The sequence below is a fragment of the Brassica rapa genome, chromosome A03 (assembly GCF_000309985.2).
Source record: "Brassica rapa cultivar Chiifu-401-42 chromosome A03, CAAS_Brap_v3.01, whole genome shotgun sequence".
Lineage (NCBI taxonomy): Eukaryota > Viridiplantae > Streptophyta > Magnoliopsida > Brassicales > Brassicaceae > Brassica > Brassica rapa.
The window spans coordinates 32,652,139-32,715,793 of NC_024797.2; the positions used below are offsets into that span (position 1 = coordinate 32,652,139).

General features: G+C 32.4%; 6 protein-coding genes and 4 long non-coding RNA genes across 15 annotated transcripts in view; 4 read left to right on the forward strand and 6 right to left on the reverse strand.

Annotated features, from left to right (window-relative positions):
* The first annotated feature begins 1,486 nt into the window (after positions 1–1,486).
* On the forward strand, positions 1,487–1,917 carry LOC117132672 (uncharacterized mitochondrial protein AtMg00810-like). The gene is made up of 2 exons (XM_033287482.1): positions 1,487–1,789; positions 1,861–1,917. The coding sequence occupies exons 1-2, from the start codon at positions 1,487–1,489 to the stop codon at positions 1,915–1,917; spliced, it is 360 nt and encodes a 119-aa protein (XP_033143373.1).
* Positions 1,918–3,379: 1,462 nt separating this feature from the next.
* LOC117132502 lies at positions 3,380–5,040 on the reverse strand. Its single transcript, XR_004456097.1, has 2 exons — positions 3,957–5,040; positions 3,380–3,869 (listed from the first exon to the last, which is right to left on the reverse strand). It is a non-coding gene; the product is annotated as an uncharacterized LOC117132502 (long non-coding RNA).
* A 2,714-nt stretch (positions 5,041–7,754) lies between these two features.
* LOC103862585 (phosphoenolpyruvate carboxykinase (ATP)-like) lies at positions 7,755–12,509 on the reverse strand. The gene is made up of 8 exons (XM_009140286.3): positions 11,802–12,509; positions 10,613–10,963; positions 10,365–10,449; positions 10,184–10,284; positions 9,639–10,111; positions 9,485–9,550; positions 8,256–8,773; positions 7,755–8,150 (listed from the first exon to the last, which is right to left on the reverse strand). The coding sequence occupies exons 1-8, from the start codon at positions 12,059–12,061 to the stop codon at positions 8,007–8,009; spliced, it is 1,998 nt and encodes a 665-aa protein (XP_009138534.1). The 5' UTR covers positions 12,062–12,509; the 3' UTR covers positions 7,755–8,006.
* A 9,076-nt stretch (positions 12,510–21,585) lies between these two features.
* Positions 21,586–22,532, forward strand: LOC103862588. 2 transcript variants are annotated; one of them, XM_009140287.2, is made up of 3 exons: positions 21,586–21,744; positions 21,808–21,987; positions 22,199–22,532. In XM_009140287.2, exons 2-3 carry the CDS (start codon positions 21,814–21,816, stop codon positions 22,286–22,288), a joined length of 264 nt encoding a protein of 87 aa, XP_009138535.1. In that variant the 5' UTR covers positions 21,586–21,744; positions 21,808–21,813; the 3' UTR covers positions 22,289–22,532. The 2 variants fall into 2 exon arrangements, with proteins under 2 accessions (XP_009138535.1, XP_033143860.1); XM_033287969.1 differs by having other exon boundaries at positions 21,631–21,747; positions 21,801–21,987.
* An 828-nt stretch (positions 22,533–23,360) lies between these two features.
* On the reverse strand, positions 23,361–38,583 carry LOC103862591 (probable E3 ubiquitin-protein ligase EDA40). The gene is made up of 2 exons (XM_009140288.3): positions 33,981–38,583; positions 23,361–33,896 (listed from the first exon to the last, which is right to left on the reverse strand). The coding sequence occupies exons 1-2, from the start codon at positions 34,350–34,352 to the stop codon at positions 32,217–32,219; spliced, it is 2,052 nt and encodes a 683-aa protein (XP_009138536.1). The 5' UTR covers positions 34,353–38,583; the 3' UTR covers positions 23,361–32,216.
* A 1,884-nt stretch (positions 38,584–40,467) lies between these two features.
* Positions 40,468–40,924, reverse strand: LOC117132909. Its single transcript, XR_004456647.1, has 2 exons — positions 40,584–40,924; positions 40,468–40,534 (listed from the first exon to the last, which is right to left on the reverse strand). It is a non-coding gene; the product is annotated as an uncharacterized LOC117132909 (long non-coding RNA).
* Positions 40,925–41,098: 174 nt separating this feature from the next.
* Positions 41,099–49,602, reverse strand: LOC117132908. Its single transcript, XR_004456646.1, has 3 exons — positions 49,587–49,602; positions 41,809–41,811; positions 41,099–41,340 (listed from the first exon to the last, which is right to left on the reverse strand). It is a non-coding gene; the product is annotated as an uncharacterized LOC117132908 (long non-coding RNA).
* On the reverse strand, positions 45,180–49,447 carry LOC103862592 (glycine-rich domain-containing protein 2-like). The gene is made up of 5 exons (XM_009140290.3): positions 49,230–49,447; positions 49,013–49,133; positions 47,250–47,489; positions 45,948–47,171; positions 45,180–45,850 (listed from the first exon to the last, which is right to left on the reverse strand). Exons 1-5 carry the CDS (start codon positions 49,391–49,393, stop codon positions 45,383–45,385), a joined length of 2,217 nt encoding a protein of 738 aa, XP_009138538.1. The 5' UTR covers positions 49,394–49,447; the 3' UTR covers positions 45,180–45,382.
* LOC117132907 lies at positions 49,498–54,929 on the forward strand. Of its 3 annotated transcripts, XR_004456645.1 has the most exons (5): positions 51,772–51,873; positions 52,037–52,186; positions 52,359–52,398; positions 52,558–52,689; positions 52,782–54,929. It is a non-coding gene; the product is annotated as an uncharacterized LOC117132907 (long non-coding RNA). The 3 variants fall into 3 exon arrangements; XR_004456644.1 differs by having other exon boundaries at positions 49,498–52,186; XR_004456643.1 differs by having other exon boundaries at positions 51,744–52,689.
* Positions 54,930–61,355: 6,426 nt separating this feature from the next.
* Positions 61,356–63,655, forward strand: part of LOC103862689 (receptor-like serine/threonine-protein kinase SD1-6) — a 9,543-nt gene continuing 7,243 nt past the window's right edge. For all 3 annotated transcript variants that reach the window (XM_033287704.1, XM_018657423.2, XM_033287705.1), the window contains exon 1: positions 61,356–63,655. This exon is cut by the window's right edge. The gene's annotated coding sequence lies outside the window, so the exon portion shown is untranslated.

Sequence of the window (63,655 nt, forward strand, 5' to 3'; positions counted from 1 at the left end):
CAAGTGTTATCTACCTGATTCAAGAAGGGTGATGGTGTCAAGGGATGTAAAGTTTGTGGAATCAAAGGGGTACTATGATGAGAAGGACTGGGAAAACCTTAGAGATCTCTTACATGGTCCATCAGATAGGGCTAACAACCTGAGAACCATTATGGAGAGCTTAGGAATCACTCAGCCTATGAGTAATGAGGTCCTTAGAACCTCTCCATCCCCACTAGATGATGTTCACAATGAAGCAGCAGCACCAAATTCTGAGCAAGTCCAGCTTGATCCTGAGGGAGGCAGAGAAAATTACTCAGGAACATCCCATGATCAAGATGGACCAAACAGAAAAGATACAGATCAGACTAGTGGGGAACAACATCAAGAAGATCAGACTAGTGAGGAACAACCCCAAGAAGAGCATGGGGAGCCAGTGGTACAAGACCAACAAATACATCCATTAAGAAGAAGCACAAGAGTGAGAACACCATCTCATTGGATCGATTCGAGGGTGTACTTTAACAGCAATGCGGTCGCACATCCCATACAAGCAACCTGCTCAATGACAACCTTTCCTCCACAACACCAAGTATTCTTAACCAATCTCGACCAAAACTTCATCCCAAAGACCAATGAAGAAGCAATAGAAGATGATGAATGGAGAGAATCAGTGGGAGATGAGATGGGTGCTATGGAAAGGAATGATACATGGTTTGAATCTGAGCTACCTAAAGGCAAGAAAGCTGTGACCAGCATGCTACTCTTCACCATCAAATACCTTGCTAATGAAAAACCAGAAAGGAAGAAGACAAGGTTGGTTGCAAGAGGGTACACTCAGGTCTATGGAGAAGACTACCTAGACTCCTTTGCACCAGTGGTCAAACTGCATACTATAAGAATCCTACTCTCTCTGGCCGTGAACTTGGAATGAGACTTATGGCAGATGGATGTCAAGAATGTTTTTCTACAAGGAGAGCTGGAGGATGAGGTGTACATGAAACCACCTCCTGGTATCGAAGACATGGTCAAGCCAGGAAATGTTCTAAGGTTGAAGAAGACAATCTATGGATTAAAACAGTCACCAAGAGCCTGGTATCACAAGCTGAGTACAACTCTCAATGGAAGAGGGTTTGTAAAGTCAGAAGCTGATCACACTCTATTCACTCTCACAAGCAAGCAAGGAATTGTGGTGATATTGATCTATGTGGATGATATCATCATCACAGGAAGCAACAAGGAAGGTATCATCTCTACAAAAGCTTTCCTTAGATCTAGCTTTGATATTAAAGATTTAGGTGAGCTAAAGTACTTTCTAGGGATATAAATATGCCGCTCTAAAGAGAGGTTTTTCTTATCTCAAATAAAGTACACACTTGATCTTTTAAATGAGGCAGTAAAGCTTGGAGGAAGAGTAGCTTAGACACCACTTGAAGAAGGATACAAAGTCTTGCGTGAGGGGGAGTTTGAGGATACTCCATTTGGCGATTTCAAGCTCTATAGAAGGATGGTTGAGAAGCTAATCTATCTCACCATTACAAAACCAGACATCTGTTTTGCTGTGAATCAAGCCAGTCAACATATGCAAGCACCAAAGGTTCATCATTGGAATATGGTGGAAAGGATCATGAGATATCTAAGAGAGGCTCCTGGTCAAGGTGTTTGGATGGGTTGCAATAAGAGTACAGAGATAGTGGGATATTGTGAAGCAGATTGGACTGGTGATAGAGTAGACAGGAGGTCAACAACAGGCTACTGTACTTTCATCGGAGGCAACCTAGTCACATGGAAGAATAAGAAGCAAAAAGTGGTATCATGTTAAAGTGGAGAGGCAGAGTATAGGGTAATGAGGAAGCTAACTAGTGAACTCATTTGGATCAGGAACCTGCTAAGAGACTTGGGCATGGAAACAACGACACCAATCACAATGCATTGTGATAACCAGGCAGCTATCCACATAGCATCAAATTCAGTATTCCATGAAAGGACTAAACACATTGAAGTTGATTGTCACAAGGTGAGACAAGCTGTGGAGCAGAAGATCATTTTACCTTGCTATACTAGAAGTGAAGATCAGTTAACTGATATCTTCATCTAGGCAGCAATCACTAAATTGTGAGTTCATTCATCCAAAATTGGGACTCATAGACCTCTCATGCCACTGATATTTCCTTCATGAAGTGTTCTACTCATTTTTCTTGACTTGGGTTTTCTCCCAAAGGGTTTTACCTAGTTGAGGTTTTAATGAGGGAATACTTCATGGCTTCCAAACTTGACTTGTTCTATATGGTCAAGCTTGAAGAGAAGTGTTGACATGAAGCAGAAACAAGCTGTCAGACTTGAAAAACAAGCTGTCAGACTTGAGAAAACAAGCTGCCAAACTTAAGAATGAAGCTGCCAGACTTGAAGAGTTAGTTAGAGATTTATAAGGTTTTATAAGGCTTTATAAGATATCCTATTGAAGAGAATAAGAAAAGAAAAGAAGACTGTTGAAAATATTTTAAAATAATGAATATTTTATTATATTTTGTATAAGACAACTTACTTTTAAATATTTGTACCGAGATCCACAATTAAATTAAGAAAAATATTTTTCTCATTCTCTCTCTCAAATTCAAACATTACTCTCTTTCTTGTCATCATGTTCTTCATTTTCTTTCAGGTTTCAAAACTTCAATCAAGTTTCGTCTATAGTAAAGTAACTCTTGATTGGCTAGTTCTTTTTGGATAAACCCGTTTTAAATTATATGAATGATGTTTGTAAAATTTGCGTTCAATTGAGAACTTTATATAGATATGCCCATTTCATAATATATATAACTTTTTCAATCGGATTTTTGTTCATATACATATTAGCTACCATGTCTAAGAATGTAATACACCATGAATTTTTTGGGATGAAAACGATAGTTATCAAAACAAATTATGTCTAAATAATCTAGGACACACCACACTGGACAAACCCACATGGAATTTAGAGCTATGGATAAGAAATTGACGGGCTTCATAAATTTTGTAAAACAAATCTATTTAAACCAAAATAAATGTCATGTTTCTGTATTATTTCACCTTTCCATTATATTGATTTAATATGCTACCCACCATTTTCTTGTCGTACTCGTTCATTATGATAACATAACTCAGCCGACAATAAAATTATTTGAGCGATATCGGAAAAACTACTATTTTTAGGTAACGAAAACACAAGCGGTTTTATGTTCATCAGTAATACACCTTTTATATCATGTTGTTATTATTTTATATAGCAATTTCGTTCAACGGATCTCGTTTCAACGATGTAAATTGGATACATCACACGATTCAAAGTGACTAAATTTCAACACTCCGACTTTGCAATATTTCTTGTTTCGATTCATTCGATTTTATTCTAAATTTGTTGTATTTTTATCTTAGAAATTTCTCTACTCGTATTAGCTCTGTTTTGTTTTATACTTGTAGCGCTATAAACTTTTCGTATAGTCTGAGATTTTAAGTTTTAGTGAAAATAGTTATCCCAAAAAAAAAAATATTCCAGATGGATCTTTGATAAGATGAGATTATAAACCGTACTAGAACATAGAAGAAGTTCTGATTTTTTAAATTTCCGACGTTAGCTCACATTAATCCAACAACAAATTTAGTCATTTACGCCGATTAATAGTATATAGTATATGTTTAGACATTGATAAAAATACTGAACAGGTTGAATCTACTGATTCCTCTTCAAACAATTAGGAGAAGATTGACGAACACAAAACTGATTAAAGCAAGAGGCAAAGAAGACAAGCATTAGCATTTCAAGTGAAGAAAGAAGAAATAAATGATTGTAAAGAGGCAAAGATGTCAGGGGCCTTCGTTGTTGTGCTTCACCTCAAACAGACCGTCTGGACCTGAAAAGACATTCTTTGTCACGTGTAAACACAGTATCATCAAAGTTGCAAGAGAAAGGAATAATTGAAAAGCATAGATGATAATACCCCAAGGAATCTCCTTGTTGCGTATGTGCAGGGTCGGCCCTGGGCTAACCCTTGCTTTAGGTGCGAAAAATAGATTATATATTTTAGGGGCAATCAATTACCAAAAGCTAACGTTAGTGCAGTTGTTAGAACTGTTTCTCGAATCAAGGAGGTGCGCGCTTTCTTTACTTTTTTACATACAATTTATTTTTTATGGGTTTAAATTTCTTTGGGCTTTAGGCGCCCAACGAGGCTGGTCGGGGACTGAGTATATGTGCATATACGAATAGGCATGTTTAAACAGGAATAAAACGGTTAACGACAGCTGCCTAATGCAACGCTCTCAAGAAGCTAAAAGAAGAGTGTGGTAAAGAGAGAGAAGGCTTATTATTATTTTTTTGCTAAATGGTAAATATCATTATGAAATGAACGTTTGAGATTACAAATTGTTACACAAGCTGTTCGACCTCTATGCTTGATTACACGGCAAAAAAGTTTAAAAAACATGTAATCAAATGACAATCGCCACTGAAACCGTTCTGCTTGAAAGCGAACAGGATAACAGTAATCGATACAAACTTGAAAAGTCGGATGAAAGGTCGAAACGAGGTGGGCAAGAATGGAGAGACCGGAAGACCAAAGCTCGGTGGACACGATGCTAGCGAGAACTTGTTTCACCCTATTGCATGCACAATTACCTTCCTCAGAGAAGCAGAGACAGGCCCGCTCAAGGACCACCCTCAGAATCCGGGCTGGGCAAGATCTGAACCTAATTCCAACAAAGACAGGACAACAGTAACCACAGGTGCTTAATAGCGCTCAACTCACCTAATCGCACTCGTCCTCTAAGGCGGTTAAGGGTAAGGGTGCAGCATCGCCACCTCCCGGGGCTTACTCCATCTTCCAGCCGCAAAGTGTTACCACGAACTCCAAGAAATCACAGAACCTCCATAGCCTTATTCGATTAAACCTACACTCAGATCCAGACTCACAAGCAACGCCAATCAATACCAAAGAGGAGAACGAGGAGCTAATTAAAGCATTATTCAATAGCAGACCGCTTAGCTTGACCCTATGTAGAGACATCTCCACAGTGAAGTCTGAAGTCCCGAGACCTCTAACACAAGCGAAGCTTACCCATATTACTTTGGATCGAGATGGCAAGAAGCGACATTTTGGTACCACTCCGTAGAGGTAACCTAGATGTTGGGAGAGGACTCACTTTCACAGGCGGAGAGAAGCATCAGAGTACCGGCATAGTCGCTAGAGAAACCAGGACACTAAACGACACTATCTCGAGTTGAACTGTAGCCGGAGCTACAGGTTCGCACACCACCGAAGATCAGAGGCCCTTCACCAATGGAACCACAGACGGAGAGGAAGATGGACTTAGCGGGAGTATCGGTCGTGGGCCCTCTCACAACGCCGAACGGTGCTGGAGAGGCGTGACGGAGACGAAACTTGAAGTTGAAGAAGACTAGGTTTCGAGAAGACTAGGTTTCGAGAGAGAGTAATTTGGGGGCGCGTGACCTCAATGTTCTAATTACATCGAGAAGGCTTATCTTACTCTATTAAAAGGGGAATATAAGCTCCATTGAGCCTAACCACCTCAGCAAATTAAGGGTCTGACTGGTTCAAACGCAGCGGTTGCGGTTGCGGTTGCGGGAGTTTGTGGATGCGGACGGTTGCGGTTTCTAGCGGTTTTAAGAGATTTGTACGACTGGTACTGCGGTTAAAAATTGGTGCGTTTGCGGGTGACTTATGACTGGTTACCTATCAAATGCGGTAACAGTCAAATAATAAATTAACAATATTTACATTTAATATAATTATAAAATATCAAAAATCATAAAATTAATAATAAATATAAAATTTATATTTAGAAAGTTATAATTTTAATTTTTGAAAATTTATTGAATTTTTTTTATTATAAAATTTTATAATATTAATTAAAATATAATAGATATATTTTAATATTTTCATAATATCAATTTTAAAATTTTTATTAAATATTTTTACTTTTGTATATATATTGTTTTAAAAAAAAGAAAAAAAATTTACCCTCCCGCAACCGCCCGCAACCGCTAGCTGGAGCCAGCTTTTGAATTTATGAGATTCAGAGCGGTTTGAAGCGGTTTATAGCGATTTGAGTGATTGTTGAAAACCGCCGATAACCGCTATCAACCGCAAAAGCTGCGTTTGCGGGTGGTAGCGGGAAAACCAGTCGCCCCCTAAATCAGCCAATGAAATATGATTCTTTTGCCATGTCACTATTTATTGAATCCAATAAAACACTTCATCTTCATTGTTCTTATTGAAGTCTCTAAAACTGCCGGTATCCTACATTTAAGAACCTCCATTTTTTTAAACTTAATTCTCTTCGTTGATCCTTGCAAGATGAGAGACAATGACGTTTCAACTTCTGTTGTTTCTCTCTTTATAACTCTTTCGCTGAATCTTAGCCAAAGGTATCACTTCTTATAATTTGGAATCCTGCTAAATTTTAGATGTAATATTTAGTTTACAAAACGAAATAAAATAACCATACACTACATTCTCATCTTTATTGTGTTAATCATGTTATTCTTTTTTGGTTTCGTATGATGGAAACCTATTTTACAACACATAATCCATGATACATTTGAGAAACTAAAAATAAAAACTTAAAGAAAAAATAAAAATAGAAAACTGTATACTACAAAATATATGCAAAACATAGTAAAAAACGTTAGGTTTAAATGTGTCAGACAAGAATATATTCTAAATTTACACTATTAAAAAGGGAATATAAGCTCCATTGAACCTATCCACCTCAGCAAATTAAATCATCCAATGAAATATGATTTTTTTTTTGCCATGTTACTATTTATTGACATGATTTTTTTGCCATGTCACTATTTATTGAATCCAATAAAACAGTTCATCTTCATTATTCTTATTGAAGTCTCTGAAATTGCCGTTATCCTATATTTAAGAACCTCCATTTTTTAAAACTTAATTCCCTTCGTTGATCCTTCGTGTTTCAAAAAAAAAAATTCCCTTCGTTGATCCTTCCAAGATGAGAGACAATGACGTTTCAACTTCTGTTGTTTCTCTCTTTATAACTCTTTCGCTGAATCTTAGCCAAATGTATCATTTCTTATAATTTGGAATCCTGCTAAATTTTAGATGTAATATTTAGTTTACAAAACAAAATAAAATAACCATACACTACATTCTCATCTTTATTGTGTTAATCATGTTATTCTTTTTTGGTTTCGTATGATGGAAACCTATTTTATAACACATAATTCATGATACATTTGAGAAACTAAAAATAAAAACTTAAGCTTTTTTCAAAAATAAAAAATAAAAATAGAAAACTTTGTACTACAAAATATATGCAGAACATAGTAAAAAATATTCGGTTTAAATGTGTCAGACAATAATATATTCTAAATATACACTAAATACAATCTAGAATGCAAAAATATACATACAAAAATGACAAGTTTTACCAAATTATATCATATCATTCGCATGTAAATGCCCACGTAGTATATGCATGAAATATTATGTTCAAATAATATAAAAATTGTCAAATCACAATGATCCAAATAACATACCACTATTTTACAGGAATAGATAAATATGCAAAGTTATAAATTTTAAAATTACAAGTAACACGTAAAATTGTAGGACAAAACAACTGAGTCCAATAAATAAAATTACATAAAGTTAACGAATTTTTAAAAACAAATGCAAAAACAATACAAAATATAAACCGCGCGTAGCACGATTAAAGAATCTAGTTATTATATATGCTTAATTTATGCAAGATTGAAACTAAATTTCCCATTTATTTAACAGAAGACTCTTGTACGAGCCTAACGGAAAAAAGAAGAAGATAAAACTCCAACTGTAATAAACGACAACAGATGAAAAGCCAAATTACTACATTATATGGGTTCATAGCCAACACGTTTGGAAAGTTCCTTTTGCTCGAGAGACCACGCACACACACACACAATTCACATTTATTCTTGGTATTATATTTTTTTTTGTTTCGACAAACATCATCGTAGTTCTCTCTTAAAAGATAGGACCAGCAGCGAGAATCTCCTCGGTAAGTTTACCATCCACACCAATCTTTTGATTAGCAAACGTCTCAAAGTTCTTCTTGAACAAACCTCCCAGCTTCAACAGAGTTTCTTTATGTGCTTTCTTATCAGACCACTGCAAATTTTTCATCAAACCAAACAAATATGGTTTCATTATTCAATCTGTTACTAGTATTCTTTTTTTTTTTTTTTTTTAAAAGAAGATTTTGCAGAAACTAACCGAGTTGACAGGATCCAGGATCTCCGAAGGTATCCCTTCAATCTCAGTTGGGATTTCAAACCCAAAGATATCTGTTTTCTTGTAGTTAGCCTCCAACAAGCTCCCTGAATGGATTGCATCGATGATCTTCCTAGTATACGCCAGCTTGATCCTGTTTCCAACACCGTAGCTGCCACCGGACCAACCAGTGTTAACGAGCCATCCAGTAGCGCCTTGCCTCTTCATCTTCTCGGCTAACATAGCCGCATACTTTGTTGGATGCAACATTATGAAAGCTGCACCAAAGCATGCTGAGAATGTTCCTGTTGGCTCCTTTATGCCGTCCTCCGTGCCCGCAACCAGAGCAGTGTAACCACTGATGAAGTGGTACATGGTTTGTGCAAGATTCAGCTTGCTCACAGGCGGGAGAACACCAAAGGCGTCACATGCCAGAAGAATCACGTTTTTCGGGTGTGGACCAACGCACGGTATTTTCGCGTTTGGGATGAACTCAATAGGGTATGCAGCACGTGTGTTCTCTACAAAGCAAGAAAAATCGAACAATGATCACTCTATTTTAAAAATATATATATCAAAAGGTTTGGGCCAAAGCTGATCATGTAATATTAGTTTCGTCCTAGTGGTCGGTTATTTTTTCAGTTGAGCTAGGGATGGACACTTTAGCCGATATCCGAAGTGGCACCCGAACCCGATCCAAAAAACCTGAAATCCGAACAGAAGTAGCATAATACCCGAACGGATATTGAATACCCGAACCCAAACAGATAATATCCGAATCCGAATGGATATCCGAAGATAACCGAACATATGTATAATTAACCTTATATTTCTAGTTTGCATCTCTCATTTTATATAAAATATTTATATTGTAACTACACATACTTTAAGTTCATATAATATACATACAATTACGGAAAAAATGATTTACTACTCACTAAAACTGCATATACAATTACGGAAAAAATGATTTACTACTCACTAAAAATGCATGTCAAATTTTTTATTTCAAAAATTAACAAAAAGTTACATCCAAAATTTGAAAACAATAACTAAATTAATGTTTTTTTGGTTTTGAAATGTTATGTCCAAAAACAAAAAATAGTTAAGTGAAAGTTATATTAACTAAGGTCACTCAGTTAATATTAAGGAAGAAGAACAGAAACAAAAGACTTTATTTTTTTAAGTAAGTTGTTTCAAAAAAAATAAAAAGACTTTATTTTTTTTTTTACCTGTAACGGATTTATCAGAGTAATCAACTTCTCTGGTATGTTCATCAAACACAACATTTTCCAAAACTGCAAAGAGATTAAATCAGAACCATATTGTTATATAACTGACTTGTGTTTTTTTGTTCTTGAAACAGTTGTTATGTATTATCATTACCTGTTCCAAACTTGATGGCGTTCCAAATATCAGGCTCCTTCTCCCTCGAAAGATCAACGCACTTAGCATAGCATCCACCCTCAATGTTCGAAACACCAGTCTCAGTCCAACAATGCTCATCATCTCCTATCAGGTACCTGTTGTGATCAGTAGACAGCGTCGTCTTCCCGGTACCTGAAAGTCCAAAGAAGAGAGCAACATCTCCATCTTTTCCCATGTTGCAACCAGAGTGAAGGGAGAGAATCCGACGCTTAGGCATCAGGTAATGCATCACACTGAAAAGTCCCTTCTTCATCTCACCAGCATACTGAGTGCCGAGTATCACCAATTCCCTCCTGCTAAGATTCAAGTCTACGCTAGTGGACGATGTCATGTAATGAGTGTAACGGTTACACGGAAACTGTCCAGCGTTGTATATAGTGAAGTCAGGAGTACCGAAGCTCTCAAGCTCCTCCGGTGTTGGCCGGATACACCTGCCACCCTCACCAGTTAGTTATCCAGTTACAGACCAAACAATAAAGGATTGTTTTTTTTTTTGGACTTACATGTTGTGCATGAAGAGTGAATGGTAAGCTCTAGCTGAGACAATCCTGACTTTGATTCTGTTCTCCGGGTCCCAGTTCAAGAACTGATCATTCACAAACACCTATACAATCCCCCAAACAGTAACAACAAGTTCATCAGCCGCTAAAGATCACATAGGTTCATTCAAAGTTAGTTTTATACCTTCTCCAAGGAGTTCAAGTAATCAACGGCTCTTTCTCTGTTCACCGTGAAGGTATGTTCATCCATTTCGATATTCGGCGAGCCCCTGAATCAAATTAAAAAAAAAATAAATAAATCTTTGATCGAATATCATACACTGAAACAGAGCAAAACAGTGCAAAACAGAGCAAAACAGAGGAAAACAGAGGATAAACAGAGCATAACAGAGGAAAACAGAGGATAAAAAGAGCATAACAGAGGATACTCACTTTCCCCACCAAAGCTCGTCCTCTGTAGTCGCATCTCTAACGACACGCTTATCCCTCGGAGCACGACCAGTTTTAGCACCGGAAAGCGTAGCCAAGGCTCCATTGGAAGTGATGAACGAACCTTTCTCGTCCTTGATAGCTTGCTCGTAGAGCTCTGCGGGAGAAAGGTTGTAGAGGACGTGGGTGAACTTCAGGGAGCTATCACTTACAGCTCCCAACGCCGGGGAGAAGATGGATTGATGCTGGCCGTGTGCGTACGCCGGAGTAGTGGAACCGTCGGCCTTCTTCTCCGCCGGGTCTCCTCTCACCACTTTGGGTCCAGATTCTCTCGTCAGCGACGCCAACGATGCACTGTGTCACACCCATTAACATTCATTTTATTATCTTTTTTTTTTTGAACACCTCATTCATTTTATTATCTACGTGTTGCTTTATACGGTCATGTAGGTTACATATTTTGTTTGGTTAATAGTCATTATGTCGCATTTAATTCTTTTTGAAAGCTAAAGCCTTACAAAAAAAAAGTTATTTTTTTTTTTTTTTTTTTTTGACAGCAAACATTTACAGACTCATGTAGACTCTGTAAACCAAGGTGGTAAATCTGCATCCATGTGCACGACGAAAGACGATTGTTGCCGAGCACTACGTGCCAAGCTATCCGCCCTTTTGTTCTCCGTCCTAGGAACATGAACGATTTCTGAGCTGACAAAACTTTGTCGCAGAAGCTTGATATCTTCCAGGTAGCTTTCAAATGCTGGCCATTCCTCTGGTTCCGAAACCATCTTCACAAAAAAAAAGTTATATATTGCGCAAAAATGGAAGAAATATTAATTGAAAATTTACAAGTTTAGTGCTTCACGTTGGAAAATTTCATAAAATTAAATATAAATATATCTAGGTAAAAGACTATTCAATTCAACAAATGAAAAGGAGTTTTGTTTTTTTTTTGAAAGAACACTTGATTTTGTTTTTCTTTATGATTGAGAAAAAAACGATTCTTCTTTCTAATGAAAACGACTGACATGAAAAATCAATATCTTGCTTAATTCGATATAAATATTTTGTTGGAACTCTTTATATAAAAGACAACATATTTATAGAATTTGTTATGTCTTTTTTTGGAACACACGAACTTGTTTACGACTATAAACAATCTTATATGTTAATAAACACAGGTTATAATGTTTACCTGATAGACTGAAGCTGAATCTTCTGGCGCTCCTCCTCGGAGAAGGCAGTACCGCTTTGGTTAATAGGAGTGGTCGGAGCAGAACGCTTCTTCTGTAAAGAGTGAAGCTCATCGAGCGTCGTCGCCTTCACAGTCGGACCACTGTCATCTTGGCATATGTCGTTATCCCTTTTAGCTCCCGTCGTTATCTTTGGTATAGCTGGTCCTTTCGGGAAGCTAAACCCTCCGTCACCGTTTGCGTTTCCATTACCGGCCGACATCTTTTCCTGTTTATGCTGCTTACTATAGAATTGATACAAGAGATGATGAAATGTTTCGAAGCGAAAGTGTGCCTTTTAAAGGTTTGATTTTCTGAACCATGGTTAACCTTTAAATGTGATCAATGGTTTGAGAGAGCTTTTTTTTTTTGGTTTGAGAGAGCTAACTGTTGAGTTTTTGTCAACACGAGAGTTAACTATAGTTAATGTATGTTAAAGATGGGTCTTCTATTTATTATGGGTCCCACTCGATAATGTAAGATAATTTAATTTTTATTTAGCTATTTTGAATTTGGAAAAAAATATATACGAGATTTTTAATAGAAAATAAAAACTCAATAAATGCTATTCTACGGTTAAAATTCATTAGTTTGTAACACATTCCTTAGAGCATCTCCAAAAGAAACTCTATAACTCCAAATATAGAGTTTTTTGCTCTCCAAAAAGGAACTTCAAAACTTCAAATTTGAAGTTTTGAAGAGTGAAACTCCAAATATAGAGTTTCACTTTTCAAAACTTCAAATTTGAAGTTTCATCTTTTTATTTGCATTTTGGTCCTTACAATTATAGATCATATTTATAATTCTTAAATATTTTTCTGTTTATTGTTTTAATCTTTAAAACTTTTATATCTCATAAATATTTCAAATTTGTTTTATAAATTTAATTTTTACACATGAAATTAAATAAAAAAATTTAAAACAAGATTTATAATATTTTAAAACTAGAATTAAACAACAAGATTATTACAAAAAACCATAATAAAAACTTATTAAAAAGACACATGAAGACATAATTATTACTCAAATTTAAATATTATAACAACACTAATAATATGGTAAATTTGCTCCGGAACTTCCAAAATCTCCAAAATATTGTCCAAACAAATTTTGTGTAATCGAAGAAGATTGTTGTTGTTGCTCTTGATGCATTTTTCGTATGATTCTTTCTTGTTCAGATCAAATGTATTCACGAATATTAACATCATCGATAGAAGTTAAGTTTTTTAGCAATATTTTATTTTTCTCTTTTACTTATCTAAAAGCTAATTTTTTGCTTCATTTTGCAGTCGTAATTCAATCATCTCATGACCTTTTTCCCTGCTTGTTGTACTTTTGTTTAAAAGATCAAGGATTTTTTTCTTTTGATGATATCAAACTATCAACAGCCATATTATGAGGATATCCGATTTCTACAATTTTTGGCTCGTAATCTACAAATAAAAAATAAAGAGAATCATTTCTTACTTCGAAATGCACTAGTTGATCATATATAGGAGCATTATGGAAATAATTTTATGGAATAATGTAATATTTACTTGCAGTTTAATATTTAATTATGTACTTTTATTTATAATTTTATATTTTAGTGTAAGATTTTTTTAATTAATATTTCTGTAATATTTATATATATGTACTAGTTATTTATAGAAGTTTTATGAATTTACATCAACTATGACAAATATAAGGACTATAGTGTAAAATATAAATAATTTTGAAGTTAGGTTTGAAGTTTTACTTTTGGAGAAGAACACATTGAAACTTCAAATATAGAGTTTTGGAAACTTCAAAATAGAGTTCCTTTTTGGAGATGCTCTTAGAGTTTGGATATTAATTATTTTCATTTGTGAAGTTTGGTTCTAAATTTTAAAGTTTAAAAGTAAAATTCATCTTCAAAAGATATATCATAAGGTGAGAATGCATTTACGGTTATAAACCATTTGGTTTTGGTTTTCTTTTTATATATGTGAAACAGTTTAACTTTTATTATTTTTTAGTTCGATCTGCCATTTTTGTATGTAATATCATATTAGTATACGTTTTCGAAAAATGAATATCTTCATCTATTTTGAGATACCTATTCTATGTGGTTCTTGCTAATTTCAGTTGTGTCACAACTTCCCAACTTGATTAGCTACTATACCTGTTTCAGATTGTTCATCTCCATAATTTGGTTAGTTTAGGTCACTCTTTTTCGTTATGGTTAACTCATTTCTAAACTAGATTGCCCACTCTGTGCCGTTTATGTCGGTACTACCCACTAGTGAAACCAACTTTTCTAGGTTGCTTTTCCTCGAGTCACTTCTTTTGCAAAGTTTATATACGGCTATGCTTACGGACCAGTTATTAAAGTTTAGATATTAACTATTTTCACGTATTATTTCGTCAAAAAAAAAAACTATTCTCAGGTATTAGGTATATGCCTAGCCTAAGAGCACTTCCATGTCATAAGTTTTTAAAAATATTTTCTTGATATATTAATAAAAAAATGTAAGAGAAAGGTTAGACGATACTCGTACAACACGAGTCTTCATTTCCACATTTGGATATCACTCAGTGACCAGTTAACCATGAATGAGCGTTCAGCATCCAAGCTTCTCAAATGAGCGTACAACATTTGGCTCGAGAGGAATATAAGATTTCAGGACAACACAACTACAACATCCGCTCATCTCTTCAAACCATCTACCGCTTTATTTCTGATTTCATTTTCGGGAAAGATTGAATCCTAAATTCAGAGACCTAATGAAACTTTGGCTTCAATACGAGTGAACAACACAACATTGTATGCTTCTTCCTAGACTTGTCTTGCTTTTCCACTTTTTTTTTCCAATGTGACACTGATTGTTCTTAATTGTTATAAACTTGCATCATTTTTAAATGAAATTAATATATATTTGGTAAAAAAAAATCTTCACTTCAGTGTTGAGATCCTCTTTAGAAAGCATTTGTCAAGCTGTAGATTACTTGTTCTTTTCAAAGAATATAAAATTAATGCATTGATGAAAACAACATTAGAGTATAATATTACTTTATGATTTCTCAAAAGTAGAACTTACTTTCAGAAACTAACTTATAAGATGACAATTATTTGATATTCCCTCATCTTTTATTTTACTTAATGTTTATCTACAATATAGTATGATAAAATTTGAAATGATGTGATATTTAATGAGTTTGAAATGATTTGGGTGAATTATAAAAGTTATCGTGATTTTAACTAAAATGATTTTGAATTCCATATAAATCTATGTGATTTAAATTCATAACTTATAAAATCCACCAAAACATATTCAAAATCAGATATATCAAAATCTACTACTTGAATTTAATAAAATTAAAAACGAAAATATTTTTAAAATCTGAAAATTCAATAATATCCCCATTTTTTTATTTTTAAAATATATATCTGAATAAAAGTAACACTTATTATTTAATATGTATTGATCCAAATGTCACAGCATTCTCCTTCGTTCCATAGCAATTTTGTCCTTTTCTGTTCGTGTGGCATTTTATCAAAAATTCAACTTCTTCATAATCAGCGATAAGATTTGACTTTTTTTCCTAGTTTATTAGACGCACATTAAAATTATTTCTATTTTATAGGTCTCCGTCTTATAGGAAATAAATCCTTCAGCAAGCAACTTTGTTTTCATTCAACACATTTTAAAACTAGCAAAAAAACAGTGAGTTGCATAATGGTGTAGTGGAAAATGATTTTACGATTTGAAAGTTTGCTTTATCATATAAATGTTGCAAGTATCATTGTTAACAAGTTGTTTTCCGATTTATTTTTTAGCACTAAAAAAACAATAAATAAATATATTATGAGCAGACGGTATTTTAGTAGGTTCATCTTATTTTAGTTGTTTTGAAATCTTATTTTTAGTATATTCTTTCTCGCAAGTGTATTATATGTATCAATAAGAACATTCGTTTTATTCTCTTTTGTTCTATTATCATGATATATATTTTATTTATATGATCGTTAGGACCAGATCTGAACACAATCTTCTTATAAATTATTGGTCTTGGTCTTCAAATTTTTTTTTTATAAATCATATATAAAAATGTAATTATTTAAACTATACAAATATTAATATTTTCAAAAAATGTTTATAATTCCCCAAAGTATACTAGTTACTTCTTTGAAAAGGTGTAGGTAAATTGACTTTAGAGAAAGACTAGTCACATTCGACTTGAAGTTGTGCTCGATACAAATTCCAATATGGCTATTTGCGGTGAGATGATTGTGTAATCAGATCATTTCATGATTTGATGAAATTTTTGTGTCCAACATCAACCAAACTAAAAGATATATATATTTTATCTATTGTACTCTCTCTTCCTTTTTGTTTCAAAATGATAAATTTTCTAAAATTTTAAGGTACTTTTAGTATTAATGTTAAAAAGTTGTATATTTTTAAAAAACATTAATTGAAATTATTTGAATTGGTTGAATATTATTGGTTGATATTTTTTGAAAAATGTATAGTAAAATAAATAATAAATTCAATAGTAAAAAATTAATTGTTTCTTTAATAAGCATGAATACTCTAGTTTTTCGGGAACAGAGGGAGAGGGAGTAATAAACTTTACGGTGCTGAAATTCTCTTGATCGCTTAGAAAAATATATCGAAAAATGATACACAGCTCCGATTGTATTTTAGGAGATGGTCACGCATCTCAAAGGAAGTGGATTCACGAGAGGACACGCAAGTCTGAAACAGATGAATACGAACACTAATTTATAATTAGTTCATATTGCGTTTTATATGAATCTGTTACTTAAAGGAACGTTATGATAGTTGACAGAAAAATAAAATTATTTTGTCAAAGACAAAAAAGAAGAAGATTGTTATTCACAAAGTACCGCGAATGAGAATAATTTATGAAAGTATGGTTTGTTAAAAAAAAAAAGAGAATCATTTTATAAGAAACACGGCAATTTGCATGCAGGCATGGGCGCATGAGTACAAATAAAACAAACTTTTTATATAATAAACAAACTTTAGCAATACCAAAAAGGTGGGGGTCGACGAATATGCTTCTGTTTTTTTTGGTGTCATTTTTTATATTAACTAAATTTGTATAAATTTTGAAATGCACATAAATATGATGACAAAGATGTTTTAATAACAACTCGCCATTAATCATAAAATGCACATAAATATGCATTTACCTAACCAAGTTTCTGCGGTACGATATCAATGTTATGGGATCTAGCTCTGAAAGACGAATAAAATTGCTTCAAAAGACAAATACTAAATTTAAATCTATACACATATTACATATCCATGCATGTAGTGCTAGACAATAGACTAATCCATATTTTTTCATATAAGCTCAGTACTGTAAATTGTCCAAATCTAGATTAATTTGCTACTGATCATCTAAGTAATTTGGACCACAATGTGTTAATTATGATTCTTTGTAATACCTTATATGTTAGCCCGATCCAATTCGGGTTGATGGGACTCTAAGCACCACAACGTCCCTATAAACTTACGAGTTTGAAAATTCAATAAGAATATGGAACAATTTGAGGAAATAAATTAAGCAATTTTTTTTTTGCTGTCGGTTGTGGCCGTGACCGATAAATGTTTACAACAATGATCCATATTCAAAAGAGAAACGTTAATATTAATTTGAATCTTAGTTCCGTGTTAAACATATCGAGAAAGCTATAGTTGTTCTCCAAATTTCACTTATAATTCTTCATTGGTTCTTTCTCATATTAATTGTTATGTTTCCATTACAGATTCTAGTTCTGTCTCCATGCGGGGAGGTTGATTCATTCTTCCCTCTTTTTCTTTTCTCGGATATCTCAATTTCACAATCCACCAAAGAGAGTATTCTACTGATCTTATAACTAAACGCATTATACATGTGTTCCTGACAAAATAGATATGTTTTCATTTTTTTCACACTTTTCGCAGTCTTCTTACTGCTTTGATTTTCCTATTATATGACAAGTTTCCCGTAGTTTTCAGTGTGTTAAAACTGAGTGGCTGTACTTATTATAATAACTAGAGGGTTTTTCCGGGCTACGCCCGGATTTTTCCGTATAATATTATTAAATTGAATTAAACTTGTGTTTTTTAGTATTGAGATGGTTATGTTCTGGTGAGATTGTATCCTAACTCTTTTTATATGGTGAGATTGTATCCTAACTCTTTTTAAAGATAGGTAAATAACCTTCATTTCATATATTAGTATTGTATCCTAACTCCTAAAAAATTGACTTTGATAACTAACAAAAAACATTAGCATGTCAAAATAATTTGTTTTAATATTTTTTTCATGCCTATTTTAATCTTATATATGGTATATAAAAACTTTATAATTTTGATATTAAATATTCCATCCATTTAAAATAATCTTTATTTTAGGAAAAATTGTTTCACATGTGTTTTTCATTGTCAATGCACTTTTTATACTCTTTTCGTTTCAATTTAATTGTCGTTGTATAGTAAAATTATGTTTCAAAATAAGTGTCGTTTAAGAATTTCAATGAAAAGTTTATTAACAATATTCTCTACTGTATTTTTTATTTGTTGAAACATGTGTATGAGTAATGATGTATTTATTTTGAATAAAATACATAATAAAATATTTTCTTAATCTGTATGCGTAAAACTAAAACGACAATTAAAATGAAACGAAGGTAATACATACTAATGGTAAATTGTGAACCTAAAAGAAATTAATTATGTTTATAACATTGATTTGCTAAAAGTTTTGGAAAATAGTAAACTGAAAAAATAATATAAATATGATCAAAATTTAAAATATTTTCGTATGTTTGAAAATTCTGAAATATATATCTTTTTAAACTGATGGAGTATAAATTAAATCTCAAGGTTTAAACTAAATTAATTTTATTTTTGTGTTTATTCTATATCATTTATTTGTTTTGATATAATACTTGAAAAATTAGAATGAAATGTTTTGAAAGGTTATATTTTTTTGTTTGGAATATCATTATTTTATATGTAAACACAGTTAAAGTTTCTATTAATATTTTAGTAATCATGTTTAGTATTGAGATGGTTATGTTCTGGTGAGATTGTATCCTAACTCTTTTTAAAGATAGGTAAATAACCTTCATTTCATATACATATATATTTTCATAAATGTGTAATCATTTTGATTATTTAATTCCATAAATTTTGATGACCAATAAAAACAGATCAATCAAATTTTAATTTTGAAGCTGTAATTTCTTTCGGAATTACTTTGGTATTTATTATTTTGTAAATAAGTATTTACAGTATTATAAAATTTTTAATTCTTTAAGAGATTTTAACATGAATAATTCCATTTTTATATAGTACAAAAAAGTACTTTGGATATATTATGTGCATTACACATATGCAGATATATTAGTCTCGTATTGTATAAAAAATATAACTTTGAAATATTGTTTGTATGTTAGAGTAAAAATATATTTCCATTATTATTCTAGACTCTTGAGTTAATTATTAAACATCGTAAGATGTAGTTGGAATAGCGAGAAGCGAATTAGAAATTTTCTAGAATTTGTTAAACCTTCTCGACTAACAATATATTGATTCTTAAAGAGATTTATTTGGTATATCATTATAAATAAATGATGAACAAATCTATAGTGATAGACCGGAAGGTAACAATTTTAAAATAAAATTAATGCATTTACTGACCGTATAACAAAAGGTATAAACATGTCTTCTATGTTTACAATTTTTCAAACTTAATTTGATCCGGAAACTGTACTACTAATGAAAGAGAACACAACATACAGTATTATCATATATAGGAAGAAGTGAAGAACTCTTAATCGCACTGTTATACTGTTAAATGTCTATTACAATGCTTTAATTGTTCTCAACATCTTAATACTGGTTAAACTAAGAGAGACTCAGAAAATTGTGATTCAATAGGAAAAATGATATTTTCTTCTCTTAGCCCCAAGTAAGGATCGGCCTTCAGAAGATGTCCCCACTCAAGCTGTACAAATTCATTGTTTAAATCATTAAGAAAAGACTAACAAAAAGGTATGACTTTGAAATTGTGACCGGATCAGAACCAACCTTTCCAAACTTTTGACTTTTTCGTGTAACTGGAAGCTGCCACCAAGCTGAATGTTGCGTACTTTGGCCTAAGTAAGTCGAATCAAATAAATAACCTTTTGACAGTTTGTATTTGCGTCCCATGCAAGATGAAGAATATGTAAATATGGAACAGTTATTATATCATACGACTTACACAAACGACATCAGGCTCTACAAAGACATTCTGAATATTGAGTTCATCTACAGACGTTCTTTTTACTTAGTGTTTCCAAAATTCCTGCAGACAAATAAGATTAGAAATACAAAACAATATGATTCAGATTTTTGCTTCAAGTTTAAGGAAACATTTATTTAACTTATGGTGTATTAGAATTACCGTATAGTTCTCTTTTTTTGGTCTTTTGGTAGCTAAAAAGAGACCTAAGCGTGAAACCATTGAAAGAAGCACATGATGATCACACACTGTATCTATGTTGGCAAGGACGTAGACCTTTGCAACAGATGGATTATGTATGCAGTACGGCTCAACGTTTAAGTTGAGAATATGGGATGCTGATCATTGCTTTGATTTCAGCTTTACAGATTCAAAGAAAGTAGAAGTTGGAATCACAAGAAGTGAAAGCAATGATATGATCACCTGAAGAGCGTAGCTCAACCGTCCTGATTTCTCTTCGAGAAGGTTGGGGATCTCAAACCTAATTAGTTGGCAAATCTTTCTTTTTCCTCCTCTCAATAACACCATTGCATCAGATGAACACAATACAAAACGTTTTACTGTGTCAGAGTTCTGCTTCAAAGTTTATAAGAAACAACACAAAATCAGTTCTTTATACCGTATGAAACGAATGTTTATACGTTACGAATGAGTAAAGGAACTTGCATAAAAAAGTATTGGGAGATTGAAGCAACACCTCTTCATCAATGAACAGGAGATCCTGGATACAGTAATCGAACACCTAATGTTTTCGATTAGGGTTGACTGAAGATCAGATTGAACACTTTATATAGAAGGACAAAGAGGGGAAGTGGAACGAAACCATTTAAGAAAATTAAATTGCAGAATAGATTGATGAAGCGTAGGTTACAGTAAGTACAGCGAATTCGATCGGTGACGGTGAAGTGGGATAGTCAGAAAAAGATAAAACTTTACGCTTCACAATTATAGCGATTTGGGCTTAATAGGCCGTTTGAAAATGAAAAGAGAGCCCAACACGAAAGATCAGTTTCGACAGAGATGACGTGTTCGAATGCTGTTCTCCTATTGGCCGATTTTTTAATCTGACGTGGACATCCTCTCTACTCCTCATATAACCCTTTTAATATAGTATAGATGGTTTCATAATTAAACACATTTATACATAGTTTTCTGTTACAACGTAGCATGCACCCTTAAATTGCTTACAACACCATTTAAGATTCAAAAAGCAAACGACTATAACTTTTTTGGAATTAAGTTCCTAACATAATATTCAGTCAAAAACAAAAAAAATTCCGATCACAAAGTTGCAATAATTTGACGCCGACGTTATGTAACTTGTAATGTTCGTTACACCTCACTGGTCTATTCATCAAAGTTAAAACCTACAAAAATTACCAATAGTAAGTCCAAGACCAACATTGGGCTTCCTCTTCGCTTGCAAATATCAGAAGACCCAAATATCTGAGAAGAAGGAGAACCGTCCGTCTGTAACATGATTCGATAAATCCAATGGCTAAGATTGATTGTTGACAAATCGATGATAATAATCTGAAGGAGTGATGTGATGAGAAGAAACACACCAGAAAATCTCGTTTTGTTACATCCCTCGAAGAGACGATCCCATCTTCTTCATCTTCCATCTCTCGATCTCAGGTACGATCTTTCCCTCGAATAATAATACTCAATTCGGAGAATCTGACATCAGTGTCAAAAAAGGATCCGATGGGAGGAGCAGAGCATGGAGACGGACACGGAGGCGGTTTTAGAGCGAAGGTATGGAGCATGTCTGGTGGGCCTTACTGTAGGCCCAAGCATTGGCGTCGGAACACAGCCTTTGCTATGTTCGGCGTCTTCCTTGTCTGCATCCCCATCGCCATGAAATCTGCTGAGCTCGAGGTATCTCGGTCTTTCTACTTGATCTGTGTTTTGTCATTGTGGAAATAGATTTTTTTTTATTTCCATTCAAAGTTACAACCTTTTGAATCTCTTGAGCTCTCCAAAATTAACAACTTCTAGCGCTTGAGACGTTGTTATTTTCATGCTATTACTGTTTAGTGTTTAGGATTTGAGAATTGAGAATTTTATAGCCTTTGTTTTGATTTTTCAGCAAAGGCCACACATGCCGGTACGTCCTATTCCTTCACAGATATGGTGCAAGAACTTTGGAACCAAGGATGATTACGAAAAAGAGCATTGAATCTAAGCCCTTTTTTTTTTCATTTTCATTTTCATTACTAGTGTAATAATAATCCGTCTCTGCGGGAATCTTCTCAAACCAATGCAATGTTTTGCACGCTTGTGTTTTTATCTTTGCTATTCAAACAGTGGTTTTCATCAGACATCTAAGTTTTGCTTTGATGTATCGAAACAACTATAAAGACAACTAGATTTTGATCCGCGTTGCAAGTTTATTTTTCACTTGTTGATTTAAAAATTATCTTCATTTTTTGTTTTGAATCTTAACAATTGAGGTTTATGTTTTTATCATTTGTTTTTTTTTTTTGAAAATGTTGTATTTGTTCGAAGTATATTTAGAGATGATATGTATGATTTAATAGTATATATATTCTCTATTAAGAATAATTTGTTCTCCTTATTGAAATATTATAATATATGAATCGTCCATTTTAAATTGAAACTGAGGTTCTCTTGTCATATATTTTTCTATAGCTCTAACCATTAATATATACTATTTTTTTTATCTCTAATTAGTTTAGAAGTTACTACTATTTTCTGGTCCATTTTTAAAAGTCATATATCTTTTTTGTTGACCATATTAATAATTTTTTTCATGAATAATAATTTTTTATTAGAAAACATTTAATTTAAAATTTGTTCAATTATAATGTTTAAATTTCAAGCAGTGTTTAATATCTAATTCAGAAGTCGAACCGGTAGACATGCCACTCTATATATAATCCGGTTCGGATTTAATGAAAAACTCGTTAATTGGAAATCTAATAGAACCCGATGAAAATCCAAAACCCCGCTATTAATTAGTAAGGGGATAGATTTGAATCTAGTTAAAATTATTTAAAAAAAACAAACATGTTGCCTCAAATAAATGAATATGATTTTTTAGAAAATAATACATCATGTGGTTGAATTTGATATGGTCTTGATAAGCTAATATCATATTGTTGTAATACATTGTTATTTGGAATTTTGAGTAATCTCTCTTATTATAAATCCAAAACCAAAAAATTAAAATGTAATTAATCTATATTATTAAAAGAGAAGTATCCATTAAAAATACCCCTAAGTTTTCTAACTTATTTACAATGACATGCCACTGAAGTCATTAATTAACTTACCTTTTATGATTCTTTGTCTTTTCTTCTTTAATTAATGTATTTCCCAAATTAAATTTTAACTAAAATTTATGGCAACAATAATTAATAAACCTAGCTTTTGTATTTTTTGTCTTTTACTATTATTTTATATATGTGTGTTTGGAAATAATTAATTCCATATATAAGTTTTATATTTAAATACATACATTATACGGTAACTATTTTACTAATTCGAAAAATACATAATATATAGTTTATACAACAATTTTACTATACATTATCATAAAATTTTAATCCATAAATATTATATATAAAAAATATTATTATATATTATCATAAAGTTTTGATCCATAAAAAAAAATAAAAATACATTTGTTTGGATATACATGTCATATTCTAAAAATATTGATCATACAATTGATGGTTTACAGGATAAAATAAAATTACTTAATATAAAAAATAAAATTATTGTGTTTCGAAATGTCATATTAAAAAATTATTTGAACGGGTAAAATATATATTATAACTAATACAAATAAAAAATTATTTATAAAAAATAAAAATAAACACTCGCACGGACGCGCGGATCAAGCTCTAGTAAGTATTAAAATTACCGTCGAAAAGTAGGATCATTTTAGGTAAGATTTTGTTTTTCATTAAAAAAGGAACGCTCCTATTTTAGTAGTATAGATTAAAACATAATGTTGACCAAAAAAAAAGATTAAAAAATCATATTTCGATTTATTATGTTTGCTATAATTGTTCCGATTTCATATATATTTATTATATAAAATGAAATTCATAAGTTTTTTGTTTCGTTATGGTGAGCATGCTATTAGGACTATTTTTATATATTTCAACTGATATTTAAATATGAATTTAAATATGTACATAAATATCTATATATATAAAAAATTGTTGGTGTCACTCCTGGGATGTCCACGTGGAAACTCCTTTCCTATAGAGCCGACACGTGTCCAGTCAAATAAACCGCAGAGTTTCATTTTAAGATATGTGTGTGGGCATTTTGTTAATCGTCATAATTGAAGCCCAAACGGAATGGCCCAAATTTGATTACTTACACAAGTCGCAAAGGTTTTTGTTCTTCTTCCAAGTCCGTTACTTTTTTATGCGTCCTCTCTCACACTATCAATGGTGTTTCACATTATCTATTATAACTCCAATATTTTAATTACCTAATGGTTACTGCTCGTGGTTATATCAAATGTTCTCTGTTTTGTTAACTCTATGATCGTGTCTATATGTTCTTTGCTCTGTTTTTTAGTTTATGGTTGTGAATTTATGTTCTTTGCTCTACTTTTACGTTGAAATTTATAGTTTGACTTGTTTATAGTTTAAACTTATAGATATTATATATTTTTTTACACATATATATGCCGTACCCGTATCTTTACATTTTTAGTTTTGCCGTTTCCCGTCCCCGATTCCGTCCCCGTTTCTGTCCCCGTATCCGTCTCCGTCTCGGTGCTACATAGTGTTTCAATGACTGAAACGAGATGGAGAATCTCTTCGTCTGTCTCCACATAAGTCGTTTAGCCTTCTACTCTACTCAACCGAAACCGTCTGAGTTACAGATTCGACGCCATCATCGCCTTCTTAACTCCAAAGACCGACATTTAGCACGATCTTGGCATTGATTGTAAGTTATGTCTCTGCAAGGCGGTCTATTCTTCATCTATAAAAGGTTAGCTTTTTCATTTGAACAACATCCTCACAATCTGTGAAAACACTAAATCTTTCTTTCTGATTTGAAATCTGGAGGCTGCTCCTCCAACGTCTAAGTGTTGTTGCTCAGATTCTGGGAAGCCAAGAATGTGAAACGTGGAGGGGAACTGATGTATCTTGATGTGCTCTTACTGGATTCAAAGGTAAATCTGTTCTTAAACTCATGTTCAGAGTGCTTTATATCCATAAACTCATGTTCAAAGTGCTTTTTAATCGATGTTAGAAGTGTTCTTAAGATTATGTTCATAGACTTTTTATGTTATTAAACTGATGGTCATAGTGTTCTTAAACTAAACATTATGAAACTGTTATATACGTATTTTAGGTATGGAAATTTCTCTCACTCGATTTCTATTTCTTTGATTTCAGATTTGAAAATAGGATGTATATCTTTTAGTTTGTTTCTTAAGTTCTTTTGCTATATACTAAATTACTTTGGATATCTTTATATATATGCAGGCTTACTCCTTCTGTTAAATCCCCAGCTTATGATGACCTCGACTTTTTTTTTTTGTTCCAGTACGTTAGTTGACAATAAACTATTTATAATTGTGTTGCAGAGAATTGATGGTAAAAGAAATTTGTTGCACGAGATCACTAAACTTTGACCTAAGGCAAAGATAAGCTCTTTATTAGTTCTCTTGACATAAATCATCAGGCATCTCTCCTTATGCTATCTATGGACCTAATTATTTTAGAATTCTACTGATAATTAGGAAGAAGTATACTCATTGATAGAGTAATATCAATATTAAATATTTGTATGTCTGTGTTTTTTCTAGGATTAGACTTAGTCTCTTCTATTTGTTCAAAGTGCTTCTCTTCAGATTGATCATATAATTTGAAAGCTTAATTAAATCTATTATGTTGGCTCCGTGTTTGATTATCTTTTCTCTAGGCACTTCTCTCTCGGGACGTTCAATCAAGCATTGCCCCAACAAGTAGTGAACATTACGCCATAACAACAGTACGAAGTACTAAAGCTGCAACAAGTTCTCACGACCACATGGTGCAGCCTTCATAGCACTGAGGTTGTTGTCTTATATGCCGTGCCACAAAATGAATCTCACCTGTGTTAAGAGCTGCGTTGCTTTTTCCTATATTTTCTTCCTTCTCTGCGATTTAATTCTTGCTTGGTTTCCTTCCTCTTCAATCCAAGGGACAAGCAACTGGGTTGGTCCGTAACTGGAACTTGCAGCAATGAACATGGTTTCTCACACTGCAGGCAAGCATTCTCTGATGTTTTAATGAGATTTCAGTCTACGTGTATTCTTTTTGGTATTATCATCAAATCTAATATGTATGTTTCATGCCACGAAGGACAGAAATTGATCGGGTCTTCTTTTGGAGATCTGGAATACATGGATGGGGCCTTTCTGCAAGCAGAATTAATGAATTATCTATGAATGTGGGTTTTGTCTGTATTTTATAGAGAGGGAATGATGAGAGATAGTATTTTGTTTCAGATTCTTAAATACAGACTGGAATAGGTGAGATGTACCATTGCAGACCTGAGAGAAGGAAAAAAATGCTATATGAGTTGAGACTGTTTCCCATTTATCTCCACAATTATGTATTTCTCTCTATCTCTCTTCTAACCAAGAGAAGGAGGCAATTATTTGGATGATGATTCTGATCAAACCTGGATTGGCGATTTTTATACGTGTGAAGGACATGAGAAGACATAGATTAGATGAGAAAGGTTCAGAGATTTGTACTTTTTAATGTTTTGTCACCAACAAAGATGAGGGAAAAAGGCAAACAATAAAAAGAATTAATGATTACATTTTTTACACTTTTATGGTAAGATATTTTTGTAAATTTTAACAAAAGGGGGAATTAGTAAAGTTGGGATTACTCTAAGTAAATTTCTGATTTAATGATTACATTTTTTTTTACGTTTTTTATGGTAAGATAATTTTGTAATTTTAACAAAAAAAGAAAATAGTAGAGTTGGTATATCTATAAGTAAATTCCTGATTTGTAAATTTCTATCTTTTGGTTTATTCCAACAGTCACTGTATTCTGAGGGATGTGGTTAACATGTTTATACGTGTCTATCTTCTGAGTCATGAAAGCTTTGTGAACTACTTACTTGGCTATACTTAGAGCCAAAACCAATGTCTTCATGCTGACTCTTTCGAGAATTACAATCAAGAAGAAAAAGAAAGAATATGCAACAATTACTCTTACGTGGCTCTCTCTGAGAAGTAACAGCAGAGGACAATGTCAATGAGAAGAGAAATACAAACAACATGGATGCAATGTTGGTACCATAGATTCCATGATTCTCTATATCTCTCTAAACTAATTGGCCATCCAAACAATTTAACTAAGTTGTACAAAGAAAATTTTATATGATTCATAAAGTTCTTTATGAACTTAATTAACCAAAAATATATTGGTTTAAATTCCATTAACGTAAAGATACATTATTTTTTGTAGTCTACATATTATGATTTTAAAGTAGCTATTGGTTTGAATATATTTTTATAACTTTATATTATAGTAATATGCTATAAGGGATTATTAATTTCATAGTAAATAATTTTAAAATTCCTGCTTAAATGAATGAGTGTTACTTAATCTGAAAATGTAGTACGATCTTGGCTTCATATGGTTTATTTGATAAATATTTGGATGATATGGTTTATTTGATAATAGTATTGATATAATGTGTGTATACTTAAATAATCAATTTTAGATTGTTATGTTATTTAACTAACTTTAGGAAAAAAAAATTGTAAATTGATTCATTTTTCACATTATCTAACTCAATAGTTTTAAAAACGTATAAAAAAGTACCAATGCATTCACAAACAAATATATAAGAATGAAAAATAATTCATAATTTATGTATTAAATCTCAACTGTAGTGACATGCATTTTTATTTTACTTAATTTTAAAATAAAAATATAAAAACACTAAAAATGTAAAATAGTTACATTAATGAAAAAATAAAAGATTTTTATTAATTTATCAAACCTTTGATTTCTGATAAGAACAACAAAAAATAGTAAAAATTAAAATTATTTTTAGTTTAGAGTAAGCTACATATTTTTACATGTATGTGAAATATAATATATCTTTTAATTGATTTTCACTTTCTTAACAAAGATTAATATATACGAAGATAATTTAATAACAACAACGATTACAATAATTGATGTTAAAACAAATATTTTGTATCATTAATTAATAATTGTCTCAAATTGATATCATTCGTTTTTCTGATACTATGCTTATGTGATGTAATATGATCCTTTTTTTTGTAGTGTATCATACACACTTTTTAAAAATGCAAACCTAAAATACAAACCACAAAATCATACAAAAAATAATAACCTAAATCATAAGTAAAATATATCCCGCCCGTAGGGCGGGCCGACCCTAGTATGCTATAAGGATTTGTTCAGTTGCCATTAGATGATAATGGAAAGGTGATATAGCGTAAAACAAATTGTGTTTAAAATGACAATAATAGTATATTATTTATTGTAAAACCTTTATCAAACGTTCACTATTTAATACTTCCTCTCTTTCGCGAGACCACTCTTCCCCCAAGAGAAGCCTCTCTTTTGGTATAATTTCCTCATCAGAACCTCTGTTTTCGCCATTACCATTGCCAAATCAGATCCTGAACACGATGAGCAAGCGTCATCCCAAGGCGGCTTCAGATTCGTCGTCAGAGCCATCATCTTCCACTCAACAACGATGTCCTTGATAAGAAGGTGGTTAATGTAAGAAGATCGGGGAAAACATGGTTCTCAGAGAGAGAAACACAAAGGTTGGTATGGGAGTAGAGTTGTGGTGGCCATTGGTTTGGTGCTGGTTTGGTTGCAGCGTCCGCGTTCGTCTGCTACTCCAAGCTAAGGTGATTTTTTTGATTAATACTTTGTTATCAGATGAGGAATAACTGATGACCAAGTTCTTAAGATTGATTTCAAGAATGGATTGTTATAAAGGTTGACTGTAACTTTGTTTTCGGTTTATGATGTTTTTGTTGTTGATTGGGAAAACTTCAGTTTTTGGTTATGCCACGAATGAATTTCATAACTGTGCTTTATCACTTCTACTTGTCTCTCCTTTTTTTTTTTGGTTGAAGTCTTTCTCCTTTTCAATTCACTGGATTTCAGAGAGAAACATGTTTTGCTTGACCAGTGCTTCTTCATCTCAAGTCCATGAGAAAAAAAAAACTTAATATATTTGAAACGGTTTTGAAAGTGGTTCTTGGAAGAACATATCAAAGGTCTGACTGCAAGAAATGAAGCAACTCATTGTAGATAAGTAAGATTACATCAAGACCAAGAATCTTCATATCTGTGTTTTCCTATAAGCCATGGCGCTAGTTGCATCCTTTTGAAGTGATCTCAAATGTTGTCTTTTTGGTATATAGTGACAAAATTAGAATGAATATGTTAAAGTTCTTCTCGAGTGTGGTTTGTGTAAAGTGTTTGTTTTTAACTGTGGTTTGAATATGAGGCTTTGGCAATCAAGGCAGCAGGGAAGGCGTGGTAGCAGACTATGATCTCCGACAGTGACTACACCGAGTTTGAGAGTTGAGGTAATCGACCAAAACTGTATTCTTCTTCAACTTTTCCTTTTTTTTCTTTACTGCTCTTGTTAATAACTGTTTGTTTGAGTTAGGTTGTGGTTAAGGAAAACGCGTTTGAATTAGGTTGTGGTTAGGATTGTTTGCTTGGTAATAAATATGTTAGATTTATGTCAAAATGTTAGGATTGATTGTTTGGTTTGAATTAGGTTATGGTTAGGATTTTTTTTTAAGAATCTTTAATTAAGAAACTACCATTGGAGGCACAAAATTGAATAGTTTCTTAAGTAAAGTTCTTAAATCCACTAAAATACATTTATATACTTAAATAATCCTTAAGAAACACAAATGGGTTTCTGTGGATAATCATGCTCTTATGTAGCGAAAGATGTCTTCCAGTCTAGAAATTGAACAAAATAATCCATTAATGTTTCTAAATCATCATATATGCATTTGATTACGAATAATTTGAACAATGTAGAGACTAATATAGATAAATTAATAGAAAATCAAAAGAATAATGCAAGTAAAACAGTTCATCAGGATGGCAATTTGATGGAATAGAGTATATGATGCAGATAGAGTTTGATAGAATATTGAAGAATCAATAATATTAAAAGAGAAGGAGTCCTAAAAAATCTACTTAGAAAATGTTGTTGCACCTACTCATTAACTAATTAATTTTGGTCCTACTATTAATCACTTCCATTAATTACTCTATTATACAAAACTAATTAAACTAAGATGTTACAACAAGAAATGTGTGTTCCTATTTCTTCTTGGATATAAATTCTGATTAACTCGCCGGAGGTATCTGATTAACTCGCCGCCGGAAGAGAGGTCTCGCGATCGTAGAAGACGAGAGGAGCCGAGACGCCAACAGAGGGAGAAAACAAGAAGAAAATAAGTAAAGAAAAAGAGAAAAAAGAAAAAAATAGAAAAATTCTGATGTGCTGACACGTGCCCTAGTAACTCCTCTTTAAATCGATCACCAAAGTATCAGATTAAGGATCGGTTACTCTCTTTTTAATTAGTTTCTATTTAATTAAATCAGCCATTTTTTCTAAAAACCCACTTAAGGATCTCCCATAATCCTGGTCTAAGTTTTGTACACAAAAAAAATTGGCAACTAACATTTGGGCCTAGAGATTGAACAAAATAATCCATTTATGTTTCTCAATCATCATATCCAAAAAATTAATAGGGAAATGTTAGTCACTGAGAATGCACAACAAGACAATCTTTCTTGGAGATGTATGAGATAATAGAAGCTATAAAGAGGGGAGAACTTGGAGCAGCTCTTAACCGGGCAACCACAAACTCAGATAAACTAAAGAAAGTGAGGTCTGATCTCTAAGACGAAGCTTCACAGATTACGTTTTCTACTTTTAGAGATATCTCAAGAGGGAAACTCTCAAGAAGCTCTCAACTAGCGAGAAAACATAGATCTATCAACAAAAATGTCGAAGAATGGTACTAAGTCGTCTTTCAAATGTCCTTGTTGCACATCCGATGTAGACATCTCAAGGTGTAGGCAGTTACATTTCTGAAACGAAGGCAAAAATGTAAATGTATTCTGTGTATTGTTTTGATGGACTTTTATGTACCAAAAAAAAATCCAGGGAAGTTTTGGACATCCCATAAGACCGTGTTTGTGTTGCTACTTGTTTGTTCAACTTTTTAAATATAGAAATTCTTTGTATTTCCAAAATTAGTTTTAAATCAGATATATCATCACTGTTTCAGTAGTTCTTACACTAAAACTATTTGAGCTTGTAACTTTTCCTTTTGGTGCTTTAGAGGTGCTATATGATTTGAATCTTGCATATACCAAATCCTAAAGAAGATCATCATGTTGAATTTGTATGAAGAGAGAGTTCAATTCAATGTATGCCACTCATTATTGGATATGAGTGGAGCACACCTATCCAGATTAAACGTACCAAAAACAATGGTGAGCACTTTGCAAAAAAATTTCTTTCTTCACTTTGACTGATTGGCTAGAGTGTTATTGGTAGTTAATGGGGAACATAATTGTGAAATTATAATGGGGAACACAGTAGTGGCACAATAAGTGGGAGTACAAGTTAAAAGGTTAGACTATATCATCATGAGATCTCCTCAGTGTACAAAGTACATGAGACAAAAAGCAAAGACTAATTCCGCCGTTGCTAAAGAAAATATTTGTGACCCAATTTCATCTTTTTATATACAAAAAATGGAGCACCCACAAATTAAATATGCCATATATCCAAACAAAAATAGTAAAATACCATTATTTCTGCATTTCACATCAACTAAAAACTAAAAAGTCAAAAGAAAAATACTTCCTTTGACCCATTTACTTTTCATGAAATTACAGTCGGCCATCCATAGTGAATATATCCAAAACTAGTTTCAAAAGATTTGGTAAGACTCAATAAAAATATGTTGCATATACCATTTTTTACCGTTCTATTTCTTTGTGTCACTTCATTACATAACTTTATCTTAAAGAAAAAGAAATACAGAAACATCAAACCAGAAGAACAGACTAGAATCTAGCATTTTCAAACCCATGGAGGTCACTGACTCTGTTCATATGCTTCTTCATGATCGCCACCTTAGCCAATCTTTCAGCCGCTCTCCAAGCTGAAGTTGGTGTCAACGGCTCAGTCTTCTGAGCCACAGGCACTGGGCTCTTCACAGCCACGTGTCTACTACCTCTCACGCGGTTCAAATCTGCTATCTCAGTGTCCAAACCACGTAAGCACGCGTCGCCAGAACTCAAGCCATATTGCACCAGCAAGGCTCGAGCTGACGTCAGCATTCGCTCAGCACCCGAGTAATCACTGGCTTCGATCAGTCGCCGAGACTCTGCCACGGCTCGTGTGCTGACGTGGACGTTTCTGAGTCGTGCAATGTTCGTGTTGGATGATGATCTGGCGGCTGTAGGACGTGGTATCAGAAGCGCTCTATCATCCGAGTCCCTTGTTTCCTGAGTGGTTGGATCTACGTGGCGGGATCGGACGGTCATGATTCTGTGGGACTTACCAGATGCAGGTGATTTTAGTTCCACCAACACTTGTCTTTCTTCTTCCCCGTACATGTCACCCAACCGAATGAGCCCGGATCCAAGCCAAATGGGTCGACCCGATAGTGAGTAAACCGACGTAATCTCTCCTTGACCCGACCCGAGCTGTAAAGTAAGATCCTGTACGGAGACACTCAACAAACCTTTGATGCGTTTGGCAAACACGTCCTCCGGGATAACTTTGGTACACGCGCCGAGGTAAAGGGTGTGCGTTGGGATTTCTAACAGAGAGACGCGCGTGGACGACACGAAATCTGATTGGGCCTGATGGGCCGAGTCCGTTAAGACGAAGATGGTGGCGAACAGATTTCTCTGCCGGCGATCCTCGATCACCTTAGCAGCCTTCTTAACAGCATCCTTCACGCTCATCCCCTCGCCGTCGCCGGAGATATCGTCGAGAATCCGACGAGCTACTCTCCTTCCGTTCGCCGTCATCCTTCGCAGCGGCGATAGACGCTTCGAGCTCGACGAGAACGAGACCATCGAGAGACGATCGTTCTCCCGGAGAGACGAAATCACCAGCCTCATCGCTCGCCTCACCGTCTCGACCCTGCTTCCGCCGACGTCGAGAACCGTTACTAAATCCACGGGAGGTCTGGGCCGCGACGCAGGTAACGGAGGAGATTTGATCTTCATCAGCACAGAGTAGGTCTCGTAACTACCTCTTCCAACGGCCACAACCGCCGCTTCCGAAGACAGCTTGACGTCGACGGAATCAGTTAACCGTTTATTTGACGTTAACGGCGTGTTAACGAAGAAGCCTTTGAAACCTCCGTTATCTTCTTCTTCGTCGTCTTCGTTTTCGTCTGATTCGAGTATGGTGTTGAAACCGGCAGGCGAGATCGGAGAGGAGATCAAAGGCTCGTCGTCGTTGTAGACTCTTAAGGACTTGTTGGACGATGATTCTCGGGTCCTGGATTCGGATTCGGATTCTGGGGATTTCAAGTCGTGGAGAGGGAGAAGTGATGTGTCTCTCCACGAGGCGCCGCAAACGGGGCATGCGGCGAGTAGAGTAAGATCACCGGCGCGTGAGGCGACACACGGGAAATGAAAAGTGTGAGAGCACTCCGCCGTGAATATCGCCGTTCCTCTCCCTGCTTTCGCGCTCTGTAAGCAAATCCCACATCTGCTGCCGTTACTCTGCTCAAAACAAAGAGTAGACACAATTGACGATGCGGTTTTAATAGTAACGAAAACATATTTGGAGTTCAGTTTGGTACTTACTTTAGTGAAACAGAGTTTTGCTTTGAGGAGAGAGAAGCTCGCCGGCGACGAAGGGGAAGAAAGGCTGAGAAGAGAGAGAGGGCTTCTGTTTCTCCTTGGCGTAGTCGCTGTCGGAGTTACGTCGCCGGAAGTCATGCACTGGAGATTGGGACTAGCGGGAAGAGACGGTGAGGAGGGAGTGGCAACGGCCGTAGCGCCCCAGCTCTGGCAACGAAGAGTGGGGCTAGCTGAATCGGGTCGGGTCTCGGACTTTGGAGTAGACGGGTTAGAGAATAAACCGAACCTTGAAGTGGGTTTTGCCCGATCGTCAACTCTATCCTCTGTCTTTCTATGTTTGGAAATCCAAAACGTTCTTTTCAAACCGTTCATCATCTTCAAACTTCTTTTTTTTTTTTTGTCTTTCTAAGTGACTGAAACTTTTGTGAGAGGGAAAGAAAATGTTTTTGAGTTTTTAATGCGAAACGATGAAGGTTGAATTAATACAGAGAATGGTGGTGGGAGAGACAAAGAACAGGAGAAAATGGTGGGGTTGAGTTTTTTTTTATAAAAGCGTCCTTCATTTTTTTTCTTCTTTCATAATCAAAAGAATAGTGAAATTTAATTATTGGGATTATCAAGATATTTTGCTATTTTCAAAAAAAAAATTAGAAAAGAAAATGACCTTTAAAAATGCTATTAATTTTTAAAGTTACTGCTTTGGCTTTGGTCTTCGTCTAACGTTCTTGGCTATATAGTCTGAGATCCGTCGGCGTTTCCTCAGGAGTAAATTTAAAAAACTCACCCTACGAGCCTACTGATGTAATTCTAGATCCGAATAATTGGTGTAGTTCACTGTCACTAGGATTAATATGGTTGATGGTACTCTTATTATATAATCGAGGTGTTGTAGTTAGAATATTGAAGATGAGATGAAATAAATTTACTACGCAGTCACATAAAATTTCATAGTATGTTATTTTAGAATCAATTGTCTATATAATTATGCGAATTATTATTTTCGTTGCTATTTACTTATTCAAAGCTGTTGAAACGCTTTTTTATTATTAGTATTAGTATTGTTTAATGTGATGAATATTGTTGGATTTAAATGTGATGAGTAAAACATAAGGGAGCATCATAAATGAATGGAGAAGAAGATGATCTTTATTCAGAGAGACGCCTAAACCGTAGCAGCCTACTCTACTATGTGTGTACTCTCTACTTAAATTTTGTCGTAGTGAGTCGGTCCATTTTTATCTTTTATGCCTTTCTAGCACTTTTTCCATTTCGTCTTACATGTCTACAGCAGCTTTTAACGTACACATCGCATGCACTGATTCACACATGTATTTGGATGCTTCACGTGTTTTAATGTCTACGGTGTAAAACCTGAACTCAATGGTTTTACATATATGTTAATTTTTAGTCGTCAAAATAAATTATATGTAAACCATTTTTTGGTAACTACATAAGATTTATGTTCCTCGCCATAAGGATGGGTGTCAGTGACACCGTTTGATATGTATAATATCTTGTCGTTTGAATGAATAATGTTGTTTAATTAAGAAAATTTGGAGGTATATAACATTTAGGACATAACAAAATATACTGTTAGGACTTAGCACTAGATTTATCTAAGTGCTCTAATTATTGTAAGTGTATAGTTAATTATCGCACATTCCCTATGTTTCAGAACATTTTGGTTGTTTCTTTCTTCTCCATGTGCCGCACCGAAAACATATACACTACCAAACTTCTATATAGTATGTTAATCCGAAGTGAAAACATATAATACATATGGTTTAAACATTACCACAGAAAGTCTCTTATACACGGAACTGTATAATTATAGACTACGGCTAACATACATATTACCATTTACATTTTATCATCTTAAGACAATTAGTTTAGTAGAGTATTTATTATAGGTGATGATGTTTCTGCAGATTTAGAATGCTTCATGTTATGTAATCTTTTTTATTAATAGTTTCATTTGTTAGTTTGTTGTCGTTGTATATTCAAAGTTAATTTGGTATCAACATAAAAAAAAATGAAAGACAATGAACCAGCAGAACAACCGTCCAAAAACTTCAATTATAACCAGTTGAAACATTAATAATATTCACAACGACATGCATAATTTATTTATCACAGCTACAAGTTCCAACAAACCTATTACATTGAATTTTAAATATATGGACTATACTCTTTCGACATGTGGATAAAGACTTATGGAATCGAATCATATACCTTGTAAATTATGATAATTAGTTTATCACTAAAAATAACCATCTTATACCATAATATAACATTTTAAACATTAGTTGAATTAATCTAAAGCGTCTAGGCGAGACGCACCAGTGGCCAGAGCGGACATGTAAATAAATTAACGTTTTCTTAACTCTAAACATTTACTTAGCAAATATGCAAATTTGTGTGTGTGATTGAGCAGGCCATTCTTGAGAAGCGTACTCATTCGTCGTTTTATGGCGATTGTTATAACAAATTGCAAATATTAAATGTGAATTAGGTTAATTGTTTGTTATGCTGGTAGAGAATTGAGATCAAACTCTACGGATATTAAATTTGAATTAGGTTTCCAGTTATATATGATACCTATTAATTACAGAGTTGCAACTTGCCAATGCATATGAGTGTTTTATACACTACTTGTTCTCCTTGCGGTTCTTACTTTTTATTCTCATGTTTTATTATAATTCATATAAATATTAAAAACAAGAGAATCAAATCGTTGTAACTACATATGTTCACTAACGTTCTTTCTTGACGCATTGACTTGGCTGTAATGACCGAGAAATAGCTACTCAAAAGTTCACATATATGTCTGTATAAATTTGGCGAGTCGCACGTGGTTAAGTTTACACTAATGATCTAGATTTATCAAGAGCCACAAGAACTGACTATATATAACTGTTAAACGGACTATTTTAATGTTCTTAGGCCTCTCCAATCCAACACCATTTTTCTTCTATAATGAAGTAAAAATAAGAATAAAGTAAAAAATATTTCAATTTTACTATATTTCTTACTTAATAATGAGATTTATTCTATAAATGAAATAATTTATTTTTTGTTTGTTCATTATTCTAGTATAGAATGGAAAATGAAGTAAGGTTAAAATATTTTATTCAATATTTACTTTTACTTTGTTTTAGAAAAAAAAATAGAGTCTTATATTAGAGATGGTATTAATAAATTTGATGACATAAACTTCTTACCATGTTATCTAAAATTTGATCCTAATTAACAGTTTTACATGATAGCTTCGCAAAAGGCATTTTGTCTAGCGGTTTACTCTTCTCCCATGTAAACACACTAGGCTTCCAAGTTGGATACTTGGATGGTTTCTAAGTTTAATCTCTTAGAATTTTCTTAATAATATATAGAGTATTTGATGTAAAAAAAAATTAACAGTTTTACATGTATTAGAAAAACTATTCAGTGGAGGTAGAGGAGCCGTGCGGCACGTGATATGCATGAGAAGGTGCAAGATACTAAATATAGGTTTTTGGGAGACGAAGACGATCTTTTCTATCGACGAAACTTTCTCTGCCCGGACCAGTTACTTTCATAACTATTTACTCACTTTACGTTAAATATAATTTTATTGCCCGAAATTCAAAACCTAAAAACTGGCGTCTCTGTCACTGTGTATTATTAAGTCTTAACATTGCTTAGACTTCATGTGTACTGTATATTATCAAGTGTCATTGCTTAGACGGTTAGACCTCATGCATTTGGGTTCATTGTACAGGTAACAACGAGTATACTCTATACATTAATATGATGTATTCGAACGTGTCTTTTTTTCAGTGACCAAATATTTCTAGCCTAACTCTTAATCTAACAGATAAAAAAACCTTGTTTCCATCCAACAAACTCATATAAAAATATACTCAACTCTTCTTTAATCGTCACAAAAGAGTTTGACTATAAAATGTCGTTTTAAGCTATGTGTGTTTTCTGTTTATTAAAGTGAGCTATGTAAAAAAAAATTAAGCTATGTTATGTTTCACTATGACCAAGTGTATGCAGGTACATATTCAAAATTAAATCTTACAGGAGATAACACAACTAAGTTAATGGGTACCCATTTGCATATCATATATTCTTTAAAAAAAAATTATATTATATTATTAATAAAATATGGTTTGAATCGATTACAAAATTCACTACAAGAAAACAGCGGTATTCTGACGGATATTCCGATGGAAAATGAAATCCTCGGATATTCCGACGGAAAATGAAATCCTTAGAATATCCCGAGGAATTTCCGAGGATATTCCGAGGAAACACAAAATTTGGTTTTCTCGGAATATACCGACGGAATTCTGAGGAAATATCAATCCATCGGAATATTCTTATGGAATACTGAGGAAAAATGTATTCCTCGGAAAAAACCGATGAATTCCGAGGATATATTATAGCCGTTAGAGAGCCGTTGGAGAGCCGTTGGGGGATTTTAAAAATTCCGAGGAAATTCTGACGAACTAGCCGTTGGCGTCGGAATTCCGTCGGAATTTCCTCGGTCTGTCGGCAGGATTTCAACTATAAATACAAGCACCTCTCTTCCTCTTCATTCACTCCATATCTTCATCCTCTCTTACTCTTTTAACACGATTTTGATTCATAAAAAACATGTCTTCTTCAAATTATTTTCGTTCTTGGATCGATCGACCTCATTTGGATCCGAACACGAGATTGCTTACGGAAGAATACCAACGAGGTATAACGAATTCATTGGGTTAGTCACCGACAACCGGAAGCAAAAACATGTATGTTAAGATGTCTTGCTCTAATTGTAAAAATAGAAAGGTTATTAAAGAGTGGGATGTTTGGACTCATCTATATTTGAGTGGGTTTACACGAAGTTACAAAATTTGGTATCATCATGGGAAAACTGATTATGAACATGTAGTACTAGCGAACCTCAGCAGCGGTTAGATTAGAAGAACCAATTAGAACGGATGTAGATTATGGTGTAGGTACTGAGCAGATGGTAAATGATCATTTTAGAGGGGAAGATTTACCCAATGCAGAAGCTAGGAGATTTTATGATATGTTGGATGCTGGAAAGCAACCATTGTACGAAGGTTACAGAGATGGTCATTCAGCTTTATCATTTGCTACAAGATTGATGGGCATTAAAATAGATTATAATTTGGCTGAAGACTGTGTGGATGCGATTGCTGATTTTGTAAAAGGTATTCTACCCGAGGATAATGTAGCTCCTGGTTCATACTACGAGGTTCATAAACTCGTAGCTGGTCTTGGTTTATCGTATCAGGTAATAGATGTATGCAGCGACAACTGCATAATTTATTGGAGGGCGGATGAACAGCGGGTTACATGCAAATTTTGTGGGAAGCCTCGTTATAAAGATACGAGTGGAAGAACTCCAGTGTCATATAAAAGGATGTGGTATTTGCCTTTGACGGAAAGGTTGCAGAGGTTGTATCTGTCTGAACGCACAGCGAAACCAATGAGATGGCATGCAGAGCACTCAACAGATGGTGAGATCAGACATCCTCAATGGTTATTTCATGGTTTATGATCATCTATACAAAGAATCCTCAATGGTATGCATTATAATTGTATAAGAAATGAAATACAGCAAAAAAAAATCGATGTTTTGAAACCCTAAACCCTGTTTCCTCGGAATTTCCTCGGTAATTGCCGAGGGTATTCAGAGGAAACATGATTCCTCGGAATATTTTCATTTAACCGGGTAAACCAAGCCGCCAAATATTTTGCGAAAATTGAATTAATGTCGGACGCCTCATTTTATTTGGTCGAACCAGATCTTCTTCCCCATTTCTCTCTTCCTCTCCGCCGAACACTCTCTTTTCTCTCGCGAATTCCGGCGACTCCGCCCTTCTCTCTCGATGATTTCCGGCGAATCCGCCCTAATCCTCCTCAATTTCATGTATGAACCCTATCCCACTCTCTTAGGTTAGATTTGTTAAGTTTTTAAGTAGATTTGATGATTTTGGAATGATATTTATAGATTTTTGTTAGGCTGAATGGTAGGATTGTGTAAAATCGAGTTTGATTATGGTATTCACTTGATTTGGAATTTTTTTTTAGTTTTTATTAATTTTGTGGTTATAAAAATCTAATTGATAATTATGTATATATAATATGAAAACGTTTTTTGTATATAAAATCTATTTTTTGCATTATAAAATTATTTATATATTTATTAAACATTTTTAATATCTATAAAACTTTTTTGTGATTAAAAACTATTATTTGGGAGTTTAAAAAAAAAATATATATATTATATATATATATATATATATTTAATATATAATATAAATTTCTATATTTTATTAAACATTTTTAATATTATTAAAACTATTTTTTGTAATTATTAAACTATTTTTTATTTATTAAAACTATTTTTTGTAATTATTAAACTATTTTCTATATTTATTAAACATTTTTAATATAAAACTATTTTTTGTAATTATTAAACTATTTTTTATTTATTAAAACTATTTTTTGTAATTATTAAACTATTTATATTTTTGTGATTAAAAACTATTTTTAAACTATTTTTTATTTAAACTGTTTTTTTTTATTTTTTAAAATTATTAGAACTAATTTTTAAATATGTTTTTTTTAATTTACAGGTCTAATGATGATCATACCCGGCGTCGACAGCGTCGTGGTCGTGGTGGTACGGGGAGCTAGTCTCGGGGTTCGTCCAGCCATATTCAGGATTCCGTTTCGCCCCACAGTCCTACCATACATCTCCCTCTCCATTACCCGCTCCTGCTCCTCCCGCTCCCGCTGCTGCACCCGCTCCTGCTCCTCCGGATCCTCCGGGAGTGATGAGTGTTGCGGAGTTGGTTCGACAGCCCGGTCGTGACCATCTTCCCTATCTCACTCCGTATCCACATGGACGGGGTCAAACATGGTAATTAAACTTTTATTTTTTTTCATTAAAATTTGATTCATTATTAATAATTTGTTCTTACTATTAGGTTCAACCGATTGGGGAACGGGATCAGCGCATGGATCAACCATATGATGTACTCGGCCCTCGACAAGGGACATCCGACTTTCACTGACTTCCCTACCGACAAGCAGCATCTGTGGTTTCGTCAGTTTACGGTAAGTATTCTAATTTTTTACTTATATTTTTAATCTTTAATATAAATTTTCTACTAATTGTGTTTTTTTTCCAGCAAGAATTCAACTGGAATTCCGATGATACGCTCTTTATCTATCACCACTTCGTCCATAAAATTATGGACAACTATGGGAAGCAGATCCACGAGTGGAAGAAGAAGTGGGAAATAAACAAGGTTATTTTTAATTTATTAAACAATTTTTTAATTTATTTAACTATTTTCTTTTTTTATTTATTAAAAGGTTCCAAAGTCGATGAACGACACAGTCTGGAAAGAGTTGTGTGCGCATTGGGATAAGGAAGAGACGAAATAAATTTCTTCCACCAACTCCACCAACCGCAAGAGCGGCCGTAAAGGAAAAGGCGTCTTCAAGCATAACTTGGGTGCTCAATCTATTGCCACTCTGGGGGATCGCATGGTAACCGTTTTTTCTTCAATTATTTAAGTTTTGAAATTTTATTTTTTGTGCATTTCTTCAAATTTCTAATGTTTGTTTAATTTATGTTTTTTTTCAAGGCGGAAGAAAATGATGGCGAGCCGGTTGATGATCTCGCCCTAATGAAGAGGGCGAATACCAACAAGAAGACCGGCCAGATTGATGATGGTCTTGTGAGGGACGTGGTCACCCTGGTCCAAACTCATATGCAAGACGAAATGTCTCAGCTTCAAACCGAGGATGACGATTCGACTAACTTGTGACGGGTTCGAATCAACGAAATCGTTGAATCGGTAAGTTCTTTTTTTTTAAAGTTCAATTCATTTATTTCTTGATTTTTATTTTATCATCTTTTTATATTATTTAAATTTGGCTATTTTCTATTTCAGTCGGTTCCAAAGAAGAAGGGACGTTTGGTCGGTTTGGGCCATCGCTCCCGGTCGGCTGCTCCTTCTTCTGCACCACCGCCCTTTATTGATCCAGAAGTACTTACGGCTCAGTTGAAGGACAAGGATGATCGCATATCTGTGTTGGAGACCCAGATGGCGGCTCAACATTCGGGCTATGAGGCACAAAAGAGGCTGAACGAGCAAATGATGGAGATGATGAAGAGGATGTACCCGAACGAGGTGTTCCCGGACGTGCAAGACCCGTAGTTTTTTTTTTTTTCAAAAACTCGGAATGTTTTATTTTTATTTGTACAACTTTGAATATTATCTAATATGTTTTCAATTTAAATTTAATTTTATATTTTCGAATTTAAATTTCAAAAATTTTAATTTTTTTAAAAAATTAATTTTTAAATTTTTTTTTTTTGAAATTCCGAGGAAATGGACCCTCGGAAATTTCCGACGAACATTTCCTCGGAATAAGTCGTCGGAATATACCGAGAGACTCTTCCTCGGAATTTTCCGAGGACCACGTTCCTCGGAAATTCCCGATGAAAATTCCGAGGAACATTTCGTCGGAACTTCCGAGGATTGGACCATCGGAAAGTCCATCGAAATATCCCGAGAAAGTCCTCCCTCGGTATATTCCGAGGACTTTTCCGACGAACTGGTGGTCCTCGGAGTTTTCTCGGAAATTCATTTCCTCGGAATTCGGTCGGAAATTTCCGAGGGATTTCCGAGGAAAAATAAATTTCCGAGGAGTTTTTTCCGATGATTTTTTTCGTCGGTATGTCATCGGAATAATGTTATTCCGACGACATACCGATGATTTTTTCCCTCGGTATGCTGCAGTTTTCTTGTAGTGATTACATCAAAGAACCTGTTTCTAAACTCAACCTATTAAACTTTTCTTACATAAATCTACTGGTGCGATCCACCTAACGGCGAGCTATATAAGGAATTAATGTTGTTTTCAACCGGAGGAGACCTAACTTGTGAAGAGAGTTACCCGCATTGCCGGTACTTCCCGAATCTAAGAAACTGTACAATTATCTTAGTTAGTCTTCCGACCAGAGTAGCTGAAAAACAAAATTTTCCGCAATCAAGAATCTATCCTATCAATCGACTTTACAATATCAGGATGACGGGGAAGGGAGAAGGGTACTGAATCACATGTCATACCTTTGCATCCTATGTTTGTGTGTATATATATATATATATATTTGTCAACCCTATGTTTGTATATTTATATATAGGGTCTCTTACAGTGGCGGAGCCACATGTAACGAGACGGGGGTCATTGAACCCAACAACATTTGAAAATTTAGTGTAATTTATTAAAGCCTAAACTATATGCACCCATTCTAAATATTGTTGGTTAGTATTTATGCTCCCAACAAAACTATTTCCTGCCTCCGCCTCCCTTATATATATGCATAAACAAAAAAATAATGAATGAATGTTCCTATATAGGTTGTATATATCTATATGTTATATATTTTTTGTCATATAATATCTGTGTATATAAGCTTATTAGAAACATTTTATCCTATCATTTTTTCCATTGACCAAAACTTCAATGAGATTTGGTGCACCATTATGTAGAGAATAGAGATCATAAGATTGAGTCGCGTGAGATTATTTAAATCATATCCTTCTCATTACGTATTTAATTAATGGATTTGACCAAAATAATCATCGACCTTTTGATTTTTACAAAAGAGACTTACATTTCGTGAGTCTTACTACTAGCTAGGATCAATCAAAATCTTATACTTTATATAGAAAATAATAATTAATTAACATGTCCTATCCCAATGCGTAATTTATATATTATAATGTAGGGTTACGCGTAATTAAACACTACACATGTAACGCAAGCAAAGAGGCCACAAGGGGGCATGTTTGCCTCAGTTTACTTGGACATTTTATATTTTTTATATAATGTTTTTTCTTTCTTAATAATAATTTCCTCGTATATTTGAGTTTAATTTGTATATGTTAATAGCTTGTAAAGTACATAAAGTTAAAATTTAAACTAATCTCATAAAACGCTACCAAGCACGTCTTAATAATTCTCCTACCTCGACTAAACTGTAAATCGCTATACACCAAACAATCTAGCTCTGCAACCAAAACTTCAAATTTTATATGTTTTCTCCATATTCTCACAATCAATAATTAAATCAAGATTTGGTGAACATCATAACCACCATATGTTGACCCTGAACATATAATTTCGACACTTAACAACAATAATGTATATATATGTTATACGAATTAAAGTTATGCTATATAATATTAGTTTCTGTCGGTATGCTCAATTCAAGAGGATGATTTGTAATCACTAATGAGTAATGATGAATACATGGAGCCTCTTTTGTATTTGTATAACTAAATATACTACTAATTTGCCATAGACATAGCTTAAGGGTTCAGAAAAGGTTTCGGGAGACAAAGCATATGGTGGGTTGGACCGATTATGTTTAAAACCAAGTTGACCAAAAAAAAGATTAATGTTGTGTGGTCCGTTATTTTACCACTAACCATAAACCATCAACAACTCTTTCTTAATACCTCATATTCATACTTGAGTATACTTTATCTGACTGGGCTTATATCAGAATTATCATGTTCTTTTCTTTTGATCTTGATGTGCTGCTAATGGATTCAAATTTTGGTATTTTCAGGAGATCATTTGACTTCATATTCTTAGTTATTGTCTTGTGTATTTGTACGAAACGAAATTTTCTTTTAATGTGAACAGTTTTTATATGTAAAATAACTTATTTGAATGCCAACAAATTGCTACAAAAAAAAGAATGCAAACAAACAAAAGTGAGAGATTATCATTATACATAAAATTTAAGGAATATTATACTGTAAAGTGTATTTCACCAGTTGTATCACACTCACATTGAGTGAAAAAATTGAAGGTTCAATTAATATTTCAATTCCAAATTACTATTAAGAAAACTGTTCATCTATTGGCGATATTTTCCAATTCCAAAATACTCTTCACTTATGCTGAAAAAATGTTCATTGTTATCCAAAAACTATTCTAAGATAATGCCTCACTAAAACGCAGACTAGGCTCGCCTGGGACGAGATTATTCAGGCAATTTGGGTTCAGGTTCATTGCTGCTGCTTGCTTGACGAGTTTTGCTATGATCATTCTGTGATATTCATATTATAAAGTTTGATATTTGTAATCCCTCTTAAGAAAATCTCTATATCTGAAGAACCATATATATATGCATTGTTAGAAAACGTTTAACTATATACCATGGACTATATATGTTTTATTACAACTTATAAATATTTAAAAGAAAAGAAAACACATAACAACACATCTCATTAGTTTTATTATATTGTTAGTCCATTTGTTAACATCACATAGATATACCTTAATATCGCTCATCTTTATTTAAATAATAATCAAGCTGCAACTGCGTCGATGGGAGCTTCCGCTACTAATGATGGAACATTTTCATTGGTCATCATGTTACCACATCCTCCACCGGCTCCACCGCACCCACCGCATCCAGTGGAACCGCCAGTGCAGGAGCCGCCACCTGTGGTAACATTTTCATTGGTCATCATATTACCACATCTTCCACCGCCTCCTCCGCACCCACTGCCACCGCCACATCCTCCACATCCACCACAACCACCACAATGACCACCTTCTTCTTCCACCATGTTCCCACTGCTAAGCTCCTTGGACAAGCACCTAGCACCGCCATTGATCTTCACATGCATCATTGTTTCTTCTTCTAGCTTCACAGTTATTTCATTACCTTTCACTATGTCTTGATCAGCTCCACAAAAGCTTTCCTTCTTAAGAAGATCACTGAGTATGAAAGCAGATACTAATCCAGGCAAAACCAACCATTTCTCATTAGCCTGCATGCACAGCACATCCAAACAAACCCAAGTCATAATAATAATAAGTAAACGCAACGGTGCGTTTTGAGTTTCAAAGTTGCTAAATAAACGTTACCTCAAAAGAACCAAACTTCAAGTCTAGCAACCCCACGGCTCTACCATAAGGATGCTGCTTTGAGAATTCGACAGCTGTCATGAAATCTTGCTCACTTCTTAGCTTTGCCCAATGTTTTGTCTCATACTCCAGCTTCCTTCCATAATAAACTTTCACCATTCTCACACCTAAAATCTCAAACACAGGTCCATCAGGGTTGCTTGTTTGCTTAAGTGACCATTTTGCGTCAAGCAAAGACCAGACACACCCATCATACGTTGCCAGAACAAGAGTGTCACCACTCTCTTTCACACCAATCACTTGCCTTGCATTGTTGTCGTTCCTCATATGGAGACTGATCACTTCTGTTTCTGTCTCATCAACAACTCGTATAGAACTAGAGTCATTCAGAGATGGTCTTGCTTGAACCAAGTGCAGAACTGTCGGGCTACGAGTTGGTGGAGTGAAGGAGACAGCAACTCGTAGAGAGATGGCCTTTCCCCTTTGAACTGGGGTTGTTAACTCCAACCACTTCTCAACCGAGAGTCTAGTAACCGGAGACAGAAACTCAGAAAGTGACAAAGAAGCAGAACCTAATAAGGTTTTAGACTCAGAAGACATTAGTTGGAAACTAAGCTCTCCTGTAGGTCCACACTTGAACATAGCAACTTGCCTTTCACCACAAACCGTAAGCTTACGCTCAGTGTTAAACAGAGAATCAGGTTGTGTTTTGCTGAACACAACAAAGACATTTCCTTTATGAGTGTCTGGTAAGTTCTTGACCCCAACAATCTCCAAGACAACCTCAGTGACTTCCACCTCTGGAAACTTGATTGCATCCTCTTTCGAAGGTAACTTCTTTCCCAAGAAAACATAAGGAGAAGTTGTGACTGGCTTTGGGGTGTCACCTCGGTTCATAGCACCGGCTTTCCAATACCTTCGACCAAATGTTTCCTCCCACTGAGAAGTAGTTCCAGAGAAACCAGTGTCAAGCTTCTTACCTTTGCTACGGTCAGAGTCTGTATCATCATGCTCCAAGACATTACCAATCATCTTGGTCAAGTCCTTGCAGTAAGAGACAGCGTGGAGCTGGTGTGTGTGCCAGATAAGATCTATGTCGTAAGTCGGAACACAGAAAAGCTTAATGGAATTTTCTCTGTTTCTCTTGATCAAGTAAAGAAACGCTTTGTATCTAGCCACAGCTTCTTGTAGGAAGACTTCATTGTCTACATGAGCTCTTGAAACCTGTAAGAAGAGATACACAAACTATTAGAGAACCTTGCATTGCAAGAAAAGCGACCGTGAGCATATTTTTTTTTTTACCTGGTAGTAAAATGGACATTGCCTCTTGACAGCTGAAACAAGATCATAAGTGGTGGTGCGTTTCTCAAGAACTGGCTCTGAGATGGCCTTATCCGAGTCAAGGTCATAAGGCTCCATAGGGTACAATCTCTTCCACAGATTCTCAGTTTGTAAATTGCAGCTTCCATTTACGGAAGATAAAACGCCAGAATTGTCAAGGACTCTCCCATAGAGTTCCTCACAATCAGTCTTGTACCTCACCTGAAATGGTTAACAAAAAAAAGGTTATATGTAACAACCTTGCTCCCGGAGAGTATATTTAATTTTTTTGGAACTAGTGTTTTAAACTTGGACTAGGTGTCTTCCTGCGCCATGTGCAGTAAAATAAATTTAAATATTTTTTAACAGATAATTATAAATTATATTTTAAAATAAATTTTATTAATATTGTAAATTTTCTTTTTCGTATCAATATTTTAATTAATTAAACATAAAAATTATATTTAAGAATATGCATGTATATATTTGAAATTATAATCTTAGATGGATTTTTATATGTATTTATTTTAATTAAATATAATAAATAAATTTGTAAAAGTTGCATAATTACCAAAAATTAAAATTAAAAAATATTTATAAAATTTGTAGATATATAAGAAAATAATGATTTTACGATTAAATTTTTATAATTTTCTAAAAAAAATTTATACATTTTTGAAAATTTTAGTAATAAAATTTATAATTTTAAAATATATAATTAAATTATATTCCAAAATTTATAATGCCATATTTGAATATATTTATTTTAATGATATGAGTTATTCCTATATTCGAAAAAAATTTCCAAAAATATAAATTGACATTAAATGTAATATATGAGTTATTACTATATTTTAAGTTTACCAAAAATAAAAATTAACATTAGATGCAATTGTCATGTCATATTAAGCTATAAGACAAGTCATCATTTCAGTAGCCATGTCATATTTGTGTTTGTGAAATTGATTGTAGAAAAGACATGTGGCAAAATCACTTCGCAAATATAGTCTAGGGGATATTAGAAATTTTGATAAGAATACTCTTATTGTAACACTAGTTAGTCTCAAATTTTATTATTAAAAGTATTTTTTTTATTTAGAATTTTGACGCGTTTTCAAAGATTCCTGTTCAGAATCTCGCTAGGCGTTATGTATGCGGCTGATCCGGGCCTAGCGAGTTGACAGAAAATCGAAAAAAAATTAATCGGGGAGTACGCGGGGATTTTTTATAAGGCTTTATCTCGTGTATTGGTTTATATATTACGTTTCACAAACAAAAAAGTGTCATGATAGTGTAGCGGTTTATTTTAATAGGGCATATGTCTAGCAATCTGTGTTCGACTCTCCAAACATGCATTTTTGTGTTTATTTAATGAGGGGTAAAAGAGTAATTAGCTCTTTATCTTCTTCTTTCAACTCATTTTGCTTGCAACCCTAGCCGCCATGATTTTTTTCAACCTAATTCTGTGTTTATTTGGGTGATTTGTCTCGTTTTCACTTAGTTTTCGTGATATTAGCAACAAAACGTAACAGATTTAAGATTCAAGTGTCGATTTTGAAATAAATTTCACCAAATTTTCCCCGATTTTATGGCCGAGTAAGGTCAAAACGCCACGGTGCATCACCGTTGAGCATTTATACGCCGTGTAATCGGTCACTCCGGAAGAGTTTTTGAACAGGGTTTATAAGTAACGATGTTTTATAGAAATGAGACCAAGAATTGAGATCATCAATATCAAGAGTTACCGGATTAAGCCTGTGGCAATGCCAAATCCATTCACAGTCAAGAGGAGGGACTAATGGTCCTTGGCAGGTCGAAGAAGACTCAGTGTAGTTAGCGAGCAAAGGAAGCCAGTAAGCATTGTATCTGAACAAGAACAAAAATCACCACACTAGTCAAGTTTTGAAACAAGAACCATAATTATTTCGATTCATCATAAGTAGAACCTAGCTGTGTTACCACCTGTAGATGGCTCTTTCAAGTTCAGGGCCGTCGTAGAGCCCCCGGTTCCGGTCAACAGTTCCGAGGAACTGAAGCTGTTGCTTGGATGCAGAAAAGAGGTCAACGCTTATCTCTATCTTCTGGGCTTCGAGCCACTTCAGTTCTTGATCCATTTCCTTGTCCATATCATTCAAACTCTCACCTGCAGAAGAAGCTGATTCGACTCGAGTTTGACAAGAGAAGTCTTCAAAGCCGTTATTTATAGCGGTTTCTTGTCAACCAAGTCACAAGAGACGTCACTGTCCGTTTTATAATTTTGGATTTTTTTATAATCTTACGAATATTATTAGCAGATTTCTTCTGTAATTAATTTTCAACATTTAATAAATTATTTTATTACAAAATAGCTTGCAGCGTTTTTTATTTTAATTTTGTAAACATCTGCATGTTTGTTTTAAGAAGTTATTGACTTCAGGCATTGATTCATTCTACACAGAAGTTATGATTAAAATTTTACTTAGGTTTTACATTTATCAACTAGGTGTTTTGCCTACATTTGCAGGCTTGATAATTTTACAAAACTTTGTAAATATATATTTTATCAATCCAAAAACAATTAGAATAAATATTTTCATGCCTTTAAACTATTTAATAATTAATATTTAAAATTTATATACGATAAAGTTTTTTATTTTAATAAAATATATTTTATTATTTAAAATGAACTTGAAAACATTCATATATACATGAAATTATATACATGGACTTATATTTATTTTAAAAATAGTATGATGTAAAATATTTTGGATAACATAATATAAAAACTTTTAGGATAATGATGATTATCAAACTAATGAAATTCATTTTTTTATTTATGGGTAATTATCTTAAAAGATAGATAATTCATTCTATCCTATGTAAAAAATATATATATATATATAGAGTCGGTTTAATATTACTGAACCAAGTATAATATATATGATATCTTAATATTAATAAAATAAATATTTAACTATGATATTATTGTTAATTTGTTTTTAATTATTCTCAATATAATGATAAATTATGAGCTAAATTATTAAAATTATTTATTTAAATTAATAATTGAGCATAAAATATAACTAAACTTAAGATTATGGAGAGCAAGACAAATCGGCCGGATATATATCGAAACCAATTTAAATTCAACCACACCGTAAAAGTAAAACTATCATGCATTTTAACTATCTTGTGCGTGTAAACATAATTGAGTTTAGTTATTATTCGTTAAAAATTTCCAATAGAAATAATTACGAAATAAATTTATAATACAAACTAAGTATTGATTTTTAAGATATGTGTTAGTTACAAATTATTATTGAGCTAGATGACTTTCCGCGATATCGCAGAATAATATTATTTAAATATTATTTGCAATAAATAAGTTTTGTATATAATAAATTTGATAAATTAATTTTTTGACAAAAATCCATAGAGAACTTGTGATTGGTTAATAATGAAGAGTAATATTAAATTTTATTACATTATATTAATCATCTGAATACATGCATCTCATAATTATAAAAATAGAAAGAAAAACTACAATACATGAGTTGATATATACCTAGTGTCTATGTCAAATTAAAAAAATAGTAAGTTTGAAAATTTTCTATTATATTAAAGACTGGATCAAGTAAAATATCTAAATTCTAACATAATCTTTATATCTATTTATTTTATAATTTTTTTAAATATTTGTATAAATTTAAATTGATTACTCATTAATCAAAATCATAAAAAACATAACAAATAGGCAAAATACCTAAATTATGGAGAGCATAGCATGACAAGTAAACAAATCTAATTCTCGTATAAATTTAAACAAATTATTGATTATCAAAATTAAGAAAAAGAATTCTCAAAGGTAGAAATAACGTGACATGGTCACATCCATTGGAGGAACAAAAAGCATGTTCATAGTTTAGCTGGACAATGTGGCCTTTTTCAGTCTAAGAGTTCCACAAGTAATTCAATTAGGAAACGACAATGCCTACAACATGACCAAGTCTTCTTTTTTTCTTAAAACTTCTCTTTTGCATTTTAAGAATTTTTAATTCTAGTGGAAAATAATTCAGAAATTCACACAAATCATTCAGTTATATAATCTATTTTTAATTCTTCCTCGTCCAGTAACATATATGTGTTTAGTTTTGTGTATATTAAACATTTTTTAAATTTAATTAATTGTTTGTTTCTATTTAATTAGTTATATGAGTTTAAGATTTATATTTAGGGTCTAGACGACTTCCAGGAAATCTTTTGGTAATTAGTATTTCTCGGAAAAAAAAATTTAGTTTCCCGCTAAAATATTTTAGTTTCCCGCTAAAAATATTTTAGTTTCTAAAAGACTTACTTAAAAGTCTTCTGAACCAAAAAAATTTAACCTTATTGAAATTTTTATCTTCATTTATAAAGAAAATTTACACATTATTTTTCTTCCTCTCAAATGGCTGCAACAAAAATGTAATGTTTTTCATTCTAAAACTCTTCAACCTCTCTCTAATCTCTTTGAACTTAAAAACACCAAATTTTATATCAATTTATAATTATTTCATGTCTTCTCACTGTTTTATCTTGTTTTTGCAGGTTTTTCATTACATCATTTTCATCTTCCACTCCTTTAAAGGTAGATCTATAAATCATATTTTCTTATTTGGTAACCTATTGTTGTTTAAAGCTCTTACCTTTTGAAAATAACTCTTTTGGTTGTTTTAAGCTCTTACCTTAGTTTTGAAGTTTTTCTATGTTTTAAAGCCATTTGAATGCTTTTGGATATGCCGATTTTTCAGATCTAGGACAGACGCGGAAGACTTCCCATTTCTCGGAAGTCTTCTAACATTTAATGCAATAGAAGACCTCATGGAAGCTAGCAGACTTCATGGAAGTTTTTTGGAAGACTTCTGACGGAGTCTTCTCCCATGTCATATCTTTCATTTCAGGTTTGAGTGTTTTAGTGAGTTTATATGTCGGATTTTTCTTCATTTGGTAACTTCTGGTTGCTTAAAGTCTTATCTTTTTCACAACTTATCATTTTTTTGTAAACACCAAACTCTATATCAGTTTATTATTTTTTTGTCTCATGTCATTCTCACTAATTCACTTGTTTTGTAGGTTTTTCATTACATGATTTTCATCTTTCACTCCTTTAAAGGTAGATCTATAAATTATATTTTCTTATTTGGTAATGTCTTGTTGCTTAAAGCTCTTACTTTTTCAAAATTCGTTTGGTTGTTTTAAGCTCTTACCTTATTTTTGAAGTTTTTCTATGTTTTAAAGCCATTTGAATGCTTTTGGATATGCATGTATTCAGATCTGAGATAGACTTACAAGACTTCTAATATTTAATGCACTAGACGACTCCCTGAAAGTCTTTTGGAAGTTTTTTGGCAAAGTCTTCTCCCATGTCAAGTGGAGTCTAAGCTTGTCTTTGTGGTGGAATGAGGTATAATAGTTTTGTTTATTGATAGGCCATGGATTTGACCCACTTTTACCCATGGTTTATAAGTATTTTAACTACTATTTATTATATTCTAGAGTCTATCTAGTATATTTATAGGATCAAGAGTGATTTGGAAGAAAATGATGATTTTGAAGAATTTTGGAGATATTTGGAGAAAGCATCCGAGCTGACCATCGAGCACGACCATCGGTCGACATTGAAGAGAAATAATCGATCGATGTTCACATCGTGACATCAATCGACAGCGAAGCGCGCAGAAGCCTGTTTGGTTCCAGCCGACTTAAAGCCCAAGTCTTCACCAATTTACAAGATTACCCCTGACGAGTTTTAACCTAATTATATAAATAGTGCTTTCTTGTTTTACTATTTTCACAGCAAAAGGTTTTCTCGGATTTTTTTGTAGCTTGGAGAGAACATCCAAAGATATTTTTGATTGGAACTCCATTGATATATATCTATTTATCTATGCAGAATTTATACCTAATTGTTATTATGAATTGCTTAGCCATGCCTGAGTAGTTATCTTGTTAGGTTTAGAGTTTAAATAGGTTATGAGGGATTAGCCCCAACTATAGATTGCTAAGTTGTAATATTCATCATTAGGATTATCATTAAAGCTTGTTTCTAGTTAAGCTAGCTAGATCTTGATCTAGGAGTTTGAGGTAAAGGTCATCACTTGCATCTCTCCCTGAATCCATCCAAATTGAGCTAAGATTGCTAAGTAAGGCGAGAGCTGATCTCAGAAGCTTAGTGAGCACATTCAACCCGCGCGTTAAAGCTTGGCCAAACGCGTCAATCGATATTCTAATCAAATAATCGGTCGACGGTTCAACAAGTGTATCGATCGATATTCCTATAGAATCATCGACCGACACTTATATCTGGTCAATAGACAAACCTAGAAAGCGAGAGCCTATCGGTTTGTTTATAAGTGTTGAGATCTATAATATTATGCATACAACTTATCAGACATCTGTAGGATTATAATCATGATTATCTGAATAAAAACCCTAAGCCTAGCTACTTTCATCTAAGTACCAAAACCCCAATCAAATCAATCGAGCAACTGCCTTGCTCACAAACTTGCAACTTTACATTTAATCATAATCAACCAAGCTTAATCAATCTGATTAGATTTATTAGATTCCCTTGATCCCCGTGAATTCGATCCTTATATACTACAATTGAACCTTTTATTTGAGAGAATAATTCACTCCATAAGGTAATTTGAGTAAGATCATTTATGGTCTATTTTGTAATTTGTATGTGTATTCTTTTAGTTGTGATTTGTTTTGGTAAATTTGAAAAGATATTAATAAAAAAATTGGTAAATATGTTCATGTCTACAATATTATCTTGCCAAAAGTACTTGATATTAAGGAAGCTATTGTTACAACTTCAACAGCAAAACAAATAACACAAAAAAATAGTCAAATTTACTGCAACAAATGGAGAAAATTTCTCAAGAAAACTTAGTCAAATGCACAAAAGATCAAACATTACATTAGTTAAAACCTATAATAGTTTCATTAAAAGTCTTTTCGGAAGTCTTACAGAAGACTTCTACTCAGAAGACTTAAATTTCAAGCGGGAAATTTAAATATAAATGGGAACTTTAAGCGGAAAACTCAAATTTTAAATGAAAATTAAAATTTCAAATTTCATGAAAGTTAAAAAGTATATCTTATGATATAAGAAGACACATTAAACCATATGACTTGATATTTTTGAAGTTACTTAACACTTTTGAAAGTTAAAAAATATATATCTTAAAGTTGAAAATAAAATTTTTACAAAAACTAACGTAGAAGACTTCTGGAGAAGTTTTTCTCTCATTAACTAGAAACATTAATAAGCATAAATGTTGTTAACCTCATAATTATCACCAATTAAGTTATGAATTTCATTCAGAAGCCACAATATTAACTAATATACATCAATTAACAAGAAAATGTTAAAAAGTCTTTATAGTTTTAGAGAAAATAAAATTTCATTAAACGTTGACGTAGACGACTTCCATAGAAGTCGTCCGGAAGACTTATACGGAAGTCTTCTGGTCAATGCATAGATTAGTTTTGCAATTGACTTTATGTGTGAGAAAGTTGAATTTTTCTAGGTGACTTACATGGAAGTCGTCTAGGATAAACATGTTAGTTTTGCATCTGACCGGATTATGTTAGAAATTTGATTTTTCCTAGACGGCTTACACTGAAGTCGTCCAACAGAAAAATAAAGTTTAAATATTTTTTTTTTGTAGGTGACTTCTATGTAAATCGTTTCAAGTTACTTTTGCAACTGAAAAATAAAATTTAAATATTTTATTTTATCCAGACGACTTTCTTGTAAGTTTTCCAGTAGACTCTTCTGTAATAACCAAGGTTTGACCAGAATAACAGAATAAAATCCTAGAATACTTGCGCGTAAAGACATTCTCATTGATCATACATCCATCAGCATTGTTCTAGATAAATTAGTTAACGTCTATAGCAATTGACCTTGGAACCTTTGAGATCGATGCCTTTTTAGATTCATCGATCTCCTAATCTTAACAACATCATTTCATCTTTTATTAGCAGCAAAAAATGTTAGACAATAACACATAAACGCCAATATCTTTAAACTCCATCTTTTGGAGCATCTCCAAAAGAAACTCTATAGCTCCAAATATAGAGTTTTTTGCTCTCCAAAAAAGAATTTCAAAACTTCAAATTTGAAGTTTTGAAGAGTGAAACTCCAAATATAGAGTTTCACTTTTCAGAACTTCAAATTTGAAGTTTCATCTTTTTATTTGCATTTTGGTCCCTACAATTATACATTATATTTATAATTCTTAAATATTTTTTTGTTTATTGTTTTAATCTTTAAAACTTTTATATCTCATAAATATTTCAAATTTGTTTTATAAATTTAAGTTTAACACATGAAATTAAATAAAAATTTTAAAACAAGTTTTATAATATTTTAAAACTAGAATTAAACAACAAGAATATTACAAAAAACCATAATAAAAACTTATTAAAAAGACCAAGGATTTTTTCGTTTGATGATATCAAACTATCAGCGGCCATATTATGAGGATATTCGATTCCAGCAATTTTTGGCTCGTAATCTACAAATAAAAAATAAATAGAATCATTTCTTACTTCGAAATGCACTAGTTGATCATATATGAGAGCATTACGGAAATAATTTTATGGAATAATGTAGTATTTGCTTGCAGTTTAATATCTAAATATGTACTTTTATTTATAATTTTATATTTTAGTGTAAGATTTTTTAATTAATATTTCTGTAATATTTACTTTGAAGTTTTCCAGACGACTTTCAACATCTCAGACGACTCAGACGACTTACTAGGGCTATATTTGTAAAAATAACTTCTATTTTTTTGTTTGGTCACAAGGGGCTGGGCTGTAATTTCACAAAGCTTTTAGGTTAGTTTTGCATTTGATTCAAGTTTGGGTATAGGTTTGGGATTAAAGTCAAGTTTGTGGGTTAGTTTTGGTAAATTCTCCAATATTTATATATATGTACTAGTTATTTATAGAAGTTTTATGAATTTACATCAACTATGACAAATATAAGGACCATAGTGTAAAATATAAATAATTTTAAAGTTAGGTTTGAAGTTGTACTTTTGGAGAAGAACACAATGAAACTTCAAATATAGAGTTTTGGAAACTTCAAAATAGAATTCATTTTTGGAGATGCTCTAAGAAACAATCAAATATATCTTTAGGAAAAAGCTCCATTGACGTCTCTTTTACTCTTAACAAGTTGCGATTCTTCATCTAAGAATCCAGCTCTACAAAGCAAATCAATCAAGCATCCATAATGCTCTAGCTTTGGGGAATGATTGTATGTATTCTCTTGTTTTATCTGATGGAAATAACTTCTCCCTTCATCGACTAACCTGTGTGGCAACAAGAGTTTAAAACCATTTGATTCCAGCGCTTACAACATACAACACGCAGAGATAACAACATCCTCTCCCAGCTATCAAAACCTGCTTCCAGAAACTCTCATAGAGCAACCAGACAATGGAATCCAGTCACCATGAAATTACGGAAGCAATAGCAGCACACAGAGATTAAGCAATCCAACTTAATTCTTCACCCTTTTCATATCAGACAAAATCAAAATTCTTTATACAGATCTCTCCACCTGGAATCAAATCAAGTAGGGTTGTTTGATTTATTGTTGCCCACTAAAATCATCTTGGTTCAACATATCTATAACATCAAATATTTATGGGTACAAGAATCTATACTATACTAAAAGGAGGATATAAGCTTCTCTTACAGTGTCCACGTAGGCACAAAAAATCATCCAATCAGAGAGTCCGAAATTGCCACGTCATCTCATTTATTTTTTCGTAAAAAATGAAAAAACAATGCAAAGGAAATGATCGAACCCGGGTTAGTATGACATAAATATAGGGCAAATACCACTAAGCCATTGAAACTTTCTTGGACACATATACAAGAATCACTAAATATGTAATCACACTCTTATGTACATTTACAATAATATGGATTCAACTTTCAAGACTCCGATACTTTGTTTTGTAAAAAAAATAAGTAAGTGACTAAGCTAATATATTCTTTGAAAGTGTGAGAACATTGACAAATATGAAAAAACATAGATTTTTTTTTTCGTGACAAAGTTAAGAATTTTGTAAAAGTAAGTTTAACATATAAATTTTCGTGACAAATATGAAAAAGCATAGATTTTTGTACAATTTTGACAAAACAACTCAAAACATAGTTCTCTAATGCCTTAATAAAATATTATTTAAGGATGCAATAATTAAATATATCAATTCAATAAATTTTGTAATTTATAGACAAATCAATAACACAACAAATTTTAAAACATTTGTTTAACCTATCAATTTCTTTTCATGAAATCCAATTAAAAATAAAATAAAAAACAATTAGATTTATTTAATTACCATTTATTCAATTTTGATTAATTTCAAATTGTAATAATGTATCTTTTTGAAGTTACAAAAAAATAATGTTCTTTCTTTATTACACTAGCATTATATATAGATTCCACATACACAAATAAATATAATATAACAACATAAGCTTGCTTTCCCCGATTCATATGAAAACTTTTTAAGTTATCCACCAAAGCAAATTAATTAAATCAATCAAATTGTTAGAATACAAAAAATTCATATATAATTTTATTTTAAATTTAATTATTTAAAAAGTGTATTTTCATTAAAAACAAAATAATAAATAAGTAAAACTGATTTGATGGTAATTTTTATGACATATATATATTATGTGAAAGAAATATAAGCTTATTATGGAAAAAAATCTTAAATACAAAAAACTCTAAAATTAACAAAAAAAAACTAATAAAAATTAAACTATGATATCAATTGAAAACTTCTTAGACAATATTAATAAAATATTTAAGCGATAAATAGACAAATTTGATTTTTTTTTGCCAGCCAAAAGTTTATTATTAATTAGCATCAGTTATTTCAAGATGTTTAAGACATGATGGGCTTAAATGATATATGAACTATGAATAGTAGTACTTTGTAAAGCTGACTTAGATAACACATATGCACATCATTTCCAGTTTTTTTTATGCTTAAATTCAATTTCTTCAGAGCAGTTATTCCACAAAGAGATCGTATGAGATATTGTTTTGATATTCAGATTTGTTTCTTTACTATTAAGAAGATTGATAACTGTAAAAATATCTTCTTCGAATATTATATGTCTATAACCGAATCCCAAACTTGAGACAACTTTGTTTAAAAAGTAACTAATTTCATTTTTTATATTATATAATAAATATATATTATTTACTGATAATAAAAATATAGTTATTCATTTATGCAAATATGTGAATCAAGTACAACAATCAAACAACATAATGATTTCCACAAAGAAAATTTAAAAAATATATTTATTTTATGTAGTTTTATTTTATATTCTTTAAATAATGTAATACAATATTATACATTATTTTTTTAGAATTGAGAAATACATATATATGAGTTAGACAAATTAAGCGATAATTAGACAAATTTGTTTTTTTTTTGCCTGCCAAAAAGTTTATTATTAATTAGCATCAGTTATATCAAGATGTTTAAGAAAGAATTGACAAAAAAATAGGATGAACATAAATGATATATGAACTATGAATAGTACTTTGTAAAGCTGACTTAGATAACATATCTGCACATCCATTTTCAGTTCTTTTTGATGCCTAAATTCAATTTCTTCAGAGCAGTTATTCCACAAAGAGATCGTATGAGATATTGTTTTGATATTCAGATTTGTTTCTTGACTGTTAAGAAGATTGATAACTGTAAAATGTTTCATTTGAATATAATATGTCTATAACCGAGTTCCCAACATGAGACAAGTTTGTTTTAAAAGTAAATAATTTTATTTTTCTTATATTATATAATAAATATATATATTATTTACTGATAGTAAAAATATTGTTATTCATCTATCACAAATAACTATGCAAATATGTGAATCAAGTAGAACAATCAAACAACATAATGATTTCCACAAAGAAAATTTAAAAAATATATATATTTATGTTATGTAGTCTTATTTTATATTCTTTAAATAATGTAATACAATATTATACATTATTTTTTTAGAATTAAGAAATACATATAATATCTTATCCGTGCGTAACGCGGTTAAAAAATCTAGTAAATAATAAAAACATAGTATTAACTCCATTTTTAGAGTAGTAAATTGAATTAGAATTATTTTGTTACAGGATCTTTTAATGGTCACGTAGTCGCACACACAAGACATTCCTTTTGGTGTAACTTTACAAGTTCCGTGTATGTTTCGAGTGTCACTTGGCAACCCAAAGTTTCCGCACATAGTGGTGCAATATTTGGGATCATGATTGCAGGGGCCTGATTTCAGTACTTTTTTTACATTTAACGTGAAAACCATCTTCAAACCTTCCTCCAAAAGTTTCTGGTTATTTAGCAAAAAAAAAAAACAGTTTCTGGTTTTACTGATATCATAATAAAAGATGAGTGAGTAAAAAACTTTTCAGTACATAATAATAGTGGATGGTAAGAAAACTATACTGAATTGAGTCAGAAATATTGAAGCCTTTACAAATAGTACATTTAAAAAAAAAGCACTAACTGTTTAGCTTGATGGATTGTTTGTCAATATATCATATTCATTATTTTATAATTCAATCCACAAAAAAAGACAATTGTGACCTACTTTGGAACATCTCCAAAAGCAACTTCATTTTTAAAGTTAGCAAAACTTCAAATTTGAAATTTTGAGCATATTCCTTTCCCAAAGAACAACTTCAAATTAAATTTAAAAAGTTTTAAATTTTACATTATAGTCATTTTTATTCATAAATGTTAATAAAAATCTTAAACTTTTTATTTAGCAACAAAATATATAATAAAAATATTATATACAATCAATTAGTAAGATAACACATTTTATTAGCATATTACATGCATTTCGAAATAATAACTGAGCCTTTTTATTTTTATTTGTAGATTACGAGCTAAAAGTTATTGAAATTTTATACTTTCGTTATCGTTAGTTAATGTAATAATTTTGTGTTCATATAATGTATATTTTTGTATTTTTTTATAAGTTGTATTAAATGTGTATTGTAATATTGTTTTGTAAAATATTTCGCTTAAAAATATTTGTGTTTTACATAAGATAAACAAATTAGAAAAACTAAAATGATAGCTATAAAAGTTAAAATGATTATTAAAAAAAAAGATAATTGAATGAATTAAAAGTATATAATTTTAAATTTGAAGTTTCACAGTTCAAAATGTTGAAATTGCTTTTAGAGCATACAAAACTTGTTATTTGATGTTTTACAGTTGCTTTTGGAAATGTTCTAAGTAAGAATAGAGAGGGTGAGATATAGTTAGTAGACATAAACATTAATTCATATTGTTTATCTCACCTGAATTGAATTTTACATTCCTTTTAACTTAAAAATGTGTGTTTTACTCCAAAAAAAAACTTTAAAATATGTAGATATAGTTTGTATTTGTCGCGAGTTGAAATTTTATCTGAAAATGTATTTTTCTAAAACTAATAATTGATTATTTAATATTTTAATATACTTTTACCATATTAAAAAATAGTACTTGAAACTTGGAAGTGCATATTGTAATTAAGTAAGAGAAGAAACGTGGACCAATTCTAGCAAAAAAAAAAAAACATAAATCATGGGCAGATCACATCGCATGGAGGAGACAATTACCTGTTGATATCAACATGAAGATCATCACAAAAGTGATGAAGCTAAAAAATTGTACACCTTTGGCCATTATTTGTCTTTTGTTCTTTTGTTTTGATGAGATTTAGTTGTCCTTTTAATCATCTGACTGTATGTTATTTAAAGAGGTTTCATTTTTATTTTTAGGAATGATTAATGAACAAGACTGATCCGAAATAAGTGCCAATAGAATAGTTACAAAAAAGGAAAATAACACAAATCTTATAATCTTAAAACAGAACTAGAGCTGACCTGCACACCGCGGATACTGGTTCTTATATTTTTATACATTGATATTTATTTGTCATAATTAGTATTATATATATTTTACATGGGCCGTAATATAAATAATTGTATTCAAAAGACATGAATCAATCGAGTAAGATGATTATTTTTGTTACAAATATTCGAATCTATTTCAAATACATTTGTTATATATATTTTACATGGGCCGTAAAATCTGCACTATTATTATGATGGTAATATAACTAATGATTTGATGTATTGTTAAGGTAATATAATTAATGAAATTGTTAAACTGATTGAAATATAGAAATAAAATTAATGTAATTATATTAATGAAATTACTAAAAAAAATACTATACTTTTTTTATTGTTATCCATGTTTCTAAATAATTTTTATTTATACTGCTATCCATGTTTTTAAATAGTACCAAAATATACTTCAGTTTTAATAATATAGATGTCTAATTTTCATAAATTTTAAAATTAATTTTAAATAACTAGTAGACTTTGATGAGAGCTTTGAAAGTGAAAAAAATTTGGTTGAGAAAATTATTATTCAATGAAAATTATAAAGTTGTAACTCATTTATATATTTTTAGGTTATATTTAACTTATTTTTAAATTTCTACTAAAAGATTATTTAGTTGTATTATTAGATATTTTAAGTTTTTGGGATTTAAATAAAATTATGACTGCATCATGCATACTATTATTATTTTTAATTCAAATAATAAAATTTAGATGAAAATAATAATCTTTTGAAGTATAATTTTTCGTTTTATTACATTTGTTTAAGCCTAACTTTTTTGTCTTAAATTTGTTAATATAACGATAAAACTTTATTTTAAAATGTTAAATGTATTAATCTTTAGAAAATGTGAAGAGTAGCTTTTAAATTGTAGATATCTTCTTACAATTCTGTTAGGCTCTATTCGTATTATATTGCGTGATCATAGTTTAAAAGATTATAATATTTTTATTAAAATAGTCATCTAATATTATATTGTTTTGAATTAAAATATTTACTCAGTTTTGTATTAATTTCTGCTGAGAATGTTAGGGGCAGAGGGAATTTCCGGTGGAGCGGTGAAATGCGTTGAGGGAATGTCTAATGTTTTTTTACCTGGAGAATTTACCTATTTTGAATAGATTAAAGATTGTTTCGATGTTTTTATCAGGCATGGACAAATTTTATGGTTTGAAGGCGTGACCGACTAATGTTATTTCTACGACTGGATCCTACTTTGTTCTTGTGTCTGGAACATTAAGTTTTTTTAATGGTAAAATATTAAGTTTTTTTTTTGGTAAAACATTAAGTTTGTACTATTTTTCAATAAATGTAAAGTTGAAAAAAAAAACTGGACACAACATATGAAGATTGAAATACAAGCAACACTCAGACCAAGAAGAGCGACTGGCCATATATAACTCATTAGTGTCATCTATAAGGGAAACACAGCACATGCAGCTACTAAGCATAAAAAAGGATTTACAGCTTTATTAACATAGAAAACCAACCAGGTCATATTGTGGCAAACGTTTGACACTAAAAGTAAACAACTTAACAAGACCAAATTCGATTATACATTTAATCTGCAGAGTCAAACAAAGACCAAGATCGACTAGATAGCTAATCTGCAGTGCAGAAGCTGAGGTCAACAGGGTAAAGCCACAGATTTTCAAACATATACCCGGAGCAACGGCGGAGAAGAGTTAGGCAACAAGACCGGACGAGATCTAGGATCGTCGGAGAAATCGAAGTTTATGTCACCACTGAAGTCGAGACAGGTCGAACATACCTAAGCTATCTTTTTCTTTTTTTTTGGAAAAAAAAGTAATGTTTTCTGTTTTAATATTTAATGACCATGTTGTATAGGTAATGGTAGAGAGGAATGGGGTTTGTGTTCTTCTTTTTTCTGGAGTATGTGTGGAAACTGGAAAGTCAAAATTAAGTTCTTTTATCTTTATTAAAAAAAACCTAACTACTTCTTCTTCTTCTTCGTCTGAGCATATCTGGTCATTTTGTCAAAAAAAAAGAAAAAAAAAATGTTCAGACGTCTTTCTTTCTTAGTTTTATTTTGTACGTCTGCATTAAGCTTCGAACTGTGGCTTTCAGAAAAAAATGAGAGAATTGTGTCCCCGAGTTCAATCTTCGAACTCGGTCTCTTCAAAGATGGTATTTGGGAATCTGGTTCAGACAATTCCCAGAAAAAGTAGTATGGACCGGTAATCGGGGCAGTCCTCTCTACAGTTCCGTAGGAAAACTTCAAATAAGCAGTTCAGCTGGGATCCAACTCTTCGACGAGTCTGGCTACATGACGTGGCATACAGATCTCACAAGTCCTGCTTGTGTAGACGACGCGCCGTTGACTGCTTATCTGTCCGATATTGGAAATCTGACAACAACCCAAATGGGATCTTG

What these genes read in the sequence shown, in the direction of transcription:
- LOC103862592 (XM_009140290.3), bottom strand. Translation starts at nt 49,393, where the DNA reads ATGGACAAGGAAATGGATCAAGAACTGAAGTGGCTCGAAGCCCAGAAG. An exon ending in CTTGAAAGAGCCATCTACAG is followed by an intron (nt 49,134 to 49,229) that starts GTGGTAACACAG and finishes GTTCTTGTTCAG; the next exon opens with ATACAATGCTTACTGGCTTC. An exon ending in ATTGCCACAGGCTTAATCCG is followed by an intron (nt 47,490 to 49,012) that starts GTAACTCTTGAT and finishes TAACCATTTCAG; the next exon opens with GTGAGGTACAAGACTGATTG.
- LOC117132672 (XM_033287482.1), top strand. Translation starts at nt 1,487, where the DNA reads ATGGTTGAGAAGCTAATCTATCTCACCATTACAAAACCAGACATCTGT. An exon ending in AGAATAAGAAGCAAAAAGTG is followed by an intron (nt 1,790 to 1,860) that starts GTATCATGTTAA and finishes CATTTGGATCAG; the next exon opens with GAACCTGCTAAGAGACTTGG.
- LOC103862585 (XM_009140286.3), bottom strand. Translation starts at nt 12,061, where the DNA reads ATGTCGGCCGGTAATGGAAACGCAAACGGTGACGGAGGGTTTAGCTTC. An exon ending in ATTCAGCTTCAGTCTATCAG is followed by an intron (nt 10,964 to 11,801) that starts GTAAACATTATA and finishes GGTGTGACACAG; the next exon opens with TGCATCGTTGGCGTCGCTGA. An exon ending in CTCTGATAAATCCGTTACAG is followed by an intron (nt 8,774 to 9,484) that starts GTAAAAAAAAAA and finishes CTTGCTTTGTAG; the next exon opens with AGAACACACGTGCTGCATAC.
- LOC103862588 (XM_009140287.2), top strand. Translation starts at nt 21,814, where the DNA reads ATGGGAGGAGCAGAGCATGGAGACGGACACGGAGGCGGTTTTAGAGCG. An exon ending in TGAAATCTGCTGAGCTCGAG is followed by an intron (nt 21,988 to 22,198) that starts GTATCTCGGTCT and finishes TTGATTTTTCAG; the next exon opens with CAAAGGCCACACATGCCGGT.
- LOC103862591 (XM_009140288.3), bottom strand. Translation starts at nt 34,352, where the DNA reads ATGATGAACGGTTTGAAAAGAACGTTTTGGATTTCCAAACATAGAAAG. An exon ending in CAAAACTCTGTTTCACTAAA is followed by an intron (nt 33,897 to 33,980) that starts GTAAGTACCAAA and finishes TGTTTTGAGCAG; the next exon opens with AGTAACGGCAGCAGATGTGG.